Below are 70,149 nucleotides of genomic sequence, written 5' to 3' on the forward strand. Positions count from 1 at the left end.
CACGTGGTAGGGCTGGCTTTAGCAGTCGCTTCCTCAGGGGCACGTGGCGGCACCGGACCTCTTCTCCGGTGGGAAGGGAGGTCTGGGTCGCCAAGACTGGCACAGGCGCGCAGGCCTCTGGGGGTCCAACTTCCACACGTAGGGGCCCGATCCTACCAGAGCACGGGGGGAGGTCCGGAAACCGTGACCCCAGCTGTCAGCCCCAGGCCGTACGCCCCGTCATCCAAAGGCTTAATGCGAGGTTACAGATAACCTCGCGCCCCTCGGGTTGGATACACTAGCAGGAGGTACCCCTGTCTGTATGTACGGATACCAACGAAAAAGTAATAGTCAAAATTTTGTTTGTAATACCATATTCATATCCAAAACGTCCCCTATTTGTAATTAAAAGGAGTAAAAATGTCATCAAATAGACTCATGGTCATGCTCCCTCCGTTATTTTACATGTCCATTTGTTTTGTCTCAAGAAGTATTTATATTTTTCTATAAACTTGATCAAAGTTGGATAATTTTAACTTAGGACAAAACAAATATGACAAGAAAAAACGGAGGGAGTATTTGACATTTAACTTAGGGTATCAAATTTTATCAACACCCCAGCAGTTCTTGTGAAATCTTGCCTAGCTTGTGACCAATTTGTCCAAGGTTGCACGACCACACGGTACCACAAGTTCACATGGTACGAATTCGAACTGTAAAAGTTTATATTAATTAGCATGGCATGAATCTCAAGAACAGAGGATCAAGTCCTTATGAACTAACTCATGTGTGAACGAAACACCAGATATACCTTTATAAACAGGCCCCAAGTCATGTCAGAAACATCAGGCGTGTTCCCAGAATTATACCTTGGCATGAGCAACAAAAATAAGATGAAAAATGGTAGGGCCGTGCAGGTGCGTAGCCGACGAGTTGTATCAAGAAATGGCCATGGCGAGCTCATATCAAACAGAGCTGAGTAGGAAGCTTCACAAGAAGGCGTTTTTACGCAGATATACGTACATGGACTGCACGGAATAAGAGACTAACATGGATGAAAATATGAACAAATCTTCCCCAAACAAAATATAAACAGAACTTGCCTCCACATCAACGGAATTGAGTAATCCCGAGGAGGCCAAGGAAGGAGCTGACGGTAACACTAGTGACGTCGTAAAACTACTTGATACTTGCACAACGTAAGGATCTTCTTTATCAATCAAGTGTTTGATTAAATTGTTTTGATCCCATAATGTCTGTTTGATCAAACACAGAGGATGGAAAAAGTCTGCTCAAGTCTTTGATTTTGAATCTGAAACTCTGAATGCATGATCTCTCAGTTGAACTTTGTCAATCTACTGAAACCTTTATCCAAATCTTTATCCTGCTTCTTCTCCATCCCCTAACCAACTATAATTTCCTAATTCTTGCATTAACAGATGGATGTTACCTTCGTTATTTCCGTGTTGATCCCTTCATTTCAATTAGGTTGCCCCTTCATGTTACTTCTGTTTCTGTCATTCAGTTCCGATTTTGGTCATTCGTACAGCTACCTGTTTAGGCTTTATGTTACTTCTGTTTCTGTCATTCAGTTCAGGTTTTGGTCAGCTACCTGTTTAAGCTCTATGCTACTTCTGTTTCTGTCATTCAGTTCAGGTTTTGGTGCTGTACAGCTACCTGTTGAAGCTCTATGCTACTTCTGTTTCTGTCATTCAGTTCAGGTTTTGGTCATTCTGTACAGCCACCTGTTTAGGCTTTCTTTTCTCTTAATCCTGCTCTTGTCACGCTTAGTGCCCATGTCGTGTAAGGAAACTTGTGTGCTTCTTGCATCATCTTCTAAGACCTTGACATGCAAAGCTTTTGCTTGTTCGCACGGAACAAGAGTAGAGCAGCTGTATGGCCAGTCCGAGAGATTCCAATATCCTGTTCCTGGCTGAAGAGACGTTTGGCTAGGTTATTTGGAACGTTAGGCAAGGCCTACTACGCCTGCCACAAGAGCAGTCCATCTTGAGATAGACAAGAGGCGTGTATGTGTGAGGACTCGGTACTTTCAATAAACTTTGGCTCGAGCTGTCATCTCCTCCCAAGGAGATGAGCACATGACGAACCTAACACGCACATGACTCTAACGTCAGTTATCAGATGATGAGATTTGGAGCATCTGTTTTGGACGAAACTCAGGTCCATACCTGTGGCAGAAGCAACTTTGAATCCCATTCTCGATCTGATATGCAATTCTATCAGTTAGTGTCCAAGAAGATCCAATTGATCTCCAAATGAAGTGGCAACTGAGCCAACTGCATCCATGGCGAGTTTCCTTTGCTGTTTCTTCTTTCTTTTCAACGAAGCTTGTGCTATGTTCTAGCTGCCCCTGCTGCGAAATATTATGTCTGACAGAAGACACCAAAATCCAGAAAACAAAGCAAAAAAAAAAATGTAAGCTATGAATTGATTGGCTCTTCATGGTACAAATAAACCTCTATGCAGACACCTTATCCATCTGGTTCTCAAAGTTCATCATGCAAGAATGTTACTCAGCTTCTGCAGCAACAGCACTGCTCTTTTCCAACATGGTTCAGGTCTTGAAACTAGGATAAAAAAAATCTCCAAAAAATGCAAATGCTTGCGGCTGACTTCCTGAAACTAGGAAAACGTCTTGTATTCCTTTTCTCAAGGCCTACTCTATACATGGTTCAGGTCCATGAAACTGGACACCTCTGAATTGTTCAGTGTAATGTGCCCTCAAAATAGAATTGTTCAGCTTAATGCAGCACCGTAAGTCTATAAATGTAAGCATTACCAAGGCATAGAATTTCCCATGGTTTTTGCTAGGATATGTGGAAGTATTTTGGCGGACTTCAGCGGCTGGAGCCAAATGTGGCACCAAACAGTATCTGCCCACAGAAATGCAGGGCTTAATACTACCCGCAGTCAAGCTGAAGTTGCTGTGCTTCCACGAACCAGCACTCTTCGCATCCGAAAGCCTATATTACACCGTTAATGCACAATCTGGAATTCAAAATGAAAACAGAGGATATGAATGCACATTTTGATATAGATTAAGAAACCCTAAATGCATCTAAGTGAAGCACTAATCATCAAAACGTCCCCATATGAGGATACATCCAAGTTACATGCGAAATGATTTATCTTTACTACAGTATGTACCACCAGGTAGCCACAACTGCTGACGTGTTCTCGTTGACATCAAAACATTCAGCAGAAGGGTAAGGCAGTAGCTGGGACCATCTTCACAGCTGAACCTGATAAAAACAATGGGAGATTTTCAGCTCATGCAAAATGCTATCCAACAAAAAAGAACAAGAACCAGAAAGCATAAATTCTGATACAACACCAAAGACAAGACAAGATAAGAAGTCAACATTAAAATCAGTGATCTCATGCTTGTTTTGTTAAACCTCCACATATTACACCAAACTGGAGCACAAAGGGAATAGAAAAGCAGTGAATACAAAATTCTGGGTTCTATACAGATACAGTTCATGCTTACCGTTGGATTCCAATTCTGGCAAAAGAAAACTTCCAAAACACAAAAAGATTAAAAAAGTATACAAACACTAAGTTGTATGCTATGATATACTTCCACAGATAGCTGCAAACTAAAAAGGGAACACTCCTACGTAATCCTCCCTAACTTTTGAGGCCCCCAGCTGGTTTTAAAAAACAGGCCATATCTGACAGATTGGTACTGCAAGAACAAGCCAGAAACCAAGTCCCAGAAAATTAGGCCTGCTCATTCAATGACTATCCTTTACTCCTAAACATAAAAAAAACCCTTTGTATTTTGTCTTCGAGATTAAAGTTTTACGACTAATTTCAAATGAGTCAGTAATAACTAAAATCATTATCTTGTCCAAGTACATTTGAAGACAGCTAGTGTAATGTAGGGGTGAAAGCAGTCGGGAACAGTCGGAAAAACTCTCTAACCATTTTTGTTACCATATTTTTTTTACTCGGAAATGGTAACGGCAACGGGAATGACGGTCAGGAAAACGAAATCGGATATACGGGATGGCGAAAACGAAACAATCCGATCGGAAATATGTCAATAATGGTCGGGAATCGATAGTTCAAATCAGGAAGATTAATTCACCGATCCATAGAGAACAAAACTAATCATACATGGCATTTGCTTTGGTATATATTTCAGACATGAGTACAGCTTCACATGACATGACATTTCACTTAGCGTATACTCATAGATTAGTACAATATAGAATATTATCTTTTTAATTGCCAGAAAATATGAAGAAAACAGAGACTGTAAAAGGGACCCGAAAAAGAAATGACTATGGCTACTCCGGCGGATTTGTGGGCCACCATGCACATGCTGACAGGCAGGCAAGACAAGCACAGCTTGCTTGGACGCTAGCAGCTAGCAGGCCGTGGGCCGCGTGCATGCACGCGTGCAGCGGCGCAAGCATCCAGTTGGCCAGTAGTCCCACCTCGTCTATCCTATCAATCATACATGTGCTGGTGAGCTATAAAGCAGAACGAGGGTTGGGAAAGAATTACATCAGTTTGCTATTTGCTAAACGGGAACACCTTGGGAAAATCCAGGAATTCCCGAGAGAAAAACGGGATCCGAGGAAACGGTCGGGAAATGTTGGCTACTGATTCCGTTCCTGTTCCTGTGACATTGTTACCGTTTCCGACCACATTTCGGAATTTTCCCGGCTAAAATGGAAACGGTCGGGAAATCTGGAAAACGGTGTCGGTCAGTACGGGATTTTCCCGTCCCATTTTCACCCCTAGTATAATGGTACAGTTTTTACATAACAAAGGTGTACACTCATACAGTGTTAAGGCATGGAACCAGTAATTATGTATGTGCCTGCAGCGTGCATGTTCCAAATTTGAATTTGGGGACTAAGTATTAAAATGTAGTTTTGACAGCTACAGAAATTTATCAATGAACACAAAAGATCCTTATCAAACTACAGTTACTTTGAAACTAAAAACATCACTCAACAATATCATCTAGAAACTTCCCGAGCAGCTCTTTGTGAATTTTTCTCCTTTTCTGCTAAATAACCAGCTGTTATTTCGGGGACAAGTTATTCCCATACTATGGTCCCAAACAATCTCAATCTTGAATTCAACAGGAAAAACTAGCCAATCATGCATTCTAATTTATTAATTTTATCTACAAGTAAATAACCTAACACTGGCTTACTGACATCAAATTCAGAAGCCATAGCTCATATTGAAACTATCATTACCTGTCTTTGAAATATTCATGGGGTGCTGACATCATGCACTGTAATTTAAACTAACACTAGCTTACTGACATAAAATTGGACATAAGTAATTCAACAGCTGTAAGGCCGAAATTCCACATGGAGTAGAATATTTTTATATTACACCCCATATATAATACTCCCTCTGTCCCAAAATATAGCTATTTTTAGGTTTTTCCAAGTCAAAACATTTTAAAATTTTACTGTGGATAGTAAAAAAATCATAACGATTGACAACATAAAAATGATATTAGTTGTTCAAAATGAAACCAACTATCATAACATGTAACCTTTTCTATTTAAAATTAATTATTTTTGAAGATATTAATGGTCAAAGATGAAAATGTTTGACTTTGACCAAATCTAAAAGTTGCTATATGTTGAGGTGGAGGTAGTATGTCATTTTAGACAAACAATATGAGCATATATATCCAGACTACCAGGTGAAAGTGATGCAAATAGATTTGTCATAAACCTAGCCCAAGCCTGGTGTAAACCCATGTCTAACCATTTCCTTCCCAATCCCAACCTTATGGCATTGGAAGCTATGATAACCTTATAGCAAGACTGCAGATTCTGTTAACTTACTAGAATATCCAGGCTATAGCTATATTCCTGGCATGAACCCAACTAACATGACATGTGCTTTACTGAAGCGTATCAAGGATACTGGTAAAATATGATAGCTTAACACATATTAAGACAAACTCATACAATATTTACCAAAGATGGTTACTAGCAATCCAAAACAAAAGGAGATATAACATGCCTCCAGTGATTCCAGGATGTAGCAGTTAAATGGGAAGTGTGAATACCAAGGCAAGAAGTATACTGTAAAGCATTTTATTATCTTTATCTGTCCTAGTTTTTTCATCACTTAATTCATTAAAAGAAATGGTAAAAAACAGTGGTTAATGTCTCAAAAGCATTCTACTGATCCAACTGCAATGTGTCATACTCTATGCAAAAAAAAAAGGTAAACAAGCACATCCGAATCATACAGAAAAATGGCATTCTCCAGACCATTTTATTTCTTCATATTACAATAGACTGCTTTTGTATGCTAATCCACATACCTCTGACCGTCAGGAAACTCATTCCTCTGTAGCTGGGGTAGCAAATCTTGCTCTTCTGCTTTCCTTGAGAAGATCAATCTCCTTGTACAATCCTTCCATTCTGCTCCACAGTGAGTTGACAGAAAGGCTCCACTCATCAAGCTTTAAGAACCATTCATGCTGGAATTTGTCAATCACTTCATTTGCCGCAGCAAGTTTCCGTTGCTCCTCCTCAAACCGAATCCTCTCCAACTCCTTCACACTAAGAACAAGACCGCCACCACCAGTAACATCGCCATAAAGAGGCTTGTTGCAAGGGAATTTCTTCCTGTATTCATCAAAAGAAGCCCGGGTGTGTTTCAAAGCTTTTTTGTAGGAAGTGACCAACTGGGCCATAACATTCAGATCATGCTCGAAGCGTCTAAGCTCCGCTTGATACTTATTCTGTTGCTCAAACCGAGCTGAGTTTAGGGATTGGATAAGTGCTTCTTTCTGCTGCAGCATGTCAGACCAATGTTGTTTCTCAAACTGCAAACTTTGAAGTTCTTGCTCCTTCTGCTCATAGAGTCTGCTTGCCTCAACCATCAAGTTCTGTATAGGTACTGAAAAGTTTGCATTGAAAAAGCCTGATGCGGGTGATATGCTGCTACTGTTGCTATGGCGCATCCTCTTTTGCTGATTGCACTGAGGAAACTGCTCTTGTGCCTGCATATTGCCATTGTACCCATCAATATCACCAATGTGCCTCTTGCCATTATTCCCAAATAAATATGAGCTCCCTGGTTCCAGGTCCACTCCACTCTTATGTGCATCAGCCCCCATAGACAAGAATTCTCCAGATAGGCCATGCACATTATCTGTTATGTTGTACGATGAGGGAATTGAGTTCATAGCTTGGAGGAGGTTTGATGATGTCATCCTTTCCAAAGATCCCCTTGCAGAGAAATCGTCAAACCCCAACTCATCCCTCATCTCGGCCTCCCCTTTATTCAAATTCTCAAACTCCATGCCCCCAAATGTATTACAGCGCTGCAAGGAGTGTGTCATTCCCTCATCCCCGTTGTCATCCCCAATTCTCCAATTCATGTCCTCTCCACCATTATCCTCCTCATATGCATCATCCTCTGACTCCTCCGCCTCTTCATTGTCACTGACACCCTCATCCAGATTTTCAACATGTGTTTCCTCTTCCACATCCATACTATCATAACCGTTTGTAGAGTTAAAACCCAAGCTCAACCCCATTGCATCATTCTCTTCATCCTCACCCTCATCATCTCCCACCTCCTCTGCTACAGCCACCACTTCCTCCTGTGTCACAACTCCGGCATCCACCAAGGGCTCTTCGCTGTCCTCTTCTGCAGCCACTGCCACATCATCAGCCCCTGCTGGTTCTGCATTCCCTGCATCCTCTTTGACGTCAGGCATCGCCTCAGCCAGCACTGCTTCAACTGCCCCAAACTCCAAACACAATCCGTCCAGGTTTGTGCTGTTTGCGTGCCCATCCAACGTCCCAGATTCATCCAAGCTCTTATCCTTAACACCCTCATCCGCATCCTCCAATTCATCTAAGCTCTTGCTCCTCACATCCTCATCCACCGCCTCTGGTTCATCTACGCTCTTGCTTCTAACATCCTCATCAACAGCCTCAGATTTATCCAAGCTTTTGCTCCTTGCATCTTCATCAACCACCTCCAATTCCTCTATATTGTTCTTGGCATCTGCATCGCCCAAACCCATCTTCTCCAAGACATTGTTCCTTGTAACAGCATCCCCCGGCTCCAACTCGTCCAAGCCCCCACTCCTCACATCAGCATTCCCCGATACTGACTCCTCCAAGCTCTTGCCCCCCGCATCCATATCCGCATCTGCATCTGCATCTACCACCTCCAGCTCCACCAAGCTCTTGGCTTTCACATCGATATCAGCATCCCCATCCTCCTCGTCCATCTCCACATCCACAGACGCCTCTGGAACAGCCTCCCCTCTCTCCCCACCGTCCAACGGCTCAAACAGGTTCGGCTTCTGCGCCCAGATGAGCCTCTGCAGATGCGGCCCGAAGTAGCAAACCCCATCGTCCCTCTTGGGAAGCTCAAGCAACTCCTTCTCCACGAGGCCCCAGATCAGGCCCGCCCAGTCAACCCTATGCGCTGACCCCTCCCTGACAGCCTGCTCCGCGGCGGCGACCTCCTGCGGTAGTATACACATGTCGTCGCCCTGGAACGGAAGCAGGACATAATCCTGCAGGAGCTGCATGACCGCGGGCGCCACCGCGGCAGGGTCCACATCGGGCGGCGCCGCCGCCGCGGAGGCGGGCTTCGGCGGGAGGGAGAGAGCGCGGGCGAGGTCGTGCCGGGAGACGGCGACGCGGACGCCGCGGACGAAGCTGCGCTTGCAGACCGGGTCGTAGAAGGCGACGAGCGAGGCGACGAGGTCGGGCCGCGGGGCGTCGGAGTGCAGGTCGAGGCGGGCGAAGCCGAGGAGGCCGAGCGCGCGGAGTGCCGCCTCGTGGGGCGGGGGGAGGGCCGGGGCCCCGGCGGCGGGGGAGTCGAGGGGGCGGAGGAGGAGATGGGCGCGGAGGTGGGCCAGGCGCTGCTCCGCGGCGGCGCGCTGCTTCTCGGTGAGGGGCTTCTTGAGCTTGCCGCCGCCGCCGGCGAGGGGCTTCCGCGGCGGCATGTCCGGATCCGGCGAGGTGAGGGGATCGGCGGAGTCGGGCATGGCGGGGTGGGGAATTCGGGGAGGGGGATCGCGGTGGCGTGGGGGCGCTTGCTTGGGTTCTTCGCGTGGGTTTGGGTTTCGCCGTTCCAGTTTCGTAGTGGGGGTAGATGGAAGAGTCGAGGAAAGTGAGGGGCTTTGGTGAAAGTTTTTGTCTTTTTTTCAGTTCAAGTCAATCCCACTTCGGTTTAGGATGGAATCATACAATATCAAAAAGAAATATGATGGAATCATACGAAATGAAATCAAAGATTCCATCTTTATTATAGGTGGGGATTATGGATGCATTCAATCAAGAGCGCTCTTGAATCAATTGTTGGAATCAATCGAAATAAAAGTAAAGGTGCCTTCTGACATTTCGAGTAATTAGTGGAGGTTTTCTGACATTTGGTTGGAGACGTGCGATTGGGGCGGCGGCGGACAAGGGATCCGAACTCAGAGCTAGGATCAGAACAGAATCGGGAGGCAGAATCTCCTGAAACCCGATTATATCAGTAACCTGAGTACATTATGTACGGATTCATTCTGATTTTTCTAAATTTATATAGAATTTAATATGCATCTAAACATATATTATATATAGATGCATGGTAAATCTTATGAATCTAGAAAAGCTAAAATAAACTATATTTTAGAATAGAGAGTATTCTCAAACCTCTTATCATCAATATTTTAGTGCACTTAAGCATGCTTGATCGCTACCAAAATTTGCTATGCCAAAATGTGGGCAAAACTATAAATTTTAGCGCTTGTTTGGTTAGAATTTAAAAATAGCCGACCAAGCAGTCACCCCAAAACAACTTCAATTGCAGAGGATCTTCAAATCTGTTAAGGGCTTTCCATAGCACCACATAAATTAAATCACTGCACTTAGAACTTAAATCAACAGACTTTGACCAGAAACTACCCAGTTGACCACTGTTTCTACTGTACCATGACTTCTGTCGGTACATACAGATAGGGATACCTCCTACTAGTGTATCCAGCCCGAGGGGTGCGAGGTTATCCGTAACCTCGCACTAAGCTTCTGGACGACAGGGCGTAAGGCCCGGGCCTGACAACTGGGGGTACGGTCTCCAGATCTCCCCCACGTATTAGCAGGTTCGGTGCCTCCACGTGCCCGCAAGGACGAAGTGTCCAGAAACAGCTACCACGGATCCGAACCACCGCGGGATGGTCTTCGGCCCCCCACGTGTGGAAGCCGGACCCCCAGGGGCCTGAGCGTCTGGGCCAGCCAAGGGGGCCCGGACCTCCCACCCCACCAGGGAGGAGGTCCGGTGCCGCCACGTGCCCCTGAGGAAACGGCCGCTAAACTAGCACCGTCACGTGTCCGGTGGATTCCAGCCTTCTGCGAGAAGCCAGCCCAACTACCGCATTAAATGTGGGTGGTTGGGGTGCGCGCATCCAAGACAGAGCATGGGCTGCTCTCTGACACGTTGGGCGGGTATGGGTGACATCACGGTAAGCCCGCCAGTTACCGAGGCGGCGCGTCACATCACAGCGCCGCCCGCGTGGGCGAAGTGTTATTATGACCTGTTGCAGGAAGGGCACACGTGCGCTGCTCCAGTGCGCAAAGGCTACAGCACGGTAGGTCAGTATAGCCCCTTCACCTATCAGCGAGAGCTGACTCTACATCGACAACACGACTTCCTCTACGCATGTTAGCGGCAGCAGACCCTATGCTAACAAAACGGCACAAAACTATGTCCAGACGGAGGATACACACGAAGGCTAACGAGAAAGATCTCCGGATCTGAGACATTTAAGGCTCCAACGTGTACATTATTTAATATCGCCGGGTTCACCTGTCGGGAGGGAGAGCGCGCACACGTTAGAAAGCAAGGTTCTCACACAAAAGAGAAGACACACAGACACAAAAGTTCATACTCACGTAGGGCTAGAAGTTCCTCTCCCAAACTAACAAACAATACATCATCACACAGTAGACGTAGGGTATTATGCTCCGACAGCCTAAACCACTCTAAATCCGTATATACTACTCATGTTCTAAATCCGTATATACTACTCATGTTCATGCACCTCTGGATCGAGCATTCCTTGAGTACCCCTAACTCATCCTAATCTACGATTAGGCGAGTGCACTCCAGCACCCGGCTGAAAAAATCGTTTCTCGCAACATGGCCCATAATCGTACAGTCATCCGAACTTGTAATGAGCACAGTTACAAGCATGGGAAACGATAGCATTACCAAACACATAGCATGTGTCATACAACAAACAGTTATCCACAAAAACTACTAGTCTGACTGCTGATAGTCGTTCAGCATTAAGTCCAAAACAAGATGAACAGCAGCCACACTTCAAAACCTTGGATCCCAAAACCCTCGAACCACTCAACCATAAGAAATCAGGTACATTTTCAAGCCAGGCCCAGCCACCAACAAACACTGAAACAATGAATTCGGCTCAACGTGCTACTCTGGCCTAAGTAAATAACTTCGCCAGTGTGGGTTCGCTACATCTACTCTGGGATCATCTGCTCGTTGTCCGCATCACCTTCCGTTTCGATCTGGGGCTGCTTGGGAGCTGAGGCTCCAGGAGCCTGCTTCTTCTTGATACCGCTGACAATGTCATCGATTCTCAAAAGCATGCAAGCAGCCTCAATAGCTGTCTTGAACGTCTGCGCTTTGACACTGTAGGAGTCCCAGATCTAAAAATAGAACACTGGTGCTTAGACAAGAACAGAAACATTGGGGGCAAGTTGGCATGTATGCAGATGAAGGGAGAGATGTACCTTTCGCTCTTTCATATCAACAATGTCTCCACTTCTTCCATCAAGACCAACCCAAGCATTTTCTCCATTAGCATGCTGAAGCAACAAAAAGCCATTGGTGCCGTAAATCAAATCCATCTATAATATAATTACATTACAGCAAACTAAACGATGCAAAGATTGTTTTGGAGGACTAATCGCTTAGAGCTTAAATCCACTATAAGACTAAGTTAACCCTCAATTTATATGAGATTAGGGATAATCACCTTTCCCTGGAGTTGAGTCATTGTCCTAATAACATTCAAACCACAATTTTGGGCCAATGTTCTTGGAATTGCTTCAAATGCCAAAGCAGCAGCTTCATAGGGCCACTGATAGAAACAAATAAAAACAAAAAGATCAGATATTCAAACCTAGTTGGTAGAAAAAAAGAGCTTCACCTGTGCGGTGACCCACTCAGAAATTTATGCAAATACAAACTATGGTATTAAGAATCTTATATAATGGGTTACAACAGAGGCAACTAACATTAACAAAAACAATACCTTTTCAACACCTTCAACTGAAGAACTCTTTTGCTTCAGTGTTGCCGATACAGTCAATTCAGTAGCACCGCCTCCAGGTAGGAGTTTTGGGTTTTTCAAAATGTTCCTCGCAACAGACATAGCATCCTGCATTAAAAATAGCATCTTAGAGGACAACTACATAACCTTGAACTTGTTGGCCTTCACATGAACTTCATGTTTGGGAAATGAAAAATAATTTTAGCACCGTCTTTTACATAGTTGATTTCTATGTAATTATGTCATCCAAAAATATGCAGCAAAATGAGTTAATAAGGGGCATTAGAACATAAGTGTACTAAACAAGAGCAATCTAATATAATTAAATTTCTAGGTTGCTCATATATGATCAAAATGATCCTACATATATTTCTTAGGATGCTTAGACGATCAAAATGATCCTAGAGTCTATAAAGGAAACAAAATGCTAAAATTGAACTTTGCAGGGAGTTGATGACTGAGGTCATAATATAGATTAAGTATCTCCCAACTAATAGAAGTAAGCAGATGGAAAAGGGCGAATGAGGAAATACCTGCAGGTTTCTCTCAACTTCATTCAAGACATCCTTGCTTGCTCCCCTCAACAGAACAGTGCAAGCCTTAGGATCTTTACAATCAACGATGAAGGCAAAGAATTCATCACCTATCTTCTTGACCTCGAAGAGGCCAGCTCCTGTGCCCACATCAGATTCTTGGAGCTCCTCAGGCCTGTTCACTATAACTGCTCCACAAGCCTTAGCAATTCTGTTGTTGTCAGTTTTTCGAAGTCTACGAATTGCACTAACACCAGCCTTGCTCAAATAATGAATAGCGAGATCACTGAGCCCTTTCTCTGTGATGACCAAATCAGGCTTAAATTTTAGAATTTGGGCACAGAGGTTCTTTATGTACTCTTCCTCCATCTCTAGCAGAACCTGCCTGAAAATAGTAATTTGCCAAATCCATATTAATATTTTACTAAACTAACATAAGACTATTGCATCCATTGAAGTTCAAAAGGACTGATGTGATTCAGCATATCATGAATACATGGCAGTAAAAGTTGCATGTAGGAACCTCTTACCAATCTTCTTCCTTCATCAACTCAGCATTGGTCTGATTTTCTCCCTTCTTATACTCAATAGGGCTGTCCAGCAGGATTATACGTGGGTTAACTATCTTCCTTCTCATTTTGCCAGGAGCCACAACATCCTTATTGATCATAACTCCTTTGAGGACCGTAGAATCCTCTAACTGACCACCAGGAACCTTTTCTACTTTAATATACTTCTTGATATCAACTTCCCGCATACCCTGACCTAGGTCAGCGCCTGCTGTTGTAGTAGCATCGATAGCAAGGTCCTGAGCAAAGCAACATAAGATGACAGAAAATCCATCAACTGAACATAGTAAAAGAAACAAGGTGGGGACAGCTGGTTGTTAAAAGTTTCAAACAGAAAATACTTACAGCAATAAGGTCGCCAAACTGACCAGTGAATTTTGTACCGATGGAGCTCTTCACAAGACCTAGCATTGCCGTGCCTACATAATGTACATCACACTGACATCAATATATTATGTTATATATCAAAAGATCATGAAAGAGGAGAGAGCTCATGTCCCTGGGAAGCACAAAACATAATGTTTGCAGGGTTTTGGGACTCGGAAGAAACCAATGTTCAAAAAGGCGCTAGGCGGTTTCTAGGCACTGACCCATCGCCTAGAGCCTAGGCGAGCCTAGGCATTCCAAGGCGGTTTGCTAGGCGGTGTTGTACATTGCAATACACATCAATTATATCTCTAAAAGAAAAGAAAAACTGGAGATCAGTGGGCCTAAAGTTGAATAGAGAGCCCATCAAACCAGCCCAACCCGGATCTCAACCCCCACCTAGACCTAGCTCCCACCTTATCCATTCGATTCCTCCCCACCTATGCCTCCACCCACCGCCTCCTCTGCCCAGGCCACCCGCCCGCGCCGCTGCCTCCGCTGCGCAGGCCGCCGTTCCTCCTCCTCCGCTTCTGCCCCTGCCTCCTCCTCCGCCGCACCCGCCCCTACCTCCGCCACCGCCACCGCCCGTACCTCGGCCGCCACCCGTCCCCTGCTTCCTCCTCCTCTGCCGGCGCTCATCCCCTGCCTCCTTTGCAGCCAGCGCCCATCCCCTGCCTCCTCCTCCGCAGCGCCCATCCCTGCCTCTACCTCCACCACAGGCCACCTAGGGGACCACCTACCCCCTAGGCCAGGCGGAACCCCCTCACCTAGCGCTTAGTCGCGCCTAGGCGGCTGCCTAGAACCACCTTTTTGAACATTGGAAGAAACAATAAGATCCATGTAAACTTACGATCATTCACATCAACAGACATTGCAATCTTGTCAAGAACAGATATAGCATCATCAAGCGCTTTGGTGTATGCTGAAATTTGGAACAATGTAAGTGTCAGAACAGATAAGAAATCAAAGAGAGAGAAAATAAGTTTTACTCCAGTAAACAGGCCCTGAAAACTAATGAATCTTACCTCGGCAAATAACGGTTGGATGATAGTTCTTGTCAATGAATGCTTGAGCAACATGGAGCATCTCACCAGCTAGCATTGAGAAATTTAATGCAAGTGAATGATAATATAGCAAACCATCATAACTATCAAAGCAAAACTGCCAAAAAATGTCAGATAAAACATATACCTAGAACAATCACAGAGGTTGTGCCATCGCCCACTTCCTCATCCTGTGTACGGCTTAGTTCAATCATAGACTGCACAATAACAGGGAACATAATTAGAGTGGCAGCATGAGTTGATCCATGGAACAAAAATATAGTGATCGCTGAATATGGTATACCTTAGCTGCAGGATGTGCAATGTCTATTTCCCTCAATATAGCATTCCCATCATTAGTAACCACAATACCTGCAAAGCACAAATAACCAAGACAACACTGTCAAGACAAAAAGAAAAAGCACTAGAGTATATCAAATATGGCATAATTTACTAATAGCCAAATTAATGTAGTTTTATCTACTGTACAATGACAACTGAAACAGTTAAAGACATCATTCCACCACAGCATCACATATTACTATTATCAAAAGTCACTACTGTATAGACAAATATTTTACAGGAATAAAAAAACCCATAACTTATTTGCTTAAATAGTTCACAGGCACATATGCATGTTCCCACAAAGTATGGATGCCGAGCACACATCAAGTTGTGTTGTTTTTAATCAATATGCCAAAAATATTCAGAAAAAGGAATGTAAGTTATCTGTAGGAAAACTATCATCGCTGGCATAGGAAAAACTATTTTAACAAAAGAATTGGGAAGAGTATCGCTAGAATTACCTCTAGGAGAACAAAATGGCATACATAACCGACCAGCAACTAAACAATTTCATTGCAGAGACAAACAAAAGGTTCATGGGAGCAGGTTAAAGATATCACTGCTGGAGGTTATAATATGCGTAAAGGTTCAACTATTTGTGGGATAGCAGAGATTCCATAATAGAATCTGAGCTTAACAGCCAAGGGGTACAGGAAAAGGACTGGCACCACGTAATTGGTATGAAGCAAGAACAATCCAGCAGAAAATTTATTGCCGTATTACCCAGTGCCCACAAATCTCCTTAATATAACAGTTCATATGAACTTTGTGGCCGAATCGAAATATCAACTGATAAATAATGCAATGCATAGACTAGATTTGAGTTATTAGCACACCTCCGGCAGCATCGAGAAGCATCTTCAACATGGATCTGGGACCTAGTGTAGTGCGTATGATGTCTGCCACAGCCTGCAAATCAACTACTAACATGTCACACCAAAACAACTAGTACAACATGTGGGAAATCCTCTAAACAAGGTTTTTTCTTTCCCAAATAACATGAGCAGGGCTATGGTACTATGCAACCAACAACAAAAATGAACTGCTTGCACAGAAAACTAATCAAACTAGTGCCGCATCCTGCACTGTACGCAGAAATTGACTGCCACAGTGCCAAACTACCGCCAAAACAGAGCGGGTGAAAGAAATCGTAGAAGCCCTCACCTTGGCAGCCTGGATGTTGGCCTGGTGTACCTTCGCGCCCGACTCTCGCTTCATCGAGTCCTCTGCTCAAATCAAACCATAGAAGAGATCAGACCAAATTCGCGCAAACCCAAACGGGAGAGATCAGATCAGCCCAACAGAACCCTAAAACCCGAGCCAACAAACCGAATCGCGGATCCCAACAGCGAGATCAAGCGGGTTTCGACACGAACAACCCAAGCAAAAGAGCCTAGACTAAAACCTAGGAGGAGCAAGGAAACATCATCTCGCAATCGAAAAAACGGGCACAAAAATGGCGGCGCGGCGTAGTAGTAGGAGGAGGAGGGAGGCACATACTCATCACGAGGACGGGGGCGTGCAGCGCCATGGCGGTCTCGCGACGGCGGCGACGAGTGGGGAGTGGAGAGGAGAGAGGAGAGGAGGGTGCTGCGCCGCGGGATCTTCCGAGCTTTCGAGGGTTTGTTTCAGTTTTTGTGGGGTTCAAGTGAAACCCTCGCGTCGCCGCCTCTCGACTCGAGAGGGTTCGCCGCTCACGTGCTTCCGGCGTGCGACCTCAGGAGCCCTAGAGCCCAGACGACGATCCCATGTATGGGCTTTCTTTAGACTATGATCCCATATGGGAATGGGCTGATGGCCCTTTTTGATTGGGCCTCGCGCTCGGTCCATCGAAGACTGGAAACGGCCCAAATACGGTGGACAGGGAGCCAACGCTTAGAGCCCCTTTGGCACAGTTTCATCGAAGACTGGAAACGGCCCAAATACGGTGGACAGGGAGCCAACTTATTCAGCTTATTCAGCTGTGAACTGTAAAAAAACTGCTGTGGAAAAGCTGCTGTGAGAAATCTGCTGTGAGAAAGCTGAATGCCGTTTGGTTGAACCTGCTGTGGAACTGTGAATTGATGTAAAATATCCGTAATGCCCCTAAGACCCTGATATGTTGTTTATATGTAAAATGAGCGCAATGATGTAAACTTTGCATTGGCGATATATTTTTCACGAAATTATATTACATATATAAATAAGTGCATTGTTAATTTTAAAAGAGTTGTCAGCTACATAGCAATATCATGTTCCCCTTACATTTTGTATCGAATCAGCTATCCTATCACGAATTGTGTTCATAATAACTTCATTCTCTCCCTCTATCTCACGACCATCATCTTGAGTTTGTTCCTCAACATTTAATGCTCCTGGCATATACTCCTCATCTGCGTCACACCTCTCAAACTCCTTATCACGCAACTGACTATCACGAATAAAATTGTGTAGCACAAAACACACTATAATGATCTCTTTCTGCCGGTCAGCTGAGAAACTCGGCATAGCTTTCAATATGCGCCATTTTTGCTTGAGAACTCCAAATGCTCGCTCGATGACATTGCGGAGAGAGGAGTGCAAAAAGTTGAATAACTCATGCTTTCCTTGCGGTGGACGTCCACGACGATGACGAAATTCTGGTATATGGTACGTAGTCCCCTTAAAAGGTGCAAGGTATTCAGTTCGATTTGGATAACCGGAGTCAACAAGATAGTATTTATCTGAAAATGAAAAATAAGTTAGCATTGTAAAAAATGATGATCAAAGTGTATAAGGGACAATTTACCTTTAGGAGGTATAGGAAATGAAGGAAAGTTTGCCAATGCATGGTTAAGGATCCGTGTATCATGTGTGGAACCCGCCCATCCAGCAACCACAAATGTGAACCTCGTATCAAAGTCACATGTGGCAAGTACATTTTGTGATGTATATCCATGACGACAAGTGTAGTTAATTACCTCATCAACCAGAACAATAACCGGAATATGTGATCCATCTATTGCACCAATAGCACCCTTGAAATGAGGCCAGGAACGAGGTTCTTTCAACTTCTCATGTTCATTGCTAAATGTTGGATCCTTCGGTGTGATATTGTGTTTTGCTAATTAAATTCCATATGAACTGTCCATGTTGACCGGACAAAACGGTTTTCAGCTTGGGAAAATGACAGAAGCCGTCCAACAATCCATAAGAACATTGCTAATGATTCTATTGATGTAACATTTCTAGAGGATTTCAAACCATATGAAGACACCAATAAATCATGAAGAGCCATAAAAACCTCTGTACTCATCCGAAACATCTTGTAAAAGTATCTTGAACGCTTGAAGCATTTCATGACCCAATCATAACCAAATTCCGGATCTTCTTTTGCTCTATATTCAGCTTTATTAGCATATCGCTCATTGTAAAGATCAGCCAGATTTCCAAGAAGCGCAGCATGTTGAGATAACTCATTTAGTGAAAGAAGAGACTGCTGCCCTTTTCTAGCCAGCTCTTCCATATTCGCATCCATCTACATAAACAAAGTAAATTATTCAAAAAATGCAAGATAAAAATAGTTCCAAGATACATAACAAAAATGGTTCCAACATACATAACAAAACTGATTCCAACATAAAAAATAACACTGGTTCCAACATACAAGATAATTGTTCAAACATACGAGAACGTTAGCAAATACATGGTTGAAACACAAGAAAAATTGATCTATGTGGCCTTCTTTATCTCGTGCTCCCTCTGAATCGAATCAAACCTTCCTTCGTTTGTTTCAAGCGCACCAAAAAACTCTCTAAACTCAGGCTTCATGAGTAATAAGTGAGATGTGTGCATCAAAGCAGTTTTTTCTTGAATCCCACAATCCTTCACCATTCTCATAGCTTCTGCAATAGTTGGAACACGGCTGGATTGCGGAGGAACCGATGATGTTTCAAGACTTGACCCAATTTTATCAGCTGCACTTTCAATCCTCATGCATGTGTTCTTGTACATCCGGAAAAATGGACTCTTCTCCTCCTTCTCTTCAATCGGACTAGACAATTGTTTGCGCTTCTTTCCTGCTAGTTTTGGTTTCTCAATGGGAGTAATCTCCACTGGTTCCTCATCACTCGAGTCACTTGAAGAAATATCTCCCGGACATGATGCGGAAGCACCGGTGACATGCACCTTCTCAAACAACAGATGTAAATCATCCAGGTACTTCGGCCCCCGCTTTCGAAACTTGACATGGACACACTTGACACCTCTCTCTGGGTTGTTGCATCGCTGTAAAATAAATTTAGCAAGGTTAGGAACGAAACATAACAAAGGCAAATAGAATTCCCTTCAAAAAAGAAAACTTAACTCACCGCAAGATGTTCATCCCACCACGTGCTAGAACACTCAACAGTTTGATTCGCATCATCCCATCCAAGCCTAGTGGCAGCATTTTTTAGTTCCATGAACACGGTGTAATCTTTTTTCATGTTGTCCAATTTATTCTTCAATTGTGACCTCACTGGTTTGAACCCGGTTCTTGCAAAAAGTTTATCCTCAAGGTTCTTCCAACCAGTTCTAGTGAAACAACGATTTGGTCTATTCCCAAGAATAAGCTCCTCCTTGCAAATATCAATGAAGTGCTTCAAAGTGGCATTATCCCACACCGCCTTTTCAGCCATCACTAATGTGAGGATCGCAATCAACTATTTTTTCATTCACAAGCAATCGATGTATTATTCCAAATGTTAAGAAAATAGAAATAAACCGGTGATTCCAGTGTAAGACAGTGCAAGACACGAACATACAAAAAATCAAAGGTCATCTAAGACAGTAAGACATGATCCTTTCAATTTTATTCTGATGGGTGAATCCAATGCTGTTGAATTTATTTAGTTGATCTGGTCTGATTTATCTCTTGTACTGGCAACCCACATTCCTTTGTTATTCTGCTGGCTGCTTGGAAAAGACTGTGGTCTGATTTATTTGTTGCAACATTTCTGTGTTATTTTACTATATGCTAGGAAAAAGTTGTATTGGAAATTAGTGGCATTGGTGCTAAAAGTTGTACAAAATGCCATATAAAAGGTGATCCAAGTAGTATGGCATCAAAATAAGGAGTTGAAAACCAATACTCTCCCTCCAAATGCTAACGCAAAGCAAAACTATGAATCTGCTGGCAAGGCCCGCACTGTTGGTGCAGGAAATTCTTCAGCTAAAGGAAAGCGGGTGAATCCACTTTGCTAAAACGTATTTTTCCAGCAGTTTCATCTGTAAAGTATCTGGTAAAACTATTTTTAGACTATACTAGTCGGAAATCGTAGCTTCTTCCGCAGACCCACGTTTCGCCGAACGATTTTAAAAACAGTTTCAGCTTTACCAGAGAAGCTGCTTCAGAAAAAGCTGAAGCTATATCAAACATGAAGCTTAATAATATTTCATATATTTATTTTTAGAGTAGACCAAATTAATACAGGGAATGAATCTCGTCATTGACTTGTGGCCATCATGATTCCACCGTCTAATTTAATTTTAATTTGACTTAAACAAATTTAAAGAAAGTTGCAACTAAAAGTTTATCGATTTTACGAAGTTATGTCATGGCCAAGCTATATAACGTTAAATTATTTTACTGAAAAAGTGCACCATGTAATTAAGACAGATAATTCTTATAAAATAATCTTGTGTGATGGTCGCAAGACTAAAAAAATGAAAAACTTATAAGTTAGTAAAATAATATGATAATAGACTAGTTTTGTAAGGAGAAAAGGAGAACAAAGAAGCTATAAGGAAGATACGAGAGAAATACTTTCGCGACTGCTAAGAGCCAAACATAGGTAGGGTTCATGCTACATAGCGCATGAACGGATGAGTTATGCAAGATACACACCCATGTTTTATATTATTTTAATTAAATTAATTAATGCTAACATGACCTTACAACCTTTCACAAAGTTCTCTTCTTGCTTACATGTAGCGTCAGTATCCTTGTCCTTAAAAAAGAAAATAGCCTGTTCATGCTATCCCTCAAAAGAGGAAAAAGCACATAGAAAAAAAAGTTTTAAAGAAAGAATCACAGCGCATTCCCGGCTCCGGTGCCCACTGGAAAGCCGGCGACGAAGCGAAAAGAGCCGCACCAAAGACGCGCTCTTGCACCTTCCAGACCACCACGACATCAGTCCACACTGACAGACTCAACACACCACCTCACCTCACAAGCTCACCTCCCGACCTGGCTGTCGGTCTCCGTCTCCCCTCCCGCAACGGTTAGCATTTGAATCCTCCTCCGATTCTCCCCGAATCGCCGCCGCCCTGGCGCACCCAATGCTGGCGCCCTCCCCGCTCCGCCTCCTGCTCCTCACCCCCATCCTCCTGCTCGCCCCGCGCGCGTCCGCCGCGGGGGCGGCGGTCGGGGTGAGCGGCGGGGGCCAGCTGTGGTGCGTGGCCAAGAACAACGCCGAGGACGGCGCGCTGCAGAGCGCCATCGACTGGGCGTGCAGCGCAGATGGCGGCCGCGCCGACTGCGCCGCCATCCAGCAGGGCGGCGCCTGCTACGACCCGCCCGACCTCCAGCGCCACGCCTCCTACGCCTTCAACGACTACTTCCTCCGCGCCGGCGGCGCCGCCAGCCCCGCCGCCTGCGACTTCTCCGGCGCCGCCGCGCTCACCGCGCTGAACCCCAGTAAGCGCCCGGAATCTCGCCGACGCAGCATCCTCGGATTTGAATCTTTTTTTAGTGCTGTTCTATTCTTTATTGTTGGATTCTGCTCTTTCTACGGAAATGTGCAACTGACTGTTGTGGTGTCGGTGCTACCGCTTGGTTTGCAGGTTATGGGAGCTGCGTGTTTCCTTCCAGGTTAGTAATCCGCGTGTATATACACTACTGTAGAGTATCCTTTAAAGCGTGGAATCTTTTGATCTGGTACAAACATGACTACAACATAAAAATAAAATGATAGTAGGGGCTATGTATCCACAGCACATCACCAACCTTCTCCTCTTGTTATAAAAAAAAAACCTTCTCATGCAACAGTAGACCTTGAAATTGCTACACGATAGCGATGAGCCTAAGATGAACCATGTAACAACATGAAGTTCAAATAATCATTAACCTGCCAGGCTGCCACAGCCATCTTGTATGATAATGTTCATGATGGGATAAATGTATCTCTAGTGGAAAACATACCCCTCAATTTATGATTGTGAATGCATCTGAAGGACCATCAAATGTTAGCAAATGCACAAGTGTGATGAAAGCAAAATATTCGCTTTTCAAACTTGAGCAATGGGCACAATCTTATTTCAACTCTCAGCTTCTAAACCATCATTTATCACAAGCTGTTTTCAACCCTAGCCCCTAGGGCAGTTTTATGCTTTTTTTCCTTTGCCATTTTTTATATGCGTGTGTTGATTAGGATGCTATTAGATTATATGTTGTTGAAATACTACAGATCATGCTGCTGCTGTGCTTAAAAAAACCATCAAGAAAATCAGCCTAGGGTTGATGAGCAATTTTGAAGTTATTTTTAAAATTGACCAAGGCAATAGTTCAAGGTTGAAAAGTAGGATTTTCCCAATGAAAATAATACTATTTTAAAATTGACCGAGGCAATAGTTCAAGGTTGAAAAGTGGGATTTCCCCAATGAAAATAATACTACTTTTCTATTTTGAAATCCCAAATTACATTTATCAAGTTTGTGACTTTTTTATCTATAACTTGTTTAGGTGATTCTTGGTTCTCAGTCTTAGTAATGCACAACATGCTAATGTAAAAACTCCAAACTTTTGATGCTCAAGAAAAAAACAAAGAAAAGAAAAATAAGAAAAGGAAAGGAAAGGAAAAAAGAAAAAGGAAAAGAAACAGGGAGCAAACCTTAATGAAAATATGTGCCTCAAAGGTCACAACTGCTATTTGGTTATGGTTGAGGCCTGCGGATTGTTACAATGCAGGGGGAGAAGCTGCTTATTTGTTTGAGCTTGTGATTGTGAACCCACAAGCCTAAAGTTGAAAGAAACAGGGCCTTAATTGTTTTCGTAGATAGCTGCTACACTGTAGACAGAAAACTGGTTAGATCAATCTCTGAAAGTTACAGTTTTGCCAATCGGTAATGGGTAGGTCCATAAAATTATATATGGATCCATTCCTCTAGGAGCTAACTAGGGATTCATATATCATGTGCTTACCAAGCAGTAGGGTTAATGCTAAATTGCTACACACCTGTACAAGTTGCCGCACTGTCCTACCAGCAGCAGTGATCTTACCCTAGCACGGCTTCTATTGCAATTTCTAGTACCCAGTATTTGAGGAAGTAGTAGTAGATATGCACTGCCTCAGTAATTGCAAACTGCAACATGTACCTTTAGAGTGGGATAATAGTTTAGTGGCCAATTAATTTGGGTGTGGAATTTTCCGGTCTTAACTTAAGATCTTGGCGGATTAATCTGATGTGTTATTCATTAGGGTGGAGGTTTTCTGGCCAATTTGTTGTATCTGTGAACAAATTTTCATCGTGAAACTGAAAATTTTCTTCTGACCACCAGGGGTGGGCCCAGGATTTGGGGTTTGGGTATTCAAAATTTACAAAGGGTGATTTTTTTTGACAGCATAAAGTATAAATTATAGCACATAATTAAATACCAAAATGAGATTGAGAAGTGAGCTATTTGAGCCCAAGAGGCAATATAAGATTGGGAAGCCTGTTTTGTGATGTTATTTTCTATTTTAATACATATACATGTTATATACTATGTATATAAATTTTTTTGCCAAAAATTTTAGGTATTCAGCTGAATACCCATGCATCAATACTGGGCCCGCCCCTACTGACCACTGAATCATTTGAGGGGGACCAACCAGTCACCTGTGTTTGACAAATCTGATCCAATTGTTCGAGAATTTAAAACTTGGCAACATTAATACAAGTTGCCAGACTGATGGTGCATTTCATTTGTAAACCAAGCAATCACTGTTCCTACCAACCTGATAAACAAATGGAGTGCTGAACATTTACATGACAAAATCACACAACCAAATATCCCTCTGATTCAAAATAGACTAGGACATTGATACGAACTAAAAGGTGAAATTTTGACCAGCAATTCCTATAAAAATACAACATTTCAAAGTAAGGTAATTAAATATTTGAAAAATACTTTTTCATGGTGAATCTAGTAAAATCGTTCATTGTTTTAATTGTCTGGACACTTCCAGTATTATTCACCATGATCTTGTCATCCCAGCAAGCAGCCCAAACCACCTAGTCTATAGTTCTCTACACGTAGGCCAAAGTACATTCCTTTGCTTCTTGACTCCAACAGCGCCACTGCTCCATTAGGGAGGTTGGGAAATTAGGGTTTTGGGAGTGTGGGTGGGGTGGGGGGGGGGGGTTATGTTATTCACAATATAGATCTAATTTCTGCATATTAGTTCCCAGGTTAAAAGTCTTATTATAAATCTCATTTCAGCATATGAGTTCCCTGGTTAAAAGCCTTATTATAAATCTCATTCCAGCGTATGAGTTCCATGGATTGTTGTTCTACAACTATCTTTGGCCATCTACACTAGTTAGTGTTGATTTCTTTCAAATGATGTATATTTCACTGAAGCATTATTTGTTGCAAGGAAGAAGAAAATTTTTTCTTGGTAGTTTATTATTGGATATACATCACTAGCATTTTGAACTTCTCTACTCTGCCCACTTGCAGCCTGTAGAAATTGGGGCTGCTAAAGTGATCTTTTTCATGTTAATAATTTTTTGCGAGACTTTCATGTTACTAATTTGTATCTGAGTTACCTTTTTGTTAAACCTGTTATTTTTTGCGAGACTTTCATGTTAATAATTCATATCGAATTCATGTCAATAATTATTTGCAAGACTTTCATGCTAAAACCATTGCCCTTTTGCTTGTACACTGCAGCACTTCCCCAAAAAATGGCAGCTTCACGGGAACAACCACCTACGGTTCCAGCAGTACAGAATTAAGCTATAATTCTTCGTGGAAATCCAACTCCTGGTCGTGGCTATTGCATATCTCTTTATCTATAATTCTTTTGTTTGTCACACATTTGTGACGAGTTTTCTTAAACCCTTGTCTGCAAGTACGATGAACTATGAAGCTTCTGGAATGCAATTCATTCTCTTTATGGCTGCTGCTTGGTTTGGGAGGCTGTGGAATATGGAAGATAAAAAAGAATCTCCGCACCTCCTTGGTTGTTTCATATAGTTCCCTCAGTTTTGCTTTGGCCTGTTGTGTTAATCCTGGCATTCATCATAGTATGGTTGGTGATTTCTCTGACCTGGTGTCTTGTCTTTCACCGTGTCAACAGTCTACATGCTGACACTGGGAAGCTTCTTCTGCTCTGAAAACAATTCGTGAATCCTGACCAATTGAGATGTCAACATGCTCGAATTTGCAGTGAAAATCCTGTATGCACATTTGCTTGAGCGTACCATTATCCACAATATGTCCAAGTAAAGGCTACAGCATGTACGCATCTTGCTCATAAAGCTCAAAGGAGGTGGGGTGGGGGTGCGGTTGTGGGGAGGATCCTAGTAGAAACATCTGTTGCAGGTTTGAAGAACTGAAGACGGTCTACGCTGGTGAAGGTTGAGCGAGCTGCCGGCTTGGCTCCTGGCCGGGCGCGGCGGCGGCGTCGCCGACCCTGCGCCGGCAGAGCGGGCACGTGGAGCGCGACGACAGCCACAGGTCGATGCAGTCGCGGTGGTAGACATGGCCGCAGGCCGGCAGCAGCTTCACCATGGCGCCGACCTGGATGGCGCCGAGGCAGACCGCGCACTCCGTCCAGCCCGCGCCCTTGCCGCTGTGCCTGACCAGCCGGCTGTACATGAAAGCCGGGAGCCCCGCCGCCGCGGCGCTCAGCGGCAGCATCTCCTCCTCCGAGCCATCGCCTCCAGCTCCAGCCGCCGCCGAGCCCGCCGACATGGCGAGGCCGTCGCCCGCGGAGGGCTGGGCCCGCCGGTGCGCGAGGTGCTTGTACAACGAGACGAGGGCGAAGGCGGCGGCCGCCGACGCCGCGACGGAGCAGAAGAAGAGGAGGCTGTCCGGTGACATCGCGAGTTGCATTGCGCTGCGCCGGACCGGAAGTGGAGGGCGGCGTCGGATCGGATGGACTTGTCTGAACTCGGAAGAACTCGGCTCGGGTGGAGGATTCTTTATGCCGCGTGATTGCGTACGCCGGCGCGCTGCCTGAGTGCCACGTGAAGCAGCGGTTTTTCTTGAGCTGAGATGGAGTATGCTGATGATTGATTGGGTTGGTGGTGTGCCGGAAAGCTGAGTTAACAAACGCTTCTCCGGTGGTTAACACAGCGACTGTTTCTCTTATTAGTTTAGTACTTCGGAAAATTCAGAAGCATATTTTTGTCGGAGCACACGGTGGCAGGGATGCTGTTGACAAGGGACCTGCTGGTTGAACGAAAGCGACAGGCAATACGGATTAGGCGAGCGGTCACATCGGTAATCTTGTGCATCAGTGCAACTTGTGAAACCTAACTGAAACGATGAAAATGTTTTGTTGTGAGGAGGGAAACCAAACACGTTTGAACCATGAGCCTCCGACGCAGGATTCAAGTCTCTGAGCACTGTTTTTTTCCCAGAATGGCCCTATCACCTTTTTTTTTTTTGACACGGAGACCTATCACGCACCGTTATTACTCCGTTAGTAGAATGTAGACAGGGACGGAAACATATGCAAGTTAATGGGCGCCAAGATTATAGGTCGCGTGTCACCGTCGATCTGTCACGTAAGGCCCAGCGCAAAGCCTGACGCGTGCATGCAGCGGCCCAGACGCCTGATCCGTGCATGCGGAGGTCCAACGGGGAGCGCTTGCTCGTGCATGCAGCGGTGGAGGACCTGATGCACATGCACGGAGTTGTGTTGCATGTATTGGTGCGTGCAAACAAGGATCCAAAATAAAAACACCTATATCTTCCAAACCAGGTATCTAAATCAAATTTCGATTTCACCACTGGAATTTTTATAGATGGAGCTTTCAAACAAGACCAGACTTGATAATACTGAATGAAATTTTTAGAACGTTTTTTTAAGATATAGAACAATTTTACTTTGCAATTGGAACAATTGTTCCACATACACAATAAAACTGTTCTAACTGGAACAATTATTTCAACGTCTCATTTAAAAGTTACGAACTTATTATACTTCACATCCTTCTCCTATACATTTTCTGCTTGGGAAGTGTGACCGTGGGCCAGCCCCTAGTACCTTCTGCGACCGCTGGACTGCCATTAACGCATGTTACCACCAATAACGCCCGTTAATGGGCCTGTGTGGCATGCCCATATTATGCTGGTCTTACGGCCCATATGGGATATCCAACAAACATACGGTATGGCGGGCCTATGTAACTTTATTATTTCCAATTGGTCTTAGAGTTTTGTCGAGGCTGCAAGTTGTAATGGATCATGATCCTATTACCTCTTCACGATCCAACTTAACCATTTTTTTCTCGAATACGCAGGAGAGCTGCGTATCATTGCATTAAGAAAGAAGTAGAAATGCTAAAATAGCCATACAAACACCCCCCCCCACACCTTGGGTTCAGATTACATTCGCGCCCGTATCAAACAAGAGTCGGCCAGACTACCCCCCACGCTGCTAACCACCAGCTCGAGCAACGACCAGATCAGATAAGCATTTGGCGCCTGCCAGCATGGGCGGATCTAAGGGGGCTAGTGGGGATCAAGCCCCCATACATTTCCAAGATAAATGGATACCCTCCTGAGCCGCCCTCTATTTTTTGGAATAAAGAATGAAGAAGAAGATGGGAGAAAGAAGAAGAAGAGAATGGAGATAAACCCCTCTTCCTTTGGATGCTCGATTCGCCATTGCGTGTCAGCATCCAGAGACCGGCCTCATTCTGTACCAGGAGAAGGGCCTGATCATCCTCAGCGAGGCACCATTAAACACTATATCATTCCTCATTTTCCGAAGGATCCAAGCTCCTAGGATGACCAGTGAATTAAAACCTCATCGGGTATCCTTGTTGAGGGTATCTCCAGCTTGCTACCACCACTCGAACAGACTGACCGAGACTGAGTGGGGTGCCAGGTCAGGGAGGACGAACCGGCGCAGCAGCTGCTGCCAAAACTGCTGGGAGAAAACGCAGGTACACAACAAATGGTGGATCGTCTCCTCCTGGTCGCAAAAAGGGCAGCGGTAAGGGTGAGGGAGGCCGCGCCTAGAGAGCCTGTCCGCAGTCCAGCAGCAATTATGTGCAACCAGCCAGAGAAAGAATTTGTACTTAACTATTAAGTCTTAGCTCAAAATTTTATAAAATATGAGCCCAATCTTAAATTAGGCTAAATTTTAAGAATGTTTACCGCTCCTACATGTACGTGTTAGTAAAATATGAAGTAATACTGAATTTCCACTAGTGAGTATTGTGCCTGAAATCATCATGTTATAGAGTCATAAAACAAAATCTGACCTGTCCGCAAGTTTGTGCCCTCTGAAGGAGGAGCATCGAGATTATCTGAAATTTACCATGTCAGTTCAGAGGTGAAACTTTCCTGTGAATCACTCCAAGTTGAAGCAATCAACTCCGTTCACCAACATATTAACTTTATGGCATTTTATAGATAAAAGAACATTAAAAAAAGCCTAGCTCTAAGCATGCCATGTCAACAGTGTTCGACAATTTGGCTGCTTGCAAGTTCAAAAGTAGCCGATACTTGCATGTGCGAATCCTATTTCCCAGAATTGTACTATTCATGAAGAAACATCTATAGCAACTGTCAAGAGAAAACGGCAGGCGTATCTGCCTCCAAGATCATTTCCGCAGAACTTAAGTTTTTTTTATATCATGTGGCTCAAAGAGGTGCTCTTAAGATCTGCAAATAAACAGGGAATATTGGGACCACTTCTTGTTGAGCTCAAAAGCGTAAGACACATGAAAACCACAAGAAATACACCGCTAAGATGGTTATCAATAGCCAGATGCCTTCAAAACATCCAAAGTTCAACAGTGCACCTAATATCGTCCAGCAATGCACAGCAGTGGCAGGATGAAGGTCAAGCAGGTTGGGAAATATGATGCACAGTTTTCCACCATATGAACTGTGAAATTTGTGGGGGATTCAGACGGAAAGATGGTCACACTTGAGGTTCACACACACAGCGATCCATCCACTCCTTGTAGCCTGGGCACTCATCAGTGTAGTGAACAGTTTTTGCAGCCCCTTGCACAGCTTTGAGAGATATCTGACAGCATTCTGCAATAGTTAGAGACTCTAACTTCCGTACAAGCACAACCTCGACCATCCATCATCAGTCAAACCATCACATAGCTCTAGCGTGAGATCGATCAAAGATGGGCTACATGCAAGGAAGTGCATCCCGGCATCAGTTATCGCAACGCAATTGATAAGCTTGAGCGATTCTAGGAATCGTGCACGTGAGAGGGCCTTCATCCCCTCGTCATCGAAGATGTTGGCACCACCGAGCTTTAGATCACGAATTGGACAAGATCGAATTAGCATCACAAGGCCCTCCTGTGTGAAGCCTATTTCATCAGGCCAATCAGGTTCGCATCCAAAAAATGTGAGCTCGACAGACTGAAGCATAGGACACCAGAGGGCTAGGGCCTTCAGGCTGTCATCAGTCAATGTTGTCCTGCAATCATAACCTTCACAGTACTGAGGCGCCAGCATAACTGCATAAGTGAGATGCTTCTAAGGTTTCTGTTGCTCTGGGTCGTGTACACCAAGAACATAATAAAGGGAAAGGTTCTCTAATGCTTTGCACTTTCTCAGGAGACAACAAAGTCCAATTTCTGCCTCCGTGCTGATCCATGCCAAAGTCAAATCCTTCAACAAATTGCTGCAGAAGTCATATCTAGACTGGCTGCCTGCCATTTACGAAGGACCATCAAACTTAAATCTGGCTGGCGAATACCTATTCTGAAACTCAAACATCTGGACCTTCATAAATCCTGAACCAAATCTTAGGAGGTCAAACTGACTAATCCTCTCACAATTCCCTACTACAAGTTCTCCCAATGATCCACTCTTGCCAAGGTACTCCAGCCACTCTACACTACTTACATTCTCGCAGCTCATAAGGCGGAAAGCAGATAGACTCTTGCAACCAACAGCTACCGAGAGAAGACCAGCTGAAGCTATTTGTGGTAATGCTTTCAACCTGAGGGACATCAGCTTCTTGAAGCATGCCAGAAAACCAAGACCTGAGTCATCGATGTATGAGCAGAAGCTTAAGGTGAGATCAGTCAGCGAAGGGCAGCAAGATGAAAATACATGGAGGCCTTGGTTGCCCAACTGCATCCCATCGTTGGGCGTCCAACCAGAGTAATTAAACTCCACCTTGCACAAATTTCGGAACCGGGAGCACAGTGATGCCAAGGCCACTGTCACAGGGCAAACACCACAACCAACATAAATAGCATCCCTTAGCTCTGCCTCAACAGTATATAGCCGCTTGGACACAAGGGAAAGAGAATTAAGATCACTTGTTGTGGGAAGCCGCTTGATGATCTCTCTAAGAAGTGCCTCTGGGAGATCTTCCATCGAAATGGCACAGCCGTGCTGGTTTGGCAACCTCAGGGTTCAACAGATATCCAGAGTGCTAGACTGGAATTAAGGAAACCAGAAATTCAGAATAAAGCATATATACAGCAATAATAAGATTGTACTAGCAGTTAAACTAATAAAGAAGCACATATACGTAGTCATGCTTAAAACTAGGTACTTCAACATCTAGTAACATTCTGTGCATCTTGAAGATGAAGACTAAATAACTTAACTAAGCATCTTGCCATCGCAATTAGTGATTGGTATAGGACCATATTCCATTTTTCAGGTTCTTTTCACTAGGATGCTGATCAGAGAGTGGATGCACGCTCCATCTAGTGATGAAAGTGCAAGAATAATCATAATGGCAATTGGTAAATCTCAGAAAAAGATGTGAATACATGTATAGGTGAACTTCCAAGAGACCTTTTCCATATATCCGGTAAAAGTTTAGCCTCTCAGGTAATAATTCAGGCAGCGCCCTAGTTATTTGGCTCAAAGCCAAAACCAGTGAGCAGATAGCAATCAGTCACTAATCAAAGACTAACTGAGAACCTAGCGTGTGGAATTGCTAAAACAACACAACGAAAGGACTTATAAATTGCAGGCGAAGTAAACTCGCAAGCCGAATCACCTACCGAACTGGTGTATTTTACGAAAATCGCCTAACCAATCGCATGAAACTAAACCTATTTACGAGGATGCCTAATGATCCATGTGCAAGCAATGATGCGACGCAAACGCAACCAAGGGGTTCGCTAGATGGATGGGTTCATTGCCTCGAAAAGAACAAAGAAACGATTCCTCTAGTAGGTTGCGACCAAGACTGCAAGAGGTAGAAATCAAAATCCAAACACGCACCTGAAATCAGAAGAGGCTCCGCTGGGGTTTCCTGGGACGGGATCAGGGGATCGAAGGTGGCGCCGAAATCACGAGGAGCCGACAACCGGCTGGAAACCCTCGTTCCTGCGAGTTCGCCGCCCGCAATGGCGGCTTCGTTTCCCTCCTTTTCTATTTTTTGTGCTCGGAGCTAGCGAACTGTTGGGCCAAGATGGGTTTAGATGGGCCGATCCAGACTGTTATTCACTTGGAGAAAAATACTTTTGACTTTTGAGCCCCTCAACCACGTCCTATCTCCCACAAAATAAATGAAATTGCGCCGAGTAATACTACAATATGAGAAGTGAATAACAGTCTAGTATAGCTGATGCACCTTGCGTCTAACCACACTGCTGCCACCAAGGCAGAGCGGAGTATATTGATTTAGAGCAATTGCAGTAAGCGTTTCTCCTCCCCGAGGGTCCGTTTGGACACTTAGGACTAAAGTTTAACCCTATCATATCAAATATTTGGATGCCAGTTAGAAATATTAAATATAGACTAATAACAAAACTAATTGTACCCCTAAACTAATTCGCGAGACGAATCTATTAAACCTAGTTAGTCTATGATTAGTCCAAGTGATGCTACAGTAAATATGTGATTGTGATTTAAGGTGATTCTGTAGCTTAAAATTGATTGTGCTTCACCAAGAAAAGTGATTGTGACTTAAAGTGATTCTGTAGGTTAAAATTTAAGGATAACTATGCACTGAAAAGAAAGATCCGGACATTCTAATTCTTCCATAAGGTCATAATAAACTCACGGGCAGTATGTACAAGACTTTGGAAGCAGGACTTTAGAGCATTTCACAGTACAAGACTTTGGAAGGGCAATTCAAAAGTTCTTCTACGATGAAAAAACATAGGATTATTATCTTGTTAACAATTGAAATCTCACATGTACAAAATTCTGAGGCACATTGCTCGAAAATAACTAACAAACGGGACAGATCAATCTCAAATTCCATCACTACTTTATCGCTTCTAGACATATAGAAACCTACTACAATCTGAATCCATGGTCAGATCTAGAAAAGGATCAGCTAAAATATATCTGCACTGCAATTAAACAATTTATGGTACAAAAATAACGCATTTCTACTACGCACCTCACTACTCAGTACACATGCAAAGCCGTGCACGCCCCTAAGCCGAAGCCGTGCGCGCCTAGACCGGAGGAAGCAGGCTGCCGTCCATGTCCGGATTGGTGCCCGACCTGCAGATCGGGCACGTCGAGTGCGCGTCCAGCCACGGGTCGATGCACTCGATGTGGTACAGGTGCAGGCACACGGCAGCAGCCGCACCGTCTCCCCGGCCTGGAACGCGCCGAGGCACACGGAGTGTTAGAAAATTAACAGGGTTTAAGATTAATTTGTACAACCAAAGTAGTATATGAGAGAACATACATTTACTAGCGGTTCGGTTAATATGAATAACCCTAGTACTATACAGATCAGGATAAATTCGTGAAAAACTATACATCTAACATAAACAGACACTGCATCTAGCTACAAGATCATCATAAAAGAACGGCAGGGAACACTGGATTAACTTATAGTGGATCCCGTGCGGATGCAGCGAAGAAACCGTTGATGAAGAGGAAGGACGCGAGCGGATGTGCGAGTGCACTTTCCAAAAACCTGATTCGCCGGCACCCGTACAGGTCCTCAGATCGCCGGCACCGGTTCGGAGACACCGCTCTCCCTCGATCCGCTGTACGGCGGATGAAGAGACGGCAGGGCTGAAAGCGGCGGCGTAGAGAAAGAGAGAGAGTCAGATGCGAGTCACCGGTGACCTCTCCGATACAGGACGTCTCCCATATATAGAGGGGGTCCGCTGCCTCTCAGATTCGATCTGCCTAAATCTCAAGAACTGCCCCCTGGGACCTCTCTACGGTAACCGACTAGAGCCCACGCACGGAACGTGCGCCCACTACTCCCGGTTGACGTGGCAGTCTAGGTGTGGTAGAAATTGATCAACAAAACAAAAGGCAAAATTAAACTGCTGGTATAACACGACACGACACGATCGCGCATCGTCGCAAGCCACAAGTCACGCGATAATAACGCGTGACGCGCGCGCACGTGTGGCTTATGTATGTTCATAGCATAGCATCCTTCATCCCTTTATCTCACATATGTAGGGGCTCACAAAGCCCCACATATATGTTGGTATGTGTCCACCTAAGTGAGCAATGTGGGACTAAAGTCCCACATGCCACTTCTACTACACCACCTTGGCTTCCTATATGGAATTGGGCCACCAATCACCAGCCATGTATTGGCCTAGTATAGGCCACAATTCCAACACGGAGCACGTCACTCTTGACCATGCAAGAAAGAAGATATTTTGAAGGTAAAGATATTACTATGGATATAAATATTTATGTAAAGTTCTAAAGTCACTTATCTTATATGGCAAGTGAAAAAAATATCTAGAAATATTCTAGAATATCTTTTGTTATATAGTAAAGTAGAAAATATCTAGAAAGGTTTTAGAGTAGGGGACACATGTCATCACCATATATGTCGCCATGATCTATATATGAACCCCCTCTCCCCCCTAGTAACCTAAGAGGCAACAACACATACAAGCCATAAGCATAAGAGAGTTAGGGTTGTAGTGCTAGGTGAGTGTGTGAATGAGTGCTAAGATAGCCACTTAAGAAGCGTTCACACTCTCGTGCAATATTATTGTTCGTGTAATAAAGTGTTGTTCAAAAGAGTTGGTCTCCCAATCTGTTTCTATAGTTTCTAACTACTTAGTGCGTGGATTGTGATCTATCGAAGGTTGGCTTTACCCCTGAGACCACAACTGTAACATTCCTGTAATTAGAAGTATAGACACTAGGTATTAGTGTGTTGTATTAGGGTTGTACTGAGAACTAGGGGTGTATTTGTAAATTATGAATTTTATAAGTCCCTATGTACAATTGTGTGAAAATATTCTTAAATGTCAAATTCAAATGGCTATAGAAAAGAAAAGTACAAATACTAGGTTAAAACCTAAAAGAAATAAACTTTGTATGAAACCAAGGGCCTATGTGTAATTAACACAAATATAAGGGTTACATTTGAAATGGTTGGAATATAAAAGTCAAATTCAAATTTACTTAAGGGTTAAGGTGTAAAAATACAAGTAATCATGATAGGTTAGAAAATTTGTAAACATGCCCAAAATTTGATCAAATTTAGGTGGGCAAAGATAAATTTAACTTAAATTCCATCTTGTTTCAAAATATAATCCAAATAGCTATAAACTTTGAGTTTCTGAACCTAAGCCCTAAAACAATATTGTAGAGTTTGAAAAACTCTACAACTTTCATGTTGAACACTTTTTCATTCGACCTTTGTAGCAGCGGGAAGTTTTAGTTTACAGAGAGGTCCCTGAAGTTCTTAGGAATTGCAAACTAGTCCCCCTGACACCTCCCTGGCACGCCGTTTCCCTCTCTGCTCTCTGCTCCTGCCACCGCTGCTCACCGCCGGCGCAGGCCCCCCTCCAGCTGCTACACATGCCCACGCGTCATCTCCTCTCGATCCCGACCTCTTTCCTCTCCCCTGCTGCCCTCTCGCGCGCGCGCCACGACGACCCCGAACCACTGCCGGCCGCCAACTCCTCGTCGCCGTGGACAGCTCACTGCCGCGCCTTAATTCCCAGTCTCTCGCGCGCAACAACATCCCCTTGACTCCTACATCCTATTCCTCCAGTCCCACTGCCAATTCCCGAGCACCCGACCCGAATTTCGCCGCCGCCCTTTCTTCCTCTACTCCGGTGACCACGGGCCACCGTGGACAGCCGTCACCAGGCCCCCTCCGCCCCAATCAACTCCTGCCTAAGCTTCCCCATAGCTCACTGGTGCTCCTCGACCACTTGTTGCCATCCAATTTCGACTGGAGCTTCGTCTCCGACGACCACCGTCCGCCGCCGCCTTCGGCTCCACCGTGGGCAGCTCGCTCCAAGCCTTTCCACGCCACCGCCATACCCTAGCCAGCACTACATCACCACCCCGAAGCTCCTCGACCCATCCATTAGCCCTTTAGTCCAACACATCAACTTCTCGACGCTCGCCGGCGTTCTTCCTCGTCGCCGCCGCTTCTGTCTCCGTCGGTTACCTCTGATCCAGTACGTTTTCATTCAATTGGTTGCACGTACACGTTCCCCGTGTCCCACTGAAGCTCGTGCGCAGGTTTGCTGCCGACGTTCATCGCCGGAGCACTGCCGTCGATGGTGAACCCTCCGCCGCCGCCTCGGGTCCTCGTCGAGATCTCTCTTTCCGGCCATCCCAGTCCTCGACAAGTAGCGCAACAAGACCACCGTGAGTCCCTGAGCCTTTCTCTGCCCTTGGACCTCGCCGCCGGTGACCACCATCGCCGGAACACGGCCGCCCCCGCCTCGCTCTGCTTTGGTTCACAGCCAAGGACCTCGGGTTAGAAGAGTCAAAAGTTCAGGGGGTTATGTGCATAGCCTTAGACTCAGAGAAATAGTAACCAGGGACCCCCTTGTGTAAATAAGGCTGTCAACTTAGAAATTCTATATCTATTCGGGGAAAAATCATAAAAATGCAAACTAAATTTTGTTGGAATCCTTAGATAAAGACCTACAACTTTACTTGAGAGATAAAGTTCAGTTTCTAAATGTTTGATGATCTAATTTAATTGTTAAGTTTAGTTACTTGTAGGCTTAGGAAATGCATAGTAATTCATAGAAAAATGATAAATTAGTGAAACTAGTGGTGTTAATTTTATTTTAACATGTAGAATTGAAGAAAAATAATTATCCTAGTATTCTAATATTATTTCCTTAATGTACAAGTTTTATTAGAAATAATGTGTAGTTTCCTTTGTATACTTAATAATTACACATTTAAATGCTCAAAAATCATGAAAAATATTTTAGGATACTGTCCTTTAATGGTATGACTTGTTGTTAGAATTTCCAACCAAGGGTTAGGTGTCAAACAATTTAGACATAGTTTATGTAGTGCATAATATAATAATAACTTAAAGTTCATATAAACAATTAGTGTAAGCAATGAATAAGGCCATTTAATCTAGCTGTTAGAAACCACCCCAACCAGTTGCCCCATGCCACTAGTTAGATACTTAACGTAGTTAAGTTTGCTGTTTAATGTATCTAAGTAAGATAGTTAGTACTCGATAAATGACTGCCCAGTGCAGGGTAGTTAGATTATTGTCGTAATGTAATTTTTCTTTAATTGGATTGCAACTTTATTGTGAATTAACATAAAAGTATATGCATTCCATAACTTGTAACTTTGCATCTCATATAGACTCGACCGCTCTCGCTGACGGTGACTACGAGATTATCCCAGAACCAGAAGGAGGTTGTTCTGAAGACCCCGGGAAATTTGTCGTGGATTTCTCTGAAGCCCCGAACCAAGGTTCGGAAGAAAATAATTTGACTAACCCCAACCCCACCAGCGAAGGCAAGCCCCGGACATATCCCTTATTTTATCTACGCAGCAGAATTATACTATGTATATATGTCTTACTGCATTAAGTTCTTAGGAGTTGTTTGGAAACCTTAGATGCATAATTCCAGGAACCAATGTATTGAATACTAGAACTTGAGTCCGACTAGCTGCTATGCTGATAGGACCGGTAGAAGTCGAGTGATTCCCTGTCACTCGCGCGATATAGGAGTTGTAATGTTTACATTCCTGTTATCACTATAAGGATGACGGACGGGAGTTTGCGAGGTATCATAGTCAAGATGATACCCCGTCTGTGTTGTGGAACTTGATAAGGTCGCAGCGTGTGGTAGCGGTGGTTAAGCGTTTGAAAGTACTAGCCACATGCCGTGAAATATGGTAAGCGGTAAGCCTAGTAACCGATCGGCCCGAGGAGTGGACATACCACCCACCACATGTATTTGCTTCTTTTGGTTACTTAGTTCGACGTGTAGGCATACGTGTTGCTGGGCAACCAGGAGTACGGGTTTTGTAGTCGCGCTACAGACGTACGTCCTGCACTTTGGAAGTGCGTATGACCTGCAGTCGCTTGTGGTGGCACTGATCCACGAGTCGGAATGAAAGGCAAACGGTTGCTTCGGAACGACCCTTTAGTGTTTCAAGCGTGTGTGTTAGGTTTACCCTTGCAAGGTTTGAAATTCGATTTAGAATCGTCCGTTTCTCGCGGAGATTGAGACTGCTTAATCCCTTTATCACATAGAGTAACAAGAGCAACGTTATGATTATCAAAGATGATGTTTGAATAAAAATTTTACCATGTTTGAATAGTTATAGATGCTTACCTAGAATGGTTAATCCACTAGAACCTGAAAGCTAAAAGTTGAAATAAGGATCTACTCTTTGTTGCTTTTCAGCTGAAAACTCTACCCAAAGCTAAAAGCCATCATGAGTCTAGTTATGGGCTAAGGTATACCCAATTCCGGGTAAGTCTTGCTGAGTATTAGTATACTCAGCCTTGCTTTTGTTGATCTACTTCAGGTAATCCTCCTGATGAGCTAGCGTTCATTACACCGTGGCCCTACCCTTTTCTTGATGGTTGGTCCGTGGAATGGGATCCGTCCCCGGCCAACACAGATTCCGCCGAGTGATATCATGCCAGGGCTAGCATGATATCTGTAATAACGATGTGTACAATATTTACGCTTTTAAAACTCTGATGTCTTGACTTAAAACTTAAACCTATTTTGTAATAATCTCCCTTCACTGGGAACTGATGATGCTTTGTATATTTTTGTAATATATCTGCCCGTGGTGTAAAATGTATTGGCATTTATATCTCTGGACTCACCTTCGTGTGAGGTACCTTGTTGGATCCTGCGTTCGGTGGTTTATCGGGACGTTACCCGACAGGCCAATAGAATTATACCGTTTGAAGCACGAGGTAGCCCTCTAGAGAGGACTCGCGTACTTGAGCCGGTGTAATTCAGGTTGGTTCTGCCACAGCTGGTATCAGAGCTAACAAGTGTACACTGGAGATATATTTAGCCTTAAAAAGTAATTTATAGTATAAAATTTGATTAATCAACTATTTGCGAACCACGTTGGTTCGTTAAGGATTATGTATAGTACGTAAGCCCTAGGGAAATGTTATTAAGGGAATTAGAGGTGGCTGTAATGTGTGTATATATATATATAACTCTAACTCCCAGCATTACTTTTCAGTTAAAACTTAAATTCATGTACAATTCAACCTTACTTTCTGTAACGACATCTTTGATCGTGAGGTAAGAAGGTAAGGATCCTCAGCCAAATGAGGGAGCTTGGCCTTCCTGTCGGTGATGCGAACCGAACGCTGTTTCTCAAGCAGTGGCCTACTTGAGATGCTGCCAATGTACCAACCTCGGTTGACTACATTGGGAGTATATGGTTCGGCGCAGGGTATGGCGATCGCTGTTCATACCCCCGCATTTTTTGCGGTACCCCCGTGAATACGTTATCCAATAACGTATGTTAACGTTGTCTGTATGGCGGTAATTGTACGGATGCTGTTTCTATAGTGAGCAGTAATGAATGGGAACGCTTTCATGACATGCTGGCATGAAAGGTTCATTGGATATATATATATATATATATGCATTGTGGTTTTCTGCAGGTACACTAACCACGATTACGAAACTAGGACGGATAGGGCTTATCGACTAGTTAATAGTGAGAGACGTATGAAATATGCCACCGAGATTAACTACGTAAGTCCGAAGATATTCGGTAGTTATTTTTGGTTGAGAGGTCGATTAGTGCGTGCATGCATAATACACTAATCAACAAAATCAATGTATACTTACTGGTTATCTGAAAAATAGGTACATGTTGGTTTTTCTTAGTTTGGGTAAGTAAGAATCTTTAGTTGGGTATCTTAGGTGTCCATCTGATTTCCAGCCTTTGCTGTTATCAGAATCAGCTATCTTAATCCCTTTACCTTGTAAATTCTCCACAGGGTAAAAATATCTTACCATTTGCATTGTTGTCGCAGATGGATGCTTCTGCTAATGCCTGTTGGGATCAGGAGGGGCACTTTCACACCAATGCTCTGCACTGGGAAGGGTTTCCTCGTCTCTTGTGGGAATCCTTGAGTCTGTTTCATTATACAGAGCCTCCTCTATATGATGGGGTAGAATATCGTGAAGGAGGAGTTCCTCGTTGCAGGGTTAAGATGATAATTCCTCAACACCCTTTCCGCTCCTCATGGCATCCCATAGAAGTGGAAGTGGTTGGATATCGTCTGGTTGATACCTTTGAAACTGCTGCCTTAGAAGCCATTAAACTTTTCTGTAATCAGCATCCAATGGAAGTTGCCGCATATCCTATTGGGTTATTTCCTACCATAGATGCTGGTAACCTGGAATGGGATTTTCGGACAGACCATCTTGGTCATATGCTAGGAGATCTGGCTGAAGAAACCGTTCGTATCATTACCAGGTTTATGGATGTGCAACATCATTACCAGACGCTACTGCGTCATGGTGTGAGTCAGTTAACTGGAGTGGCTCAAGGCCACTATCGGAATGCTGACCATCAAGTAACCCAAATAGAAGAATTACAAGCCTTGGTGACTCAAAAGGATGAAATCATCGCCGCGAGGGATGAGACAATCCTTCATCGAGAAGATCAGATCAATGAGAGTGATCATATTATCACTCAGCGCGACACTGTTATTGAGTTTCTACAGGCGCAAATTCATGATCTGATACTTGAAGCTGATGATGCCCAGGCTCATATTGAGGAACTGCAGCAGCAACCGATACTTCCTGCTATACCCATAGTACCTGAAGAAGAAGAAGATCCAGAAGAGATTGAGGGTGTTTCAGAGATTGATTCTGAACACGGGGATCCTGTTCTTAGTCCCTATCACTCTCCTTCTGGCAGTCAGTCGTCTATAGGCAACTTCGACGATTTCTAGTGTTGTAAATCGTCGACTAGCTAGATGTAACATATGGGAGTGTAATAACCTAGGTAGTGCGTAATTTAGCTAGATCTCATGCCATTTGTTGTAACATAGATGGCCTGCGTAGGGATCTTTCGGATGTGTGAGGTGGAGAACGATCAGGATCAGTGTTGTAATATAAGTTTCCTGTTTTATCATCCTGTTCATTATCCTTATGATTATGAAATGAGATGATTTAATGGAGTATGTGCATTGTTTATCTAAGTTTTATGTCTTCTGAAATTGGGAGTAAGGTTATATGGTTAATGATGGACATCTCCTTTATTTCAGATGGTTGGAGCCACACACGGAACCCCGGAAGGTTTCCAGGCTGATCAGGCCAGCGGCTCTCAACAACCGCCACCACCTCCTCCCAACCTTGCCGAAGTTATGGCTTGGCAAACGGAGTTGCTTAACTTGCTGGTTCAAGCACAGCAGAACCAGCAGCATCAAAAATTCCGAGGAGGCCGTGATGATCGCAATCCTCCTGTGGCTAGTTACCAAGATTTCCTCAGTACCCAGCCGCCCTTTTTCAGTAAAGCCGAGGAACCTTTGGATGCTGATGCTTGGCTCCATATCATCGAATCAAAGTTCGCTCTATTGACAGTACCTTGTGCGGATTCCAGCAAAGCTTCCTTTGCCGCACAGCAACTCCGTGGTGCTGCTCGGATCTGGTGGGACAATTTCAATGCCATGCAACCTGCAGGGCATGTTATTACTTGGGATGAGTTTCGGACAGCCTTCAGAGCCCATTATATCCCAGCAGGATTGCTGGAGCGGAAATTGAATGAATTCCTGGCTCTTACTCAAGGCACTAGTACAGTCCTGCAGTATGCACAAAACTTTAATCATCTGTGCCAGTATGCGGGATATCATGCGGATAATGATGCCAAGAAACAAGACCGTTTCCGTCGGGGCCTTAACACCAAGCTCAAGGAACGCCTGAATCTTGTGAGGGCTAATACTTTCAGTGAGTTGGTTAATATGGCCTTAACTCAAGAAGATTGCATTGTGGCGCATTATGCTGAGAAAAAGCGGAAGAACCCTGCTGGACCCTCGAGTGCTCAACCACCGAGGTATCGGGTTATTCCCAATACACCGCCCAAAGCACCACAGCGCAATGCCCCAACGGGTAGACTGGTTTTCAGGCCGCCTCAACAGCAAGGAAGGTACATACCTCCCGTTCCCCCGCAACAAGCACAACAACCTGGCCAACGGCCAAATATTCAACAAGTGCCACAGAGAAGCAGCAATTATCGCTGTTTCAATTGCGGGAGTACGGATCATTTCATCCGAGATTGTCCGCGGCCCAAGAAACCTAATCCAGGGCAAAGCTCTACTCAGGGAAACCAGAACAAGGGCAAGAAGCCGGTAATGCAAGTCCAGCAAGGACGGGTTAACTTCACCACTCTGGCAGAGCTTCCGGATGGAGCTTCCGTCATGTCGGGTACATTTTCTATTCACCATCAACCAGTTGTTACATTATTTGATTCAGGAGCAACACATAGTTTCGTTAGTAACAACTGTGGTACCCGACTAGGACTTGATTCTTATCCTATCCAGGGGTCATACATAATCTCTACCCCTGGAGGAAATGTTACCTCCAACCAAGTGAGTAGATATGTGCCAATTCAGTTAGGTAGTAAAGAAATCAAAACTGATTTGGTTTTACTAAGTTTGGAGGGTATTGATATTATACTTGGGACCGATTGGATGACTAAACATCGAGTACGGTTAGACATATCTTCCCGAGTTGTTGAAATTGATTCACCCTACTATGGGATCACCACCCTTTATCTGCCCCAGCCAGAATGTCTGCATCCTTGTACTTATGCTATCACAGATATCAGAGTCAAGGATATTCCTATAGTATGTGAATACCCCGATGTCTTTCCAGACGATTTGCCTGAAATGCCACCAGATAGAGACATCGAGTTCATCATTGAACTTCAACCTGGTACTGCTCCTATTTCAAAAAGGCCGTATCGCATGCCTCCAAATGAATTAGCAGAACTGAAGATTCAGCTCCAAGATCTTCTTGATAAGGGTTATATACGCCCAAGTGCCTCACCTTGGGGTTGTTCTGCTCTTTTTGTCAAGAAGAAAGACGATAGCCTAAGGCTATGTGTCGATTACCGTCCACTCAATGCGGTTACTATAAAAAATAAGTATCCTCTTCCCCGCATTGATATCTTGTTCGATCAACTAGCTGGAGCAAAGGTCTTTTCTAAGATTGATTTACGCTCGGATTATCATCAGATTAAAATCAGGCCTAGTGACATTCCAAAAACGGCCTTCTCGACTAGATATGGACTTTATGAATATCTGGTTATGTCCTTTGGACTCACTAATGCACCGGCATATTTCATGTATCTCATGAATTCCGTATTTATGCCGGAACTTGATAAATTCGTCGTGGTCTTCATCGATGACATTCTGATATACTCCAAAACCAAAGAAGACCATGCTAATCATTTACGTGTCGTTCTTCAACGACTACGTGATCATCGCCTTTATGCCAAATTCTTGAAGTGTGAATTCTGGCTGGATAGTGTGAAATTTTTAGGACATACTATTTCCAGTGAAGGCATATCGGTTGATCCAACCAAAGTTCAAGAAGTTATGGACTGGAACCCTCACACTTCAGTCCATCAAATTCGAAGTTTTCTTGGATTGGCGGGATACTATCGCTGATTCATTCCAGACTTTTCCAAAATAGCTAAACCCATGACTGAGCTATTAAAGAAAGAAGTTAAATTCTGCTGGAATGACAAGTGTGAGGAAGCATTCCATACCTTGAGAAAACTTCTGACAACTGCTCCAGTGCTAGCTCAGCCAGATAGCATTCAACCTTTTGATGTCTATTGCGATGCTTCTGGAATTGGCCTTGGTTGTGTTCTTATGCAAAACAATCGGGTCATTGCCTATGCATCAAGAGCACTTCGGACTCATGAGCAAAACTATCCAACGCATGATCTTGAATTAGCATCAGTCGTTCATGCCCTCAAGATCTGGAGACATCATCTTATGGGCGCTAAGTGTAACGTTTACACTGACCATAAGAGCCTCAAGTATATTTTCACTCAGGCTGATCTAAATATGAGGCAAAGGCGTTGGTTGGAATTAATCAAAGATTATGACCTTGAGGTACACTATCATCCGGGCAAAGCTAATTTAGTTGCGGATGCACTTAGCCGCAAGTCACATTGTCACTGCTTAACCATATCCACCTTTAGTGACACTCTTTGCCATCAAATGAGGAAACTCAATCTAGAGATTATTCCTGAAGGTAGTCTAAATTTGCTATCCGTTGAGTCTACTCTGCGGGATAGAATCGTCATGTCGCAACTACATGATGAGGGTATCAAAATCATCAAATCAAAGTTATCCCAGGGAGAAGCCAAATATAAGTGTTTTCACACTGATCATCAAGGAGTCCTATGGTTCAACAATCGCATTGTTGTACCTAAAGATCATCCACTTCGTAAGCAAATCCTTGATGAAGCACATTTGTCCAAATTCTCTATTCATCCTGGTAGCACCAAGATGTATCAAGACCTACGACAACATTTTTGGTGGACCAGAATGAAAAGAGAAATTGCCAAATTTGTATCTGAGTGTGACACTTGCCAGAGAGTCAAAGCTAGCCACTTAAAAGCTTCTGGTACACTTCAACCACTACCCATTCCGTCATGGAAATGGGAAGACATTAGCATGGATTTCATTGTCGGTCTTCCCAACACATCTCAAAAGCATGACTCCATATGGGTAATCATTGATAGACTCACAAAAACCGCTCATTTTCTTCCTGTGCATACCACTTACTCTGCTAAAAGGTATGCCGAAGTCTATCTGGAACAAATCGTTCGATTGCATGGGGTTCCAAAAACCATCATTTCTGATCGAGGGCCCCAATTTATTGCACGGTTTTGGGAGCAATTGCAATCAGCTCTCGGAACCAAATTGATTCGAAGCTCTGCATATCATCCCCAGACTGATGGGCAGACTGAGCGAGTTAACCAAATCCTTGAAGACATGCTCCGAGCTTGTATTATTCACTATGGTACAAGCTGGGACAAGTGCCTTGCTCTAGCAGAATTTTCCTATAACAACAGTTATCAAGCTAGTCTTCAAAAGGCTCCTTTTGAAGCGTTATATGGTCGCAGATGTCGAACTCCTTTGAGTTGGTCTGAGACCGGTGAACGCAAAATCTTCGGACCAGACCTAGTCGTTGAAGCCGAAGATAAGGTTAAGGTTATTCAATCTAATCTTAAAACTGCTCAGTCCAGACAGAAAAGCTACACAGATAAAAGGAGGAAACCTCTGCAATTTCAAATAGGAGATTTTGTTTATCTTCGAGTATCTCCTACCAAAGGTGTCCAACGTTTTGGCATAAAGGGGAAGTTAGCACCTCGATATGTCGGACCCTTTGAAATTCTCAATGTTTGTGGCCCAGTGGCTTACAAGCTTCGCCTTCCGTCTCAATTGGCTGCTATTCACGATGTCTTCCATGTCTCTCAACTTAAGAAGTGTGTCAAAGTACCCACGGAAATCGTTGAGACATGTGCCATTGAGATTGAACCCGATCTATCATACATTGAACAACCTCTTCGAATCCTGGATACTAAGGAAAGATTTACCAGAAGAAGGGTAGTTAAAATGTACAAGATCTTATGGGATCATCACACCGAAGAAGAAGCGACTTGGGAAACAGAGTCTTATCTTCAACAGAATTTCCCAGACTTCCTGCAAGCCAATCCCCAAATCTAATCATCCGTTTCTGCTCAGCTTCGGAATCTCGAGACGAGATTCTTTTTAAGGGGGGAAGGCTGTAACATTCCTGTAATTAGAAGTATAGACACTAGGTATTAGTGTGTTGTATTAGGGTTGTACTGAGAACTAGGGGTGTATTTGTAAATTATGAATTTTATAAGTCCCTATGTACAATTGTGTGAAAATGTTCTTAAATGTCAAATTCAAATGGCTATAGAAAAGAAAAGTACAAATACTAGGTTAAAACCTAAAAGAAATAAACTTTGTATGAAACCAAGGGCCTATGTGTAATTAACACAAATATAAGGGTTACATTTGAAATGGTTGGAATATAAAAGTCAAATTCAAATTTACTTAAGGGTTAAGGTGTAAAAATACAAGTAATCATGACAGGTTAGAAAATTTGTAAACATGCCCAAAATTTGATCAAATTTAGGTGGGCAAAGATAAATTTAACTTAAATTCCATCTTGTTTCAAAATATAATCCAAATAGCTATAAACTTTGAGTTTCTGAACCTAATCCCTAAAATAATATTGTAGAGTTTGAAAAACTCTACAACTTTCATGTTGAACACTTTTTCATTTGACCTTTGTAGCAGTGGGAAGTTTTAGTTTACAGAGAGGTCCCTGAAGTTCTTAGGAATTGCAAACTAGTCCCCCTGACACCTCCCTGGCACGCCGTTTCCCTCTCTGCTCTCTGCTCCTGCCACCGCTGCTCACCGCCGGCGCAGGCCCCCCTCCAGCTGCTACACATGCCCACACGTCATCTCCTCTCGATCCCGACCTCTTTCCTCTCCCCTGCTGCCCTCTCGCGCGCGCGCCACGATGACCCCGAACCACTGCCGGCCGCCAACTCCTCGTCGCCGTGGACAGCTCACTGCCGCGCCTTAATTCCCAGTCTCTCGCGCGCAACAACATCCCCTTGACTCCTACATCCTATTCCTCCAGTCCCACTGCCAATTCCCGAGCACCCGACCCGAATTTCGCCGCCGCCCTTTCTTCCTCCACTCCGGTGACCACGGGCCACCGTGGACAGCCGTCACCAGGCCCCCTCCGCCCCAATCAACTCCTGCCTAAGCTTCCCCATAGCTCACTGGTGCTCCTCGACCACTTGTTGCCATCCAATTTCGACTGGAGCTTCGTCTCCGACGACCACCGTCCGCCGCCGCCTTCGGCTCCACCGTGGGCAGCTCGCTCCAAGCCTTTCCACGCCACCGCCATACCCTAGCCAGCACTACATCACCACCCCGAAGCTCCTCGACCCATCCATTAGCCCTTTAGTCCAACACATCAACTTCTCGACGCTCGCCGGCGTTCTTCCTCGTCGCCGCCGCTTCTGTCTCCGTCGGTTACCTCTGATCCAGTACGTTTTCATTCAATTGGTTGCACGTACACGTTCCCCGTGTCTCACTGAAGCTCGTGCGGAGGTTTGCTGCTGACGTTCATCACCAGAGCACTGCCGTCGACGGTGACCCCTCCGCCGCCGCCTCGGGTCCTCGTCGAGATCTCTCTTTCCGGCCATCCCAGTCCTCGACAAGTAGCGCAACAAGACCACCGTGAGTCCCTGAGCCTTTCTCTGCCCTTGGACCTCGCCGCCGGTGACCACCATCGCCGGAACACGGCCGCCCCCGCCTCGCTCTGCTTTGGTTCACAGCCAAGGACCTCGGGTTAGAAGAGTCAAAAGTTCAGGGGGTTATGTGCATAGCCTTAGACTCAGAGAAATAGTAACCAGGGACCCCCTTGTGTAAATAAGGCTGTCAACTTAGAAATTCTATATCTATTCGGGGAAAAATCATAAAAATGCAAACTAAATTTTTTTGGAATCCTTAGATAAAGACCTACAACTTTACTTGAGAGATAAAGTTCAGTTTCTGAATGTTTGATGATCTAATTTAATTGTTAAGTTTAGTTACTTGTAGGCTTAGGAAATGCATAGTAATTCATAGAAAAATGATAAATTAGTGAAACCAGTGGTGTTAATTTTATTTTAACATGTAGAATTGAAGAAAAATAATTATCCTAGTATTCTAATATTATTTCCTTAATGTACAAGTTTTATTAGAAATAATGTGTAGTTTCCTCTGTATACTTAATAATTACACATTTAAATGCTCAAAAATCATGAAAAATTTTTAGGATACTGTCCTTTAATGGTATGACTTGTTGTTAGAATTTCCAACCAAGGGTTAGGTGTCAAACAATTTAGACATAGTTTATGTAGTGCATAATATAATAATAACTTAAAGTTCATATAAACAATTAGTGTAAGCAATGAATAAGGCCATTTAATCTAGCTGTTAGAAACCACCCCAACCAGTTGCCCCATGCCACTAGTTAGATACTTAACGTAGTTAAGTTTGCTGTTTAATGTATCTAAGTAAGATAGTTAGTACTCGATAAATGACTGCCCAGTGCAGGGTAGTTAGATTATTGTCGTAATGTAATTTTTCTTTAATTGGATTGCAACTTTATTATGAATTAACATAAAAGTATATGCATTCCATAACTTGTAACTTTGCATCTCATATAGACTCGACCGCTCTCGCTGACGGTGACTACGAGATTATCCCAGAACCAGAAGGAGGTTGTTCTGAAGACCCCGGGAAATTTGTCGTGGATTTCTCTGAAGCCCCGAACCAAGGTTCGGAAGAAAATAATTTGACTAACCCCAACCCCACCAGCGAAGGCAAGCCCCGGACATATCCCTTATTTTATCTACGCAGCAGAATTATACTATGTATATATGTCTTACTGCATTAAGTTCTTAGGAGTTGTTTGGAAACCTTAGATGCATAATTCCAGGAACCAATGTATTGAATACTAGAACTTGAGTCTGACTAGCTGCTATGCTGATAGGACCGGTAGAAGTCGAGTGATTCCCTGTCACTCGCGCGATTTAGGAGTTGTAATGTTTACATTCCTGTTATCACTATAAGGATGACGGACGGGAGTTTGCGAGGTATCATAGTCAAGATGATACCCCGTCTGTGTTGTGGAACTTGATAAGGTCGCAGCGTGTGGTAGCGGTGGTTAAGCGTTTGAAAGTACTAGCCACATGCCGTGAAATATGGTAAGCGGTAAGCCTAGTAACCGATCGGCCCGAGGAGTGGACATACCACCCACCACATGTATTTTCTTCTTTTGGTTACTTAGTTCGACGTGTAGGCATACGTGTTGCTGGGCAACCAGGAGTACGGGTTTTGTAGTCGCGCTACAGACGTACGTCCTGCACTTTGGAAGTGCGTATGACCTGCAGTCGCTTGTGGTGGCACTGATCCACGAGTCGGAATGAAAGGCAAACGGTTGCTTCGGAACGACCCTTTAGTGTTCCAAGCGTGTGTGTTAGGTTTACCCTTGCAAGGTTTGAAATTCGATTCAGAATCGTCCGTTTCTCGCGGAGATTGAGACTGCTTAATCCCTTTATCACATAGAGTAACAAGAGCAACGTTATGATTATCAAAGATGATGTTTGAATAAAAATTTTACCATGTTTGAATAGTTATAGATGCTTACCTAGAATGGTTAATCCACTAGAACCTGAAAGCTAAAAGTTGAAATAAGGATCTACTCTTTGTTGCTTTTCAGCTGAAAACTCTACCCAAAGCTAAAAGCCATCATGAGTCTAGTTATGGGCTAAGGTATATCCAATTCCGGGTAAGTCTTGCTGAGTATTAGTATACTCAGCCTTACTTTTGTTGATCTACTTCAGGTAATCCTCCTGATGAGCCAGCGTTCATTACACCGTGGCCCTACCCTTTGCCTGATGGTTGGTCCGTGGAATGGGATCCGTCCCCGGCCAACACAGATTCCGCCGAGTGATATCATGCCAGGGCTAGCATGATATCTGTAATAACGATGTGTACAATATTTACGCTTTTAAAACTCTGATGTCTTGACTTAAAACTTAAACCTGTTTTGTAATAATCTCCCTTCACTGGGAACTGATGATGCTTTGTATATTTTTGTAATATATCTGCCCGTGGTGTAAAATGTATTAGCATTTATATCTCTGGACTCACCTTCGTGTGAGGTACCTTGTTGGATCCTGCGTTCGGTGGTTTATCGGGACGTTACCCGACAGGCCAATAGAATTATACCGTTTGAAGCACGAGGTAGCCCTCTAGAGAGGACTCGCGTACTTGAGCCGGTGTAATTCAGGTTGGTTCTGCCACAACAACGGTCCAAGCTTCATCCGAAGGTTGGCTCTGCCACCCGGAAGCAAGCTTCATCTGTAGGTTGGCTCTGCCACCCGGGAGTTAGAAGGTCGGCCCTGCAGCCAAAAAGGACCAAAAGGCACTAAGAAATTAGAAATTATAAAGCTATCCACTACAGAGTGAGTGGGTGTTCTTAGGTATAGGTCCACCTTCAAGTGGGTAATTAGGGCCACTTCCGTTTCCAACAATTGGTATCAGAGCCATGTTCGTCCGGGATCGTAATCTTGAGGAGTCATCGGTGAGGACAAGTGCTTGTGGTATCCACTGTCAAGCAGGCGCTAAGGTGAGACTCTGTCGATGCACAGTCTGGGACTGTGAAGCTTGTTGGTCAGGGACCAGAGGAGCTAACGCTGGGCATCGATCGCTATGGCAGATCTTGGCGCAAGCAGTGAATCAGGAAGCTGAACAGCCACAACTATGGTTATTGGAAGACCTGCATCGAGACCAACCAGAGGAGCTAACGCTGGGCATCGATCGCTATGGCAGATCTTGGCGCAAGCAGTGAATCAGGAAGCTCAACAGCCACAACTATGGTTATTGGAAGACCTGCATCGAGACCTACTTGCAAGGTCAAGATTTGTGGGAGGTTGTTGCAGGCAGTGAGGTTGTGCCTCCAGCGATGGAGAAGGGTCAAGGGGAGCCCTTATGAAAATGGAAAATTAAAGCTGGCAAAGCTATGTTCGTGTTGAAGACTACAATCGAGGAGGACCTACTAGAGCATATCAGAGATGCAGATACTTCGAAGACAGCTTGGGAGACTTTGGAAAAGTTGTTTTCCAAGAAGAATGAAGCACGCCTACAACTCCTGGAGAATGAATTAGCAGGTATCTCTCAAGGAACCTTGACTATTAGTCAATATTTTACCAAGGTGAAGTCTATTTGTCGAGAGATATCTCAGCTTGAGCCCGAGGAGAAGATTGGTGAAGCTCGTATGAAGAGGATAATAATTCATGGGCTTAGACCTGAGTATAGTGGATTTATTGCTGCAGTGAGAGGGTGGCCGAATCAACCATCTTTGGTTGAGCTAGAGAATCTATTGGTTAACCAAGAAGAGTTGGCCAAGCAGATGGGGAGTATTACCGAGAAGGAAGAAGAGGAGGCTCTCTTTACAAGTAAGAAGAAGGGCTCGTTTAGGAGACAAGAAAGATTCAAGCCAAAGTGGACAGATAGTGACAAGTATCATGCAAAGGAAAGAAGTTCTTCTTCACGGGGAGCAAGAGGAAGAGAAGATAAAAAATATCAACCAAAAAAGCAAAATGGAGGGTGCTTCAATTGTGGTAAGGCTAGCCATTTTGCTAGAGATTGTCGTCTTCCAAAAAGACGTTTTGAAGGAAATATAGCCACTACCATAAAGGAAGAGAAAAAGGAGGAAGCACCTAACAGTGAAGAAGAATGGGATATTGAAGCTGGTTTGTCTCAAGAAGTAGAAGATAATGAGTTGGAGGAGGACTTGGAGGCACCTGCTTTTGCAGCGATAATTGATCCGAAAATTGACTATAAGGAAGATTGGATCATTGATTCTGGGTGCTCCAATCACATGACTAATGATGACAAGAAGTTAGAGGATATGACAGACTACAAAGGAGAAAGAGAAGTATTAATAGCCGATAATTCAAGATTAGCTATTTCTCATGTTGGAAAGACAACCATTCCAAGGTATGGTCCTCATCAACTCCAACTCAACAAGGTATATCATGTCCCCGGGTTGAAGAAAAATCTTCTATCAGTCTCTCAATTGACAGAATAAGGAAAATATGTTCTTTTTGGACCGGAAGGTGTGTCTATATACAGAAAAATAAAGGTGATTGGCACACCAATTTTGGAGGGAAAGAGGAGACAATCAGCCTATGTCCTCTCTGTTGAGTCCGCTTATGTGGATAGGACTCGAAGGAGTGAGACCGGGGATCTTTGGCATGCCCGCCTTGGACATGTCAATTATAGGAAATTAAAGGAGATGATGCAAAAGCACGTTTTGAAGGGGCTTCCTCAAATGGATATCCGAATTGATACGGTTTGTGCCGGTTGTCAGTTTGGCAAGGCTCATCAATTACCATACAAAGAGTCTGAGCACTGATCGATGACACCGTTGGAACTCATACATGCGGATGTTTTCGGTCCGGTGAAGCAAATATCTCTTGGAGGTATGAGGTACATTGTGACTTTTATTGATGACTTCTCAAGGTATGTTTGGGTTTACTTTATGAAGGAGAAGTCGGAAACTTTTTTGAAGTTTAAGGAGTTTAAGGAGAAGGTAGAAGGTGAGCTCGATATGAAAATTCAGTGTCTTCGGACTGATAATAGGAAAGAATATTTATCAAATGAGTTCACCAACTATCTCAAGGAGAATAAGATAAGGAGGTAATTAACATGCCCTTATACCCTACAATAAAATGGAGTTGCAGAGCGAAAGAATCGGCATCTTGCAGAAATATGTCAAAGTATGCTCCATGCAAAGATTGTTCATGGAAGGTTCTGGGCTGAGTGTATGAGGACAGCAGTCTATGTGATTAATAGGCTCCCACAATCAAAGTTGGGATTCAAGTCTCCTCATGAGATGCTATGGAAGGTGAAGCCAACGATAAGCCATCTCAAGATCTTTGGATGTGTATGCTACGTATTTGTGCCAGACCACCTAAGGAGCAAGTTTGAAAAGAAGGCAATTCGATGCATCTTTGTGGGCTATGATGATGCACGGAAAGGTTGGAGGTGCTGCGATCCAACCACGGGGAAATGGCACATCTCAAGGAATGCGGTGTTTGATGAAGCTTCGGCATGGTGGTCTCCTGAGAAGGTTGCGTTGTCGGAATCTCATGACTTGGTGGAGGTACCGGAAGAGATTCAAGAGGAGTCTCATGATGGCATTGAGAAGGTTCTAGAAGAAGTACAAGGAGAGGAGCAGATCCCCACTCCGGATCATTCTCCAAGCAAGGGGAAGAGCCCATGGAAAACGGGTGTACATTAGCTAGCTCAAAAGAAGGTTCAAGAGCCTATCCAAAAATTACGGAGGACAACAAGGAAAATAGGGCCACCTCTAAGGTATGGGTTTGTTGCTCTCACTGATGAATTACCTATTGAGCCATCTTCATATGAAGAAGCAGAAAAAAATCAAGAGTGACAAAATGCTATGAAGGAGGAAATTGAAGCACTAAAAGGAAATCAAACATGGGAATTAGTGCCAAAACCAAAGGATGTGAGACCAATATCCTGCAAATGGGTATATAAGATAAAGGCTCGCTTTGATGGCTCAATTGAGAGGTATAAAGCTCGACTTGTTGCTCGGAGATTCTCTCAACAGTATGGACTGGATTATGAAGAAATATTTAGTCCGGTTGCCAAGATTACAACTGTCCGAGTATTACTTGCACTGGCAGCAACTAAATCATGGAGATTATGGTAGTTGGATGTCAAGAATGCATTCCTACATGGAGAACTTGACAAAGAGATATATATGGAGCAACCAAGAGGCTTTGAGAGTAAGATACATTCAGAATATGTTTGCAAATTGAAGAAGGCACTCTATGGTCTTAAACAAGCCCCAAGAGCATGGTATGGAAAGATCGGTGAGTTCCTTATTCAAAATGATTTTAAGGTTGCTCCATCGGATTCTAGTTTGTTTGTGAACTTTAAAGAAGGAAGAATAGCAATAGTTCTTGTTTATGTTGATAACTTAATTATCACGGGAGACAATGTTGAGGAGATACAAAGGATTAGAAAGAATCTCTCCATCCGATTTCAAATGAAGGAGCTTGGAGATTTAAAGTATTTCCTTGGATTGGAGGTGGAGCATACAAAAGAGGTAATACTCTTAGGTCAACAAAAATATACCAAATATATTCTTGAAAGGTATGGCATGCTTGACTGCAAACCTATCTCAACTCCTATGGATCCTAATGTGAAGTTCAAAGTGGGTGATGATAAGAACTTGGAGGATGTGACCATGTATCCAAAAATGGTTGGAAGTCTCATATATCTTACACTAACCCGTCCCGATATTGCTTACTCCGTTGGTGTGGTTAGTCGATATATGAGCAATCGAAAGAAATCTCATCTTGATGTAGTCAAGCGTATTTTAAGGTATGTCAAGGTACCATCAATTTTGGTATTCTATATAAGAAGAGAAAAGACTGTCAGTTGGTTGGCTATTGTGACGCTGACTATGCCAGAGACTATGATACACGAAGATCAACAACCGGGTATTCCTTCAGTCTTGGATCCAGGATTATATCTTGGTGTAGCAAGAGACAACCTACTGTGGCATTATCAAGCACCGAAGCAGAATACCAATCAGCAAAATGGCAGCACAAGAGAGCACTTGGCTTAAACAATTGATGAAGGATCTACATCAGCCAACAGAGTACCAAGTAAGGATTTTCTACGATAACTTATCTTCTATCCGATTGGCTAAAAATTCAGTTTTTCATGCAATGACCAAACATATAGAAGTTCATTACCATTATATAAGAGAAAAGGTTCTTGAGGATGAAATTGAGATGGTGCCTATCAAGACTGAAGAGCAAAATGCTGATATCTTCACCTAAAGCCTTCATAGGGAAAAGTTTGAGAGATTTCGAGAGGCGCTTGGCATGGTCGACAAAGCAACTATTGTGAGAAGATTGCTTGAGGGGGAGTATTGAAAGAAAGCAAGTCAATCTTGTAGAATACTCTTGACCATGCAAGAAAGAAGATATTTTGAAGGTGAAGATATTACTATGGATATAAATATTTATGGAAAGTTCTAAAGTTAATTATCTTATATGGAAGTGAAAAAAATATCTAGGAATATTCTAGAATATCTTTTGTTGTATAGTAAAGTAGAAAATATCTAAGAAGGTTCTAGAGTAGGGGACACATGTCATCACCATATATGTCGCCATGATCTATATATATGAGAACCCCCTCTTCCTCCCCTAGTAACCTAAGAGGCAACAACACATACAAGCCACAAGCATAAGAGAGTTGGGGTTGTAGTGCTAGGTGAGTGTGCGAACGAGTGGTAGGATAGCCTCTTAAGAAGCGTTCACACTTTCGTGTAATATTGTTGTTCGTGTAATAAAGTGTTTTTCAAAAGAGGTCTCCCAATCTGCTTCTATAGTTTCTAACTACTTAGTGTGTGGATTGTGATCTATCGAAGGTTGGCTTTGCCCCCGGGATCACAACGGTCCAAGCTTCATCCGAAGGTTGGCTCTGCCACCCGGATGCAAGCTTTATCTGTAGGTTGGCTCTGCCACCCGGGAGTTAGAAGGTCGGCTCTGCAGCCAAAAAGGACCAAAAGGCACTAAGTAATTAGAAATTATAAAGCTGTACACTACAGAGTGAGTGGGTGTTCTTAGGTATAGGTCCACCTTCAAGTGGGTGATTAGGGCCACTTCCATTTCCAACATATACATATCTTCTTTCAATCCCGACTCGGGCCCTTCCGGCATTCCGGACTCCCAGTCAATGCACACCTTCTAGACCACCAAGTCGATGCGAGAACTCCCTCTCCTTACATCTCAACTGCCCCCTGGCAGGAAGTCATTTTAGAGGGAGGTAGAAATCATGAGCAACACTAACTAATAAGAGCAACATAAGAGTAGGGTTGTCCATGACCGAGGACGCGGCTATACGTATAGTTTTCACCCTGCAGGGGTTGTACACCTGGACCCACTCCAATCGAAGTCAAACGGTCCGTCGACCACCTGAACAACGAGACACCGGTCTACTGAAATAGAAATTAGGAGCCACAGCACCATCCGGCTTTCCGGGTCTTGGGCGCATCCTCCCGCAAGAGGTCACCCCGGGACTGTGAAGCCTCCCTTGCGTCTCGGGGAACATGATGTCAACACCTCCTTCCCCTGCACCGATACTCGATCCTCTTACCAGCTTGGTACCGCACTTGCTAGCCCCGTACCGGGCCCACCCTCATAATGGGTAAGTGGTGTGCATGTTTATCATAGTCCCACAATTCATAGTTACACTCACTTGGTCCTTAATTGCCGAAGCGGGCATCTCCGTCATACGTGTCTCCATCGCAATGGTCCGCAACTGCACCCTTTACAGGCACCCCCAACACCTCAACCAAGTAACCAACAATTTTTACCCGGTACTCCGTAGGGTGTGCCAAGATACACACCCCAAGCCCTCGATTCCATGATCGAGTTAAGTTTGTCCACTCCTGGCTAAAAGTCCTATTCACCAACTCCTAGAAGTGTATCTCCACTCATGCCAAAGCTATCCATCCATTCCCACACATACACATGCAAGGCATAGCGAGGCATTTCATATATTATTCAAGTGTGATAGGATTTCAAGGAGTACAGGTAAATAAATAGGCTATGCAGGTTCTTCTCATTGTAACACATCATGAAGCAGTAGCACATCTAGCAAGCAATGCCTAATAGGTATTCAGATCATAGATGGGCGTGAACCTGGCATCTCTTCGAAATCCTCCTGGGCTTCCGGGTAGTCCTGGCCGTCGGTCAACTCCTCGTGGTCGGGTCCTATTCGTAAATACGAGTAAGGGCGAGGATCAAAGTGCAAAAACGTAGAAAACTCTCCAAATAAGATCCAAATTACCACAAAAACTATTCTAACAGGTAGTTCATGATTTTAGAGGAATTATGGAACTGTTTTCATAATTTTTCGGAGGTCCGGTTGATTTATTATAAATTTTCTAAGGAAAAACCTATTTCTGAAATAAATAAAAGAATTTTGGAAAAGAAAACATTCAGCAGTGACATGTGGTAGCACAAGAGCGTGCCACGTGGCATGCTGACGTCAGCATGACGTCGCTGGTGGGGTCAGTGCCTGCTGACATCATCGTTGACCGGTCAACACTGACCAGTCACCGGTCAAGGGAGGGGTCGGTGGGTCAGTGAGACCCGCTGGTTAGCCTCACCCTGAGGCTGACAAGTGGGCCCTCGGTGAGATCGGGCAAAGAAAAGAAAAGGGCCCGGCTTGGTTCTTGGCTTATAGGGTGTTGGGCCGGCTCGAGCCCAACTAGGCTCGGCTTGGCTTCGTGGGCCAGCTCGGCCTGCGGCTCGGCAGGCCGGCTCGAGCTTACGTCCTGGCTACGCGCAGTGGGCCAACTTGGCCTTATCAGGTCGGCCTACGGTCCATCCTCCTCTCTCCCTCTCTCTGACGAAATGGGCCCAGGGGGCAGCGCCCCACGCTTCCCTCGACAGGCGAGGCCCACTTTTCGGTCTCGGTAGGATCCGGTGTGGCAGTGCCTGGATCCAGTACGGCAGTGCAGGGGTGCGTGTGCGTGTGTGTGGGCGCTGTGGGTGTGTGCACACAGACGCACGCGAGGTGCTCGGCGATATGCCGTAGAGGCACCCGCATGAGCCAGGCCGCGACGTCGCGGCGGCGTGCGTGGTCACCGTGGCCGCGGCGTGACGACGGCAGCGGCGGCATGGCAAAGGTGGTGTGGCTGGTAGCAAGGCTAGGCACAGGTCGTGTTGGGTTTGTGCGTGTGTGTGCGCACGCGATATCCTGGTATCCCAGGGTCGCGGCTCGTCACCGGCAAGGTGGCACGGCGGCGGTCTCGAGGCCAAGGCTCGGGCTTGATCGACGGCTCGGGTGTGTACGCACGCGCGTGAGTCCTGGCATCCTAGGACTGTGGCGTGGCCGTGCTGTGCGTGGGGCACTGACATTCCTGGCCCACTGCACGACGCGGCGGCGAAGGGGCAACGGTGGCTGCAGGGTGCAGAGGCGGCGCGATGGGTCCCTGCACAAGATAGGCGCAAGGCCGGATGGGGAGAGGGGGTCCTAGAGCTGGCTATGAAGGGATCATCGGCGGCCCATGGCTCACGCCGGCAACATTAGGCGGAGGGAAAGAGGCGGCGACCTACCGGCGGCTCGATTGACGATGGCTTGGGGCGGCGGAGAGGCTAGGCAGGCGGGTCGAAGCCGTGTAGGGTGCGCAGCTATGTCGGGGTCGTCTTTCGGGCGCAGTCCTGGGGAAGCCGTGGTGTGGCGTCCTCCGGCGGTGTGGTCTTCGCGCTCAGCTCCTCCTTCTCCTCGTTCCCCCTTTTCTTCTCCAGGTGCAGCGGCGGCGGAAAGGGGGAAAAGCGGAGAGGCGGCTAGGGTTTCCAGCGGCGGCCGAGGGGGATTTATAGGATGGCGCTAGGGCTTGGGCGCGGGCGTGGCCGGCGGGTTTTGGCGTTCGTGCCAGGACGCGTGGTGGCATCGCGGCGTCGGCAGGAGGGGGGCTAGGGTTCGCGGCACGGGCAGCCGAGGCACGGTGGAAAAAGGGGCGCACGGGCGGTTGCACTGTCCTGGCGCGGAGCGGGGTGGTGCGCGCGGGGCCGGCCGGTGATGGGAGCAGGGCCGGGAGCGCAGGCGAAAGAGGAAAAGCGCGACGGCGGGGTTGTCGCGGGGCAAAGCGAATGGGGCAAGGCCGGGAGTGTGCGAGGGCAGGAGCGCAGGCGAAAGAGGAAAAGCGCAACGGCAGAGTTGTCACGGGGCGAAGCGAACGCGGCGAGGCCGGGAGAGCTGCGGGGGCGAGCGACGAGAGGAGGAAGGGAAAAGAGAAAAGGGGGCGCGGCGATTAGGTGCCTCCGTCGCGGAGCGGAGCGAGCGGCGTCGGGGTGGAGCTGCGGGAGGAAGAAGGGAAAGCTGACAAGCGGGCCCCGCTTGTCAGCTGCCCCGGGTGGAAGGTGAAGGGGCGCTGCGGTGAGGCTGGCCGACTGGGTTGGGCTGCGGCCTGCGGGCTGTGCTACACGGGGAGAAAAGAGAAGGGAGAACGGGCTGGGCCGTGATGTGGGCTGGCTGAGGAGCGCGCGGGGCAGGTCGGAACGAGCGGGCCACGTGGGCTGTGCGGGCTATGCTGGGAAAATTAAAGAAGAAAGGATGCTGGGCTGGGTTGTGCTCGTATGGGCTGGTTTCAGGCTATAGGCCCAAGTAGGTTTAGGCGGTTAGTATTTGAATTTGAATGGCCCATTCAAATTCAAATTCCACCCAATTAATTCAAACAAATTTGGAAGCAAATCGAGTAAGATCCAATCATCAATTTCAACAAGGTAGATTGCAATGAAATCCAAATGATTCCAATTTATTCCACACTAACATTTTAATGGTCCTTAATTAAAAATGTTGAGTTAAGTCACTAAGGTTTCGAGATAGTGAGAATTATGCTTATTTTTGGAACTAGCTAAAGCACATTCACGAAAAGTTTTTGAAAACTCACAATTTTATATATTTATAACATTCCGAAAAGATCCGGGATGTTACAGACTGCACCTTACCTATGTGGTGCATTGGTAGAGATCGTTGTATGTTTAGCAGCGTTCTTATGTACGTGTTGGGTATTTGTTATTTAAAGGTGAAAGATCATAGCTAGATGCGTAAGCCAATTTCTGAGGATGATGACTTCCATTAAGAAAGGTTGATGCAGCTGCTATTTGAAGTTCTCCAGGAGACCATGACTTGGAAGGGATGAAGGGTTGGAGTGATATGCTGTTGTAAAATGCACCAACATTGTTGTGAAAATGAGCAATGTAAGAAAAGATGATGCAAAGATTCTTATGTGTCGTGTGGCCAGGCATACAAATGAGCACACGGCAATGTAAATGAGCATTGTAAGAAAAGATGATACAAACAGTTTTCTTATGTATTGTAAGTCACATAAAAATGAGCATTGTAAGGAAAGATGAAATATCTCAATGAAATTACAAGTTGGAGCTTAGGGTGTTTGACATTAGGTATTTGTATCAAGTGCCAAAATTCATTCAATATGAAGAAGAAGGCGCAAAGAGTTCTAGTGAAACCTCTTGCTTCAAGAAAAAAAAACCTGATGGTAGGTGAGGCTATTATTTTTAGGAGCGGATGTTTGGTGGCAAGGTTATAGAAATTAGGATAAAATTTAGAATTATAATGAATCCAGTCTAGAGAAAGGGAAAATGAGCACCAACATTGAGTAGTCAAACCATTTGTTGTTTATATGGTGCATGGATTGAAAAGGGGTGTAAATATTTTTTTTACCAAGGGGTAACAAAAACTAAATGTATAAAACTACCCACACTATATCTAGGTCACAAGGGTACAGCTGATTCATAGCAAGGCACAAAGTGAGATGATACTCGTACATAAACTACATAAAAACATTGTAAACCATGAAGCAAATAAAAATAACCCATTAATGAAGAATTTTTCAGATCCAATGCTCTCCAGTTTTCATCAACCATATCATCTGTAATGATGTTTGCTTGCAATTCCTAAATTAGTTTTGAAGTCCAGGATCAGCAATATTGTCTTTGGAATTAAGCGTACATTGACATCTTCTTGCTCGGCATTAGCATTGCAAGCTCTGGTTCCTACTTTTGTAGCTATGGGCCATGGAGTCTGGGAGATTAAGATTAATAACTTAGGACCTGCCTGCGTGAACCTCTCTTCTTTATGTTTATGGGATCACCATGCTTCCTTGATTTTCTCGGCTCCCATGTGGATCCTTCTATTTGTGCATGCCATGGTGATGCCTCGTGACCTGTTTTTCCTTTCTCCTGCAACAGGACCCCATAACGTGATTACTACTTGCTCTATGTCCATTCCCCGCAAATGCTTACCAACGTCCATGGATCTCCATTGTTGCTTGTTGGACCTTTCTTAAAGCACAAGGAAAATGCATCCATGTCTCTCCACCTCAAGTTTCATCTCTTCCATCAGCCCTGAAAACTTTGTGGAGGTCCTTTTTTGCCCTCTACTTTCACATCTGCATTCTTCCCTTCTAATCTCCATGGACCTATCGAGGAATAAGAAGAGCACGTTACTCCCATTATCCTCTAGGAGGTAAGACCTCAAATAAATCACAGCCACCGATTTTTGAGATAAATAAGACATTTAAGTAATTAAAATAATTAAGGGAAAATGCATAATCACGTCAATCATGCAACTCCTTACGCATAGAGGAAAAAACACCGGCCATCTTGGATCTTGAGGGTCACAACATATTCAGTTTCATCTAGAGAATGAGATTGTGATAGTAACTAGCAAGTAATTTGGACCTATCACGTGTCATCATGACACCTAATGTATAATGCAACTATCAATTTCATAAAAGATTGTACATATCACGCCATTATAATATCTCACTCAAGGTGCAATGATCACTTATATGAAAAAATTATTAGTTATACCTGTCACGATGTCACCTAATGTCATGTTGCCTCACGTTATTAGAAGAAAAACATGTCACGTTGTTACGTCGTTTGGGAAAACAAGAATGTCACGTTGTATTTTACCTCTTTTTTGTATTTCAGAAAACAAAAGTTATATTTCATCTATTACCTTCTAGGAGGTAATATATGATAACAACCATCTAGATCTATCTAAATGGATGGTCTACAATAACTTTCGAGTACTGTAGTAAAGCCCTTTTTGTTACCTTCTTGTATAAGTGCAACAATTTGCTTCTAATAACTTCATGGTGTATGAGTCACTTACATTTGAAGTAACTAATTTTGAGGAAATAAAATAAAATATTGAGCAACAATAGGGGTAAGTGGCAACTTAATTAGTACAACATATATATGAACAACGAAACTATATAGTTCTAGAATTATATTCAATAGGTACTTCATGGTGATCATGAAACAACTTCGTAATTGTTTAATAGCAATTTTAGATAAGGTAGTATTTCATTGAAATGTTTGTAGCAACTTGGGATACTATATATAAACTTTAGATGAGGAAACTTTGCTAAGATGTTTGTAGGGACCTTTATTGAATAATTAATTTATACAGAAGTTTCATCAGCTTGTATGTTGGTAAGTTATCAGTGCGCATCCCAAACATGATATAGATGTTATTTCATATATGTAGTGTTAAAAAATACATTGATACACATAGAAATAAAAGCATGTTAATCTGAAGTCAATAAAAAGAATAGTACAATCAATCTATCTATTTTTCGCCCTATGAACTTCAAAGTCACTTGAGCGTAATTTCTAAAGATTTGCATTTAGGATTGAACAAGAGGCACATGGTAATATAATAATATGCAAGCAAGTGATCATGTTTACAATCTATGAAGAGTTTATTAGATCCATGGGTTGAAGTAAATAAGTTTGTTTGATACTTTTTTTGGCAAAACAAGCAGCTCATAAGTATGAACTGGTCACCACCGGTAGATAGGGTTTCTAGACCGCCAACAGATCCAATAACTCCTCTACATAGCTTTACAGATGCGTGCGTGAGCACCACACTGAGGCAAAGGGACCATTTTTCTAAATTGTTTTGCTAAGGTATGGTCTATTTGTAAAAATTATTACTGAAAAGGGCCAAAATAGAAAAACTGCTCATCCTTGCCTCATGCGGTCTTAGAGCATTTCACAATATAAAAAAAAAGACTTTGGTAGGGGAATTTCATGTCCTTCTATGGAGAAAAAGACAGAGAAGTCTTTTGATAACATTTCGAACCTCACATGTACAAAATTTTGACATGCATTGCACAAAAATAAATAACAAATGAGGCAAATCAGTCTTAAATTCCATCACTGCTTTATCGTTTTTATGAGAATTAATCCCATGCATACTGCTAGTTTTGTAATAAAATTGTTTCGTTTAATAGGAAAATGTTCTGAATGTCATGTTAAAATATTATAATAGTGCAAACAATTTGTTTCATTAACTTGTAAGGATTAGTCTACCTCCACTCAATTGAAAAAATTCTGGACGTGAGATTTTTTTTTAAATATAGATGCAAACAATTATAATAATATAGAGTAAATATTAATTACATTTATACATAGTAAAATATATTTTTATATTAATTATAGAGCAAAGTAATTATTCAAATGGATGAATATTTTTTTAACTACAACAAAAACATTGTATAGAAGGAAAAAATTTGAACATCTTGAATAAATCTCTTAAATTCAAGGAACAAAATTTTTTTACAGTATAATGAAACTACATACCGAACAAATCATGCAAGTTCATGTTCAAGTGAAATAAAACGTTGTATAAAAGGAATAAAAAATTAAAACGTTGAGCAAATCATGAATATAGAGGAATGAAAGTTTGTTTAATTGGAAGAAACTTTATACATGAGGAACAAAACATGGATCACCTAGAATAAAATCCATATAGAAGAAAAATTATTTTTCTATGAGAATAACATATTAAGAATAATATAAATTATTATATGGAAACATATAAAAATAAAATGAAATGTAAGATTAATGGGAAAACATTATTCATGTGCAAAAAATGGGAGAAAGTGCAAGCAAAATGAAAAGAAAAAAGAATAGAACACCTCTGCATGTCAGCTGAGGTAAAATTTTTTGTCACGTGAATCAGAAACCGTATATGTGGGTTGATATTATATACTAATGGCTGACTTGGGCTAAACAATTGATTTTTCGTCTATCCACGAGAGAGAGCTCCGCACGGACGGACTAGAGTACTTCCGGAAAAAGGATCAGCTAAGACAAATATACACTAGAATTGAAGAATTTATAATCTCAAAAAAAGAATTGAAGAATTTATGGTAAAAGATAACGAAATAGGCCGCCACGCACCTCTCTACACATGCAAAACCATGCCACATGCACACCCCCAAGTTTAAGCGGAGCGCGCCTAGACCGGAGGAAGCAGGCTGCCGTCCATGTCCGGATCGGTGCCCGACCTGCAGATCGGGCACGTCGCGTGCGCGTCCAGCCACGGGTCGATGCACTCGACGTGGTAAAGGTGCAGGCACACCGGCAGCAGCCGCACCGTCTCCCCGGTCTGGAACGCACCGAGGCACACGGAGCACGTCGCTGCCTCCTCGCCGCTGCCCGTCACATTGTGCCGCACCGACCGGTCGTACGTGAACGACGGGAGGCCAGCCGTCGGGCTGACGCGCCGCGGGCGGCCGCTGCTGCGGTCTCGGCCGCGCAGATGCTGCTGGTCCTCGTTCTCGTCGTCCCATGCCACTGGCAGCAGTACTGGCGGCGCTGGCACCCGCGGCCGCGCGGCGAGGGCCGCTGCCGCCGCCGCGGCGTCAGCGGCGGCATTGGCGCGGCTGTTGCGGTACCCTCGGCAGAGGCTGCACACGAAGGTGAGCACGAGCAGGAAGGCCGCGACGGAGATGGCGACGCCCGCAATGACCCCGCCGTGGGACGCCGGGCTGTTATCCCTTGACCTCTGGGACGTCACCTGAATCGGCGGCGATGGCGGTGGCGGTGGCGGTGACCGCCACCAGCGCGGCGGCGGGGGCGGACGAAAGTAGGGGAAGTCCGTCGGCAAGTAACCGGCCATGGCTGAAACCTTGAAAGTTGAAACCAGCTGCCGATCTTGTTAGCTACTGATGTTGGGTGCATGGTTTTGTGCGGCGAGCTGGTGTTTTTAACGACAACTGCGGCAGCGGCAACCTGGAAGCCAATGATTTCTGAGCCTGCTGTGGTCAAATGGTTAATTGCTGGATCACTGCCAAATGCGCGTCCAGGAGAGGAAAACGATGGACTCCGCGGTCTCGATTTGTTTACGCGTGACAGCAACCGGCCGGCGACGGTAGCCTTACGTTGTCAGGGGCCGTTCGTCTGAACGTGAGGTTTCGATTCAGGTTGAGATCGATGCTTTGCATCCTGGTGACATTCAGTTACCTTTGCAATACTTTAACTGGCTCGCGTTGAACAAGACAGAATACGGTTGGTCGAATCTGCCAAACGGATGGTCGTCAGGCGGTGCGTGTCAAGATATGTTCTGGGCAGGGGTTTATTTACTGATGGAAGGAAGGGGCTGATTTGACCGACTGCATTACATTGGTACAATAACTTTTATGTTTAGCGGCGTTCTGATGTGTTGGGTATTTGTTGTGATATTTCTGTTTAGAATGAATTTAAATCCACTGGTGACCCATACGTGAATGGTACCATGTACATGAGAGGTTGTCCCACGTTGCTAAGTTGAAAGTGAGATTTACCAATATATATATTTAAAGTGATATTTCAACTCTAAAATTAACCCTTTACATGAAATGAGAATAAATGTATAAGCGGTTAAAGTGAGCATGTGATCCGGTGGTAAAGCACGGAACGTTGTAGCTCTTAGTCCTGATTTCGAACCCTGAATGCACCACTTTTGGCTGCGGTCAAGGCCGGCTTGGCCCCTCGGCCCCGAGCCCTGCCTCTCAGCAGCTCTGGGTAGGACTGGTTGGCTGGATCCGTTTGTTAGCGAATTTTGATGTTGTTTGTTAACGCTGTAATCTCTACAACTAAAAAACTCAGGAGGGATCACGCCGCTGCCAAAACCGTCGTCTCGTCAAAAAAAAATCCCCTTCCCCTGTCAAACCCTCCTGTTGCGTCGTGCGATCAATCAACTGCCCGTCCTCTCGCTGCCCCCGCCGCGCCGCCTCCCCGTCCGCCCTCGCCGTCCTGCTGCTGCCGCTGCCCCACGACTTCGCCCTGCTCCGGCGCCGACGTCCCGCCTGTCCTCACCTCCGCCAGGCTCTCCCGCGCCCCGCTCCAGCGTTCCCAGTGAGCTCCCCCGCGACCATTTTTGCCTCCCCTCCCCTGCTCGCCTATAAAGGCCGCGCCGCCCCTCCTGCTCGCGCCCGAGCAGCCCCCGCCGGCCACCATTGCCGCCGCGCCTCCACCTCGCCGTCGAGTTCCCACCGCCGCATCTCCTCCACCCCAGACGACCCCCAAAACGAGTTCCTCTTGGCCCCTGAAGCTCCTAGACCCGGTCCCCACCGCCCAGCCTCGCCGGAGCACCGCCGTCACCGCCGCCCGGGCACTGCTACCGCCGCCGGCCCTCCTCCGGCCATCTCAGCCGCAACCGAGCACACCCACCTGTAGCTCTCGCCTCCCTCGTGCTCCCCCACCGCCGGCGAGCTCTCCCTTCGCCGGAATTTCAGTCTCCAGCGCCGCCGGCCACCCAAGGGCCACATTGCAAGCCTCGAGCTCTTTTTAGGATCCTTAGTGCTAAAAACCAGGGACTTGTTTGTAAGGCTGAAATCTGTGCGAATGTTGTATAGATCTGCAACTTATAAAATCGATATAAAATCGTAGAAAAATCATAAAAATGCAAAAAAAAGTTTTTTGGGTTCCTTGTTCTAAAACCTATAACTTTGCTTACAGGTTCATCATGAGTTTCTGAATAATTTTTGCTCTAGATTAAATGATTGGTCATATGAGTTTTTAGGTTGTTCTTTTACCTGAATCTTTTGGCAGGGGCGGAGGTTGGACATTCCAAGAAGCAAACGCCAAATTTGCAATATTCAGGCAGCCAATTTCTGAGTAATTCATCACCTATCATTCTGTTGACACCGTCGCCCGCGTTCTCCGGACACTGTGAGTTTTGTACGTGCTTTAAGCTTTTTGATGTTGTCGCAATCTCACAATCTAGCGTTGATTTGAGCACGCAAGGCTCGCTAGAACGTGTGATTTCATGGATCTACGATTCTGTGTAAGTGGGTAGTTATATACTTTATCATGACATAATATATCACTAATCTTATTCTTTGAAAAAATAAATTATCCATATGGACTACTGATCACGCCAATTAATTTTTTCTAAATTGCAGAAGATGTGTGATTTAACACGAGATCCGAAATTTCGCAAAAGCTACATGCTATGTCTTGGATCATGTGGATAAAAAACTTATCGTGATTGATCCATCACGTGTTCCGGAGTGGTATGAACACATTCCATACACAGAAAATATGGATATACTATTACACATTTCTACAAGAAGTATATTGCTGCAATGAACGTAAATAGTTCCAAGTGGGACCAGAATATCTACAAGTGGTCATTCATCATGAAAAGTGTATTGTTGAAGACGAGAAGGAAGGGTACTTATTATAGATTACTAATCATTAATAGCTTTTATTTACACTATACAACAATATGATTGATAGGAAAGCCGCCGCAGGTACTCTACGGGCTACCTGGTTTTGCAGTACATGTCTTGGTGGAAAAGTACCTAGAGAGTGGAGATTTGTGCGGTGAGTATACTGCTTTGTGTAAAAAAACTTTTGTGATCCTTAAAAATTGTTACTATCGATCACATATGGAATGTTTACTTTTGTATCTGAATTGTTCGCAGGATGGCCGTACTATTCGGCAAAACTTCATCATCGATGTGTTGGCGTTGGAACTGAATGTTTACCGAAAAGTACTTCCCACAGACGTAAAAAATTATCTTAGCCGCATCACTGGCAGGGATATAAAGTAGAATTTATTGTACATTTGCTTGTAAACTTAGTGGGTCTTGGTGACAATGGTGCACCCATGGATTTGATTTATCTGAGTTCTGTTTGGAACGATAAAGTTATACATGAAGGTATTATATAGCCACAGAATAAGTTGCGGGAAAGCTAAATATATGCTTTCATACACATATTGATGCTCATGGAGGAAATTTGTTTCAGCCGTAGCAACACACGGGCACACACCTATTTGTTGTTAAGGTGATGATTTGACAAGTACTTTCTATACCTCTTGTTCAGATGTTCATTCATAATTTGCTATGATCACAATACATCATCACCAGGAGTAATTGTACCATGCAGTGCATCCATAATTCCACAGTAAAGGTCTTTCTTACTGATAAGCAGTGTGCTGCTCAGACCTATTTTCATATAACTTCTTCTACCATGGTTACTGTTTACTTACAGATTGCAGAACCATTTTCTGTTGTCTTTTCTACCTCTCTAAATGTGTGACATTGGACATTTCTTGGTGTGGGTTTACTGAAGCTACCAACAGTATTAACAAGAAAATTTACAGGTGGAAGCAGAAAATCTGGATGAATTGGTTCTTGTGATGACAGTTGAGCTTGGTTTTGGTGGTCAGAAATTCATGCCAGAAATGATGGATAAGGTATTGTTCTCCCTGTTCTTTATTCTATAGTCTCCCTGTTCTTTATTCCATATATATCTGACGTTTGACAATTATATTCACTTTCTGCAATCTGTATGAACTAGGTGCGCGCACTGAGAAATAAGGGCCTGTTTGGGACTGCTTCACTTCACCAAATTCGACTTCGCTTCACGAAACTGTAGCTAAACACTCTCAGCTTCACCAGCTCAGCTTCACCAAAAAACGTGAAGTTGGCCCCAACTTCACGAAATTCATGAAGCAGCCAAAAGGGTACTTCACGAGTAGTCGTTTTGAACTCCCTCGTGAAGTTGGGGGAAAATTACTCACCAATGCCACTGATTACACACCTGAAACATTTTTCTTCCATCTCTCCCGTACCCGCGCCCCCCCTCTTCCTCCCTCTATCCGCTCCCATCCCTCAAAACCCTAGCTGCGCGGCATGACCACGGGCGGCGCGGGCCCCGGCGCGGGGCACGGCGCGGGCGCGGGTGGCGCGGCTGGCAGGGGTGTCGTGGGCGCGGGCGGCGCGGGAGGAAGCCGGGGAGGCGCTGGGAGGGGCGGCGCGGGAGGCAGCAGGGGCGGCGCGGGAGGCAGCAGGGGTCATGCCCGCATCTCCAGTCTTCCGAAATCGGTATAATTTCTTCGCTTGATTTCTTCTATGGCTGCTGGTCAATTCCATTACTAGTCAATTATATAATTTGTCTTGTCATATGTGCTTCAAAATATTGCTCCACATAATTTGGCAAAAGTTACTGCGGAATCAAACCGGAACCGGTTGGGACAATACAAGAGGAGTAATTAACATGGACAATGAATGGTGGAAAAAAATAAAAGTGGTAAGTATTGTTTTGTTCACAAATTTTAGCTGTTCATCTATGTTCACAATACCTTCTTGGGGTTTTGATTACCTTCCTTGTTCAGGATGTGCCGGGTTCTGGAAAATTTAAGAAGAAAGCGCTGCAAAATGAAGACTTTCTTAGAGAAATGTTTGGTGACATTTCTAATGATGAAACTGATCATTGGAACCCGATGAGTGATAATCCTATTATACCCGAAAGCCAAAAAGACACTGAAAACATAGATGGAGCAGGAGAGGAGGAAGAGGAGGACAATGTGTTGCATGATTGGTCATATAGAGAGGAAGAGGATGAGGAGGTTCAGGAGGTATCTCCTGCTAATGGAAATAAAAAAAGAAGAGCTCGTGTTGTTCTAGAGGTTCCTAAAAAGGAAAAGTCAAGTACAGCTCTTATAATTCAAGAACAAATTACAAAGATTGCTGATTCGGCCGAGTCGTTTACATCAAAAAAGCAAGCTGAAATCGTTTCTATTAAAGAAGTGATGGATGTTGTCTTGGATTATGGGGCACAATATGGTAGCAATGAGCATGACATTGCTACCCAATTGTTTGTGAAAAAGGAACAAAGAGAAATGTTCTTGACTCTTCCTACTAGAGAAATTTGTTTGAATTGGCTTACAAGGAGGTACAACGACAAGTATGGGAATTGAAGGCTTCGAGAAATATTTTTGAGTGCTTTTTTTCAGTAGTGCTATTTTTTTATTTTATTTTAGTTTTCATATTGCTGCTAGGGAGTACCTTGTTGTTGACTACCTGTAATCATGATATTGTTACTACTACTTGTATCCATGACATCGTTACTATTGCTACTTGTTATTATTTTCAGATGTATGAAAGTGAGAGTGATGGTTCGGAGGAGTCAGATGATGATAGTGCTGAGTTTTGGAACTTGATTTTGTGTAGTGCTAAAGTGGCAGAGAAATATGTTGATCTCTACCTTAACAAAAATCCACCAAGGATAGCGGAACAAAGTGGCATGGGCTGGTTACAATATATCTTCAGAACTCCAGGTGAATGTCATTCTCAGTTGCGTATGAGCACGGAAATATTCATGGATTTGCATAATTTATTGGTGTCAAGGTATGGACTGCAACCATCTATGCACATGAACACCTATGAGGCTCTTGCAATTTTCTTGTTCATATGTTCTGGAAATGAGTCCAATAGGAAATGTCAAAATCGTTTCAATCACTCTGGTGAAACTATTAGTAGGAAATTTACTGAGGTTCTAGAATCTTTGATGGAAATGGCAGAACATTTTATTTGTTCCAAAAGACGCAAACTTTCGTACCGTCCACAAAAAGATAGCAGATGATAGAAGGGTATTTCCACACTTCAAAGATTGTATTGGTGCTCTAGATGGGACACACATTAGGGTATCTCTACCCCCTAGTAAACAAGTAAGGTATATTGGAAAAATAGGGATACCGACTCAAAATATCCTAGCAATCTGCGACTTTGACATGAGATTCACTTATGTTTCTGTGGGGCAGTCGGGTTCTGTGCATGACACCACTGTGTTGTATAATGCAATGAAGTTGGATCGAGAGTTCTTCCCACACCCTCCCAAGGGTAGGTAATTTATGGCTGGTTTCTACATTTTCTATTTTGCAACTCTACTTCTTTATTATCTAAACATATCATATACTTTTTATGTGTAGGTAAGTATTATGTTGTTGATGCCGGATATCCTAATAGACCGGGATACCTAGCACCATACAAGGGTGAGAGGTATCACTTACCCGAATGGCATAGAGGTGTAGAACCAAGATCTCCTAAGGAAAATTTCAATCGTATTCATGCACGAGTTCGTAGTGTTATTGAGAGGTCATTTGGAGTCTTGAAAATGAAGTGGCAAATTCTCTATAAAATGCCGATGTATCTATTATGGAAGCAAAAGATGATACCGATAGGACTCATGGTGATCCATAATTTCATCCGTGAGCATAACAGTGGTGATTTAGACTTTGAACGTGTGGAGCGTGATGAAAATTATGAGCCTACAATACTGGAAAGGTATAACAAGTATGTAGTGCCCTCGG

The 70,149-nt window shown here is 44.2% G+C and overlaps 6 protein-coding genes and 2 pseudogenes across 15 annotated transcripts; 2 read left to right on the forward strand and 6 right to left on the reverse strand.

Moving 5' to 3' along the window:
- Positions 1-533: 533 nt before the first annotated feature.
- LOC112889011 lies at positions 534-9,115 on the reverse strand. 4 transcript variants are annotated; one of them, XR_003227987.1, is made up of 6 exons: positions 6,317-9,115; positions 3,148-3,242; positions 2,905-2,963; positions 2,169-2,369; positions 791-2,087; positions 534-692 (listed from the first exon to the last, which is right to left on the reverse strand). XR_003227987.1 is itself a non-coding variant. In XM_025955467.1 (2 exons), exon 1 carries the CDS (start codon positions 9,011-9,013, stop codon positions 6,335-6,337), a length of 2,679 nt encoding a protein of 892 aa, XP_025811252.1. In that variant the 5' UTR covers positions 9,014-9,114; the 3' UTR covers positions 2,931-3,242; positions 6,317-6,334. The 4 variants fall into 4 exon arrangements, 1 of the variants encoding a protein (XP_025811252.1); XR_003227988.1 differs by lacking the exon at positions 2,905-2,963; XR_003227986.1 differs by lacking the exons at positions 534-692; positions 791-2,087; positions 2,169-2,369 and having other exon boundaries at positions 2,485-2,988.
- A 2,077-nt stretch (positions 9,116-11,192) lies between these two features.
- On the reverse strand, positions 11,193-16,847 carry LOC112889778 (T-complex protein 1 subunit gamma). The gene is made up of 14 exons (XM_025956547.1): positions 16,664-16,847; positions 16,328-16,389; positions 16,000-16,072; positions 15,123-15,190; positions 14,967-15,036; positions 14,801-14,869; positions 14,626-14,697; positions 13,755-13,828; positions 13,371-13,648; positions 12,841-13,225; positions 12,290-12,415; positions 12,011-12,115; positions 11,766-11,840; positions 11,193-11,681 (listed from the first exon to the last, which is right to left on the reverse strand). The coding sequence occupies exons 1-14, from the start codon at positions 16,692-16,694 to the stop codon at positions 11,493-11,495; spliced, it is 1,677 nt and encodes a 558-aa protein (XP_025812332.1). The 5' UTR covers positions 16,695-16,847; the 3' UTR covers positions 11,193-11,492.
- A 2,266-nt stretch (positions 16,848-19,113) lies between these two features.
- LOC112888649 lies at positions 19,114-19,873 on the reverse strand (annotated as a pseudogene).
- Positions 19,874-21,297: 1,424 nt separating this feature from the next.
- On the forward strand, positions 21,298-25,270 carry LOC112889819 (PLASMODESMATA CALLOSE-BINDING PROTEIN 5-like). The gene is made up of 3 exons (XM_025956592.1): positions 21,298-21,800; positions 21,947-21,974; positions 25,038-25,270. Exons 1-3 carry the CDS (start codon positions 21,443-21,445, stop codon positions 25,189-25,191), a joined length of 540 nt encoding a protein of 179 aa, XP_025812377.1. The 5' UTR covers positions 21,298-21,442; the 3' UTR covers positions 25,192-25,270.
- A 72-nt stretch (positions 25,271-25,342) lies between these two features.
- Positions 25,343-26,575, reverse strand: LOC112889820 (RING-H2 finger protein ATL39-like). Its single transcript, XM_025956593.1, has 2 exons — positions 25,571-26,575; positions 25,343-25,479 (listed from the first exon to the last, which is right to left on the reverse strand). The coding sequence occupies exon 1, from the start codon at positions 26,202-26,204 to the stop codon at positions 25,713-25,715; it is 492 nt and encodes a 163-aa protein (XP_025812378.1). The 5' UTR covers positions 26,205-26,575; the 3' UTR covers positions 25,343-25,479; positions 25,571-25,712.
- Positions 26,576-29,390: 2,815 nt separating this feature from the next.
- Positions 29,391-31,669, reverse strand: LOC112890322 (annotated as a pseudogene).
- Positions 31,670-63,021: 31,352 nt separating this feature from the next.
- On the reverse strand, positions 63,022-63,698 carry LOC112890323 (RING-H2 finger protein ATL68-like). The gene has a single exon (XM_025957232.1). It carries the CDS (start codon positions 63,682-63,684, stop codon positions 63,022-63,024), a length of 663 nt encoding a protein of 220 aa, XP_025813017.1. The 5' UTR covers positions 63,685-63,698.
- A 996-nt stretch (positions 63,699-64,694) lies between these two features.
- Positions 64,695-68,926, forward strand: LOC112888641 (pupal cuticle protein 36-like). Of its 7 annotated transcripts, none has more exons than XM_025954913.1 (10): positions 64,695-64,901; positions 65,598-65,832; positions 65,951-66,221; positions 66,302-66,374; positions 66,476-66,712; positions 66,801-66,839; positions 67,159-67,251; positions 67,356-67,882; positions 68,001-68,087; positions 68,173-68,926. In XM_025954913.1, exons 8-10 carry the CDS (start codon positions 67,691-67,693, stop codon positions 68,755-68,757), a joined length of 864 nt encoding a protein of 287 aa, XP_025810698.1. In that variant the 5' UTR covers positions 64,695-64,901; positions 65,598-65,832; positions 65,951-66,221; positions 66,302-66,374; positions 66,476-66,712; positions 66,801-66,839; positions 67,159-67,251; positions 67,356-67,690; the 3' UTR covers positions 68,758-68,926. The 7 variants fall into 7 exon arrangements, with proteins under 7 accessions (XP_025810698.1, XP_025810700.1, XP_025810697.1 ...); XM_025954915.1 differs by having other exon boundaries at positions 65,598-65,717; positions 65,793-65,832; positions 66,476-66,839; XM_025954912.1 differs by having other exon boundaries at positions 66,476-66,839.
- The last annotated feature ends 1,223 nt before the right edge of the window (positions 68,927-70,149 follow it).

This window comes from Panicum hallii, chromosome 4, assembly GCF_002211085.1.
Source record: "Panicum hallii strain FIL2 chromosome 4, PHallii_v3.1, whole genome shotgun sequence".
NCBI lineage: Eukaryota > Viridiplantae > Streptophyta > Magnoliopsida > Poales > Poaceae > Panicum > Panicum hallii.

Excerpts from the sequence above, each read along its gene's own strand:
- LOC112889819 (XM_025956592.1), top strand. The coding sequence starts at position 21,443 with ATGCTGGCGCCCTCCCCGCTCCGCCTCCTGCTCCTCACCCCCATCCTC. Across the intron at positions 21,801-21,946 it reads GCTCACCGCGCTGAACCCCA|GTTATGGGAGCTGCGTGTTT; the intron begins GTAAGCGCCCGG and ends CTTGGTTTGCAG. Across the intron at positions 21,975-25,037 it reads AGCTGCGTGTTTCCTTCCAG|CACTTCCCCAAAAAATGGCA; the intron begins GTTAGTAATCCG and ends TGTACACTGCAG.
- LOC112888641 (XM_025954912.1), top strand. The coding sequence starts at position 67,691 with ATGACCACGGGCGGCGCGGGCCCCGGCGCGGGGCACGGCGCGGGCGCG. Across the intron at positions 67,883-68,000 it reads TCTCCAGTCTTCCGAAATCG|TTACTGCGGAATCAAACCGG; the intron begins GTATAATTTCTT and ends ATTTGGCAAAAG. Across the intron at positions 68,088-68,172 it reads GGTGGAAAAAAATAAAAGTG|GATGTGCCGGGTTCTGGAAA; the intron begins GTAAGTATTGTT and ends TTCCTTGTTCAG.
- LOC112889011 (XM_025955467.1), bottom strand. The coding sequence starts at position 9,013 with ATGCCCGACTCCGCCGATCCCCTCACCTCGCCGGATCCGGACATGCCG.
- LOC112889820 (XM_025956593.1), bottom strand. The coding sequence starts at position 26,204 with ATGCAACTCGCGATGTCACCGGACAGCCTCCTCTTCTTCTGCTCCGTC.
- LOC112889778 (XM_025956547.1), bottom strand. The coding sequence starts at position 16,694 with ATGGCGCTGCACGCCCCCGTCCTCGTGATGA. Across the intron at positions 16,073-16,327 it reads CCAACATCCAGGCTGCCAAG|GCTGTGGCAGACATCATACG; the intron begins GTGAGGGCTTCT and ends GTTGATTTGCAG. Across the intron at positions 11,682-11,765 it reads TTGATATGAAAGAGCGAAAG|ATCTGGGACTCCTACAGTGT; the intron begins GTACATCTCTCC and ends TTCTATTTTTAG.
- LOC112890323 (XM_025957232.1), bottom strand. The coding sequence starts at position 63,684 with ATGGCCGGTTACTTGCCGACGGACTTCCCCTACTTTCGTCCGCCCCCG.